This window comes from Papaver somniferum, chromosome 7 (assembly GCF_003573695.1).
Source record: "Papaver somniferum cultivar HN1 chromosome 7, ASM357369v1, whole genome shotgun sequence".
In the NCBI taxonomy this organism is placed as follows: domain Eukaryota; kingdom Viridiplantae; phylum Streptophyta; class Magnoliopsida; order Ranunculales; family Papaveraceae; genus Papaver; species Papaver somniferum.
This window is the reverse complement of record NC_039364.1, coordinates 46,357,760-46,418,707: the sequence shown is the minus strand read 5'-3', so window position 1 is coordinate 46,418,707 and position 60,948 is coordinate 46,357,760. Positions and strand designations below refer to the sequence as shown.

The following is a 60,948-nucleotide window of genomic DNA, read 5'->3' as shown; positions in this document are numbered from 1 at the left end:
TGTTTTACAAGAAACAAAACTCGTTTTATAAGAAAAAACCTAAACCTAACTTGATTTGCAAGTTAATTTTCCTATAAATACAACTCGAAAATCTCTTTTAAAAAATACATGTTTCGACCCATGCCCATGCGCGTGTACCAAGCACCAAGTCCGTGTCTACTTGAAATTATTTTTTGCAAGTGTTTAACTTGATAAATAATTTATTTACAAGTTTTATTTATGGAAAAATTCCTTTTTTGTGTTTAATTGTTTTACAAGAAACAAAACTCGTTTTACAAGAAAAAACCTAAACCTAACTTGATTTGCAAGTTAATTTTCCTATAAATACAACTCGAAAATCTCTTTTCAAAACACACAAGCAGCGACCATCTCTAGGTCTTTTCTTCATCTTCTTGCTTTTATTTTCGTGCGGCGTTTTACTTCCATCCCCGTTGCTGAGTTAAAGAGTGGGTAACTTGTAATACATGTTTCGACCCATGCCCATGCGCGTGTACCAAGCACCAATTCCGTGTCTACTTGAAATTATTTTTTGCAAGTTTTTAACTTGATAAATAATTTATTTAATAGTTTTATTTATGGAAAAATTCCTTTTTTGTGTTTAACTGTTTTACAAGAAACAAAACTCGTTTTATAAGAAAAAACTTAAACCTAACTTGATTTGCAAGTTAATTTTCCTATAAATACAACTCGAAAATCTCTTTTCAAAACACACAAGCAGCGACCATCTCTAGGTCTTTTCTTCATCTTCTTGCTTTTATTTTCGTGCGGCGTTTTACTTCCATCCCCGTTGCTGAGTTTAAGAGTGGGTAACTTGTAATACATGTTTAAACCCATGCCCATGCGCGTGTACCAAGCACCAATTCCGTGTCTACTTGAAATTATTTTTTGCAAGTTTTTAACTTGATAAATAATTTATTTAAGAGTTTTATTTATGGAAAAATTCTTTTTTTGTGTTTAACTGTTTTACAAGAAACAAAACTCGTTTTATAAGAAAAAACCTAAACCTAACTTGATTTGCAAGTTAATTTTCCTATAAATACAACTCGAAAATCTCTTTTCAAAACACACAAGCAGCGACCATCTCTAGGTCTTTTCTTCATCTTCATGCTTTTATTTTCGTGCGGCGTTTGACTTCCATCCCCGTTGCTGAGTTTAACAGTGGGTAACTTGTAATACATGTTTCGACCCATGCCCATGCGCGTGTACCAAGCACCAATTCCGTGTCTACTTGAAATTATTTTTTGCAAGTTTTTAACTTGATAAATAATTTATTTAAGAGTTTTATTTATGGAAAAATTCATTTTTTGTGTTTAATTGTTTTACAAGAAACAAAACTCGTTTTATAAGAAAAACCTAAACCTAACTTGATTTTCAAGTTAATTTTCCTATAAATACAACTCGAAAATCTCTTTTCAAAATACATGTTTCGACCCATGCCCATGCGCGTGTACAAAGCACCAAGTCCGTGTCTACTTGAAATTATTTTTTGCAAGTTTTTAACTTGATAAATAATTTATTTAAGAGTTTTATTTATGGAAAAATTCATTTTTTGTGTTTAATTGTTTTACAAGAAACAAAACTCGTTTTATAAGAAAAAACTTAAACCTAACTTGATTTGCAAGTTAATTTTCCTATAAATACAACACGAAAATCTCTTTTCAAAACACACAAGCAGCGACCATCTCTAGGCGAAAAATATATGTTTCGACCCATGCCCATGCGCGTGTACCAAGCACCAAGTCCGTGTCTACTTGAAATTATTTTTTGCAAGTTTTTAACTTGATAAATAATTTATTTAAGAGTTTTATTTATGGAAAAATTCATTTTTTGTGTTTAATTGTTTTACAAGAAACAAAACTCGTTTTATAAGAAAAAACTTAAACCTAACTTGATTTGCAAGTTAATTTTCCTATAAATACAACTCGAAAATTTCTTTTCAAAACACACAAGCAGCGACCATCTCTAGGCGAAAAATACATGTTTCGACCCATGCCCATGCGCGTGTACCAAGCACCAAGTCCGTGTCTACTTGAAATTATTTTTTGCAAGTTTTTAACTTGATAAATAATTTATTTAAGAGTTTTATTTATGGAAAAATTCATTTTTTGTGTTTAATTGTTTTACAAGAAACAAAACTCGTTTTATAAGAAAAAACCTGAACCTAACTTGATTTGCAAGTTAATTTTCCTATAAATACAACTCGAAAATCTCTTTTCAAAACACACAAGCAGCGGCCATCTCTAGGCGTAAAATACATGTTTCGACCCATGCCCATGCGCGTGTACCAAGCACCAAGTCTGTGTCTACTTGAAATTATTTTTGCAAGTTTTTAACTTGATAAATAATTTATTTAAGAGTTTTATTTATGGAAAAATTCATTTTTTGTGTTTAATTGTTTTACAAGAAACAAAACTCGTTTTATAAGAAAAAACCTAAACCTAACTTGATTTGCAAGTTAATTTTCCTATAAATACAACTCGAAAATCTCTTTTCAAAACACACAAGCAGCGACCATTTCTAGGCGAAAAATACATGTTTCGACCCATGCCCATGAGCGTGTACCAAGCACCAAGTCTGTGTCTACTTGAAATTATTTTTTGCAAGTTTTTAACTTGATAAATAATTTATTTAAGAGTTTTATTTATGGAAAAATTCATTTTTTGTGTTTAATTGTTTTACAAGAAACAAAACTCGTTTTATAAGAAAAAACCTAAACCTAACTTGATTTTGCAAGTTATTTTTCCTATCGAAAAATACATGTTTCGACCTATGCCCATGCGCGTGTACCAAGAATCAAGTCCGTGTCTACTTAAAATTCTTTTTTGCAAGTTTTTAACTTGATAAATAATTTATTTAAGAGTTTTATTTATGGAAAAATTACTTTTTTGTGTTTAATTGTTTTACAAGAAACAAAACTCGTTTTATAAGAAAAAACCTAAACCTAACTTGATTTGCAAGTTAATTTTCTTATAAATACAACTCGAAAAATATATGTTTCGACCCATGCCCATGCGCGTGTAACAAGCACCAAGTCCGTGTCTACTTGAAATTATTTTTTACAAGTTTTTAACTTGATAAATAATTTATTTAAGAGTTTTATTTATGGAAAAATTCCTTTTTTGTGTTTAATTGTTTTACAAGAAACAAAACTCGTTTTATAAGAAAAATCTAAACGTAACTTGATTTGCAAGTTAATTTTCCTATGAATACAACTCGAAAAATACATGTTTCGACCCATGCCCATGCGCGTGTACCAAGCACCAAGTCCGTGTCTACTTGAAATTATTTTTTGCAAGTTTTTAACTTGATAAATAATTTATTTAAGAGTTTTATTTATGGAAAAATTCCTTTTTTGTGTTTAATTGTTTTACAAGAAACAAAACTCGTTTTATAAGAAAAAACCTAAACCTAACTTGATTTGCAAGTGTATTTTCCTGTAAATACAACTCGAAAATCTCTTTTCAAAACACATAAGCAGCGACCATCTCTAGGTCTACTTTTCTTCATCTTCTTGCTTTTATTTTCGTGCGGCGTTTTACTTCCATCCCCGTTGCTGACTTTAAGAGTGGGTAACTTGTATTGTGCTAATACAAGTTATATCGGGCAGTCTTATCCTGGACACATCTTCGCACGTTGGGGTTTAGCATTACTTTACAGTATACTCGCGAACTAATGTGTTAAGGGAAGCTTGTTGAACCTGTGATTCTTCCCTCATCAATTTGTTCGTGGTAGAGTTGTTTGATACATGTTTCGACCCATGCCCATGCGCGTGTACCAAGCACCAAGTCCGTGTCTACTTGAAATTATTTTTTGCAAGTTTTTAACTTGATAAATAATTTATTTAAGAGTTTTATTTATGGAAAAATTCCTTTTTTGTGTTTAATTGTTTTACAAGAAACAAAACTCGTTTTATAAGAAAAACCTAAACCTAACTTGATTTGCAAGTGTATTTTCCTGTAAATACAACTCGAAAATCTCTTTTCAAAACACATAAGCAGCGACCATCTCTAGGTCTACTTTTCTTCATCTTCTTGCTTTTATTTTCGTGCGGCGTTTTACTTCCATCCCCGTTGCTGACTTTAAGAGTGGGTAACTTGTATTGTGCTAATACAAGTTATATCGGGCAGTCTTATCCTGGACACATCTTCGCACGTTGGGGTTTAGCATTACTTTAGAGTATACTCGCGAACTAATGTGTTAAGGGAAGCTTGTTGAACCTGTGATTCTGCCCTCATCAATTTGTTCGTGGTAGAGTTGTTTGATACATGTTTCGACCCATGTGCGTGTACCAAGCGCCAAGTCCGTGTCTACTTGAAATTATTTTTTGCAAGTTTTCAACTTGATAAATAATTTATTTAAGAGTTTTATTTATGGAAGAAAATTCCTGTTTTGTGTTTATTTGTTTTACAAGAAACAAAACTCGTTTTATAGGAAAAACCTAAACCTAACTTGATTTGCATGTTAATTTTCCTGTAAATACAACTCGAAAATCTCTTTTCAAAACACACAAGCAGTGACCATCTTTAGGTATACTTTTCTTCATCTTCTTTCTTTTATTTTCGTGCGGCGTTTTACTTCCATCCCCGTTGCTGAGTTTAAGAGTGGGTAACTTGTATTGTGCTAATACAAGTTATATCGGGCAGTCTTATCCTGGACACATCTTCGCACGTTGGGGTTTAGCATTACTTTAGAGTATACTCGCGAACTAATGTGTTATGGACAGCTTGTTGAACCTGTGATTCTGCCCTCATCAATTTGTTCGTGGTAGAGTTGTTTGATACATGTTTCGACCCATGCCCATGCGCGTGTACCAAGCACCAAGTCCGTGTCTACTTGAAATTATTTTTTGCAAGTTTTTAACTTGATAAATAATTTATTTAAGAGTTTTATTTATGGAAAAATTCCTTTTTTGTGTTTAATTGTTTTACAAGAAACAAAACTCGTTTTATAAGAAAAAACCTAAACCTAACTTGATTTGCAAGTTAATTTTCCTATAAATACAACTCGAAAATCTCTTTTCAAAATACATGTTTCGACTCATGCCCATACGCGTGTACCAAGCACCAAGTCCGTGTCTACTTGAAATTATTTTTTGCAAGTTTTTAACTTGATAAATAATTTATTTAAGAGTTTTATTTATGGAAAAATTCCTTTTTTGTTTTTAATTATTTTACAAGAAACAAAACTCGTTTTATAAGAAAAAAACCTAAACCTAACTTGATTTGCAAGTTAATTTTCATATAAATACAACTCGAAAATCTCTTTTCAAAATACATGTTTCGACCCATGCCCATGCGCGTGTACCAAGCACCAAGTCCGTGTCTACTTGAAATTATTTTTTGCAAGTTTTTAACTTGATAAATAATTTATTTAAGAGTTTTATTTATGGAAAAATTCCTTTTTTGTGTTTAATTGTTTTACAAGAAACAAAACTCGTTTTATAAGAAAAAACCTAAACCTAACTTGATTTGCAAGTTAACTTTCCTATAAATACAACTCGAAAATCTCTTTTCAAAATACATGTTTCGACCCATGCCCATCCGCGTGTACCAAGCACCAAGTCCGTGTCTACTTGAAATTATTTTTTGCAAGTTTTTAACTTGATAAATAATTTATTTAAGAGTTTTATTTATGGAAAAATTCCTTTTTTGTGTTTAATTGTTTTACAAGAAACAAAACTCGAAAAATACATGTTTCGACCCATGCCCATGCGCGTGTACCAAGCACCAAGTCCGTGTCTACTTGAAATTATTTTTTGCAAGTTTTTAACTTGATAAATAATTTATTTAAGAGTTTTATTTATGTAAAAATTCCTTTTTTGTGTTTAATTGTTTTACAAGAAACAAAACTCGTTTTATAAGAAAAAACCTAAACCTAACTTGATTTGCAAGTTAATTTTCCTATAAATACAACTCGAAAATCTCTTTTCAAAACACACAAGCAGCGACCATCTCTAGGCGAAGAATACATGTTTCAACCCATGCCCATGCGCGTGTACCAAGCACCAAGTCCGTGTCTACTTGAAATTATTTTTTGCAAGTTTTTAACTTGATAAATAATTTTTAGAGTTTTATTTATGGAAAAATTCCTTTTTTGTGTTTAATTGTTTTACAAGAAACAAAACTCGTTTTATAAGAAAAAACCTAAACCTAACTTGATTTGCAAGTTAATTTTCCTATAAATACAACTCGAAAATCTCTTTTCAAAACACACAAGCAGCGGCTATCTCTAGGCGTAAAATACATGTTTCGACCCATGCCCATGCGCGTGTACCAAGCACCAAGTCCGTGTCTACTTGAAATTATTTTTTGCAAGTTTTTAACTTGATAAATAATTTATTTAAGAGTTTTATTTATGGAAAAATTCATTTTTTGTGTTTAATTGTTTTACAAGAAACAAAACTCGTTTTATAAGAAAAAACCTAAACCTAACTTGATTTGCAAGTTAATTTTCCTATAAATACAACTCGAAAATCTCTTTTCAAAACACACAAGCAACGGACATCTCTAGGTCTACTTTTCTTCATCTTCTTGCTTTTATTTTCGTGCGGCGTTTTACTTCCATCCCCGTTGCTGAGTTTAAGAGTGGGTAACTTGTATTGTGCTAATACAAGTTATATCGGGCAGTCTTATCCTGGACACATCTTCGCACGTTGGGGTTTAGCATTAATTTAGAATATACCCGCGAACTAATGTGTTAAGGACAGCTTGTTGAACCTGTGATTCTGCCCTCATCAATTTGTTCGTCGTAGAGTTGTTTGATACGATTCTTTATATTTATTGTTTGATAATCTGACGTTTCTTCTATTGTTGCAAGACTCCAACAATCTTAACACATTATTATTCCTTGTAACAATGGGAAAGAACGACGTTGAAAGACCGCAGAAGTTTAATGGAAAGGATTTCAAGAGATGGCAATCCAAGATGTTGTTTTATCTAAGCCATCATGAACTGGATTATGTACTTGTTCCACATGATGAATTGATGAATGCTGATGCTTTAACTGAGGAGGTGATCGAGTATAACAAGTGGTGTAATTTTCTGGCGAAAAATCATATCATGAATGGTTTGGAAGATACGATGTATGATTTTTACAATGCTAAAGAAAATTTCAGTGCTTATGATTTGTGGACTGCGTTAGAAGCAAAGTATCAAGCGGAGACTGCAGGGAGCAAGAAATTTCTGGTGGCGAAGTTTATGGACTTCAAGATGACGAATGATAAGCCTGTTGTTGATCAATTCCTCGAATTTCAACAGATTATTAATGACATTCTTGCTGAAGGTATGGTCATTGATGAGACGTTTCAAGTATCTGCGGTAATTGAGAAGTTACCAAGTTCCTGGTCTGAGTACAATAAAAAGCTAAGACATGAAACTGGCGAGATCAACATGGTTGAATTACGGAAGAAGATTCAAGTGAAAGAGTTGTTGTGCTCCAAAGATAAGAACGTGTCTTCTGCAAGGGACATGAGTAATAAATCTCATATGACTGAACATAGATCTTCCAAAGCTGGAAAAGGTGAGAGTAACAATCGTAACTCTAAGCGTGGTCCTCCCAATAAAGGTATGTTTCGAAAACCAGAGTCTAGCATTACTAAAATTAAGGGTGCTTGTTATGCGTGTGGAGTTACTGGCCATATGGCAGTTCACTGTAGACATCGTAAGGACAACAAGGATAATGCTAACTTGGTTGAAAAAAAACAAGGATGAGTTTTCTGCTGTAGTGTCTGAAGTTAATTTGGTGACCAATGTGATGGACTGGTGGGTAGACTCTGGAGCTACCAAGCATGTTTGTGGGAACAGAGACCTGTTCACCTCCTACCAGAGGGTAGGGGAAGGCGAGAAACTCTATTTGGGTAACTCATCTGCATCAGAGGTTTCAGGAAAATGAAAGGTCGGTCTGAAGCTCACATCTGGCAAGACTCTCACATTGAATGGAGTTCTTCATGTTCCAGACATCTGCAAAAATCTTGTTTCTTGTTCTGTTTTAGATGATAAGGGTTTTAAAGTTTCAATTGAGTCTGGAAAACTTATAGTAACCAAGGGCAATGATTATGTGGGTAAGGGTTATAAGACTGGGGGTCTTTACAAACTTAATGTAACCTGTCCTGAAGTGAAATTGAATGATTCTTCTGCTTACATGTGTGTGTCATCGAATGTTTGGCATGGTAGACTTGGTCATGTAAATTACAAATCAATGCATAAACTGGCTAGCGTAGGCTGCATACCCAAATTCACTTTAGATAAAAGTCATAAGTGTGAGATTTGCGTAGAATCTAAGCATGCTAAGAAATCATTCAAAAAGAATGTCCAGAGAAACACTAAACCCTTAGAATTGATTCATTCAGACGTAGTTGACATGAAGTCAGTTCAAACTAGAGGTGGTAAGAAATGGTTTGTCACTTTTATAGATGATTGTACGAGGTACTGTCAGGTTTATTTGCTTAGAGGGAAGGACGATGCCTTAGAAGCCTTTAAGATATATAAACGTGAAGTTGAAAACCAATTGTATGCTACCATTTAAACTTTTAGGTCTGACCGTGGTGGTGAGTATCTAATTCCTATTGGAGATTTCTGTGAAGAACATGGCATAATACATGAAACTACAGCCCCTTATTCACCTCAATCCAATGGTGTAGCTGAACGTAAGAACCGTACCCTTAAGGATATGATGAATGCCATGTTGATTAGTTCAGGATTACCTTCGAATTTGTTGGGGGAGGCTATCCTCTCAGCCAATTACATCCTGAACAGAGTACCCTTTAAAGGATCAGATAAAACTCCATATGAGTTATGGAAAGGTAAACAACCATCTTATGATTACTTCAAAGTGTGGGGGTGCCTGGAAAAGGTGGCCATCCCTCCTCCTAAGACAAATAAGATAGGACCCAAAACCGTTGATTGTGTTTTTATAGGGTATCCTGAGCATTCTAGTGCTCTTAGGTTTATGGTTGTGAGTTCTGAAATTTCTGACATAGGGTTGAATACTATCATGGAGTCTAGGGATGCTGAGTTCTTTGAGAATGTTTTTCCTATGAAACGTGATTCTCGAAAGAGATGTTTAGATGATCCCCTATAATTTCCATCATCCAGTCAGTCATTACCTTTAGAGGAAGATGAACCAGAAATATAACCTAGAAGAGGTAAAAGGGTTAAAACTAAGAAAACCTATCCTGGTTGCATTACATACCTAGCCGAGTCTGATCCTCAGACTTATAAAGAAGCCATGACTTGTCCTGAAGCTCCGTGGTGGAAAGAAGCTTCAATTAGTGAAATGGATTCCGTTCGAGAAAACGGTACTTTTGAACTTGTAGATTTACCTCCAGGGTCTAAGGCCATAGGTTGTAAATGGATTTTCAAGAGAAAACGTAATATAAATGGAACTATTGAAAAATACAAGGCTAGGTTGGTAGCGAAAGGCTATAAACAGATAGAAGGTATAGACTTCTTTGATACATATTCACCAGTAAGTAGAATTAGATCCATTAGGATGTAATTGCTATAGCTTCTGTCCATAACCTACAGATACATCAAATGGATGTAAAGACAACGTTTTTGAATGGTGAATTAGATGAAGAAATTTATATGGAACAACCCGAAGGCTTTGTAGTTAAAGGTTGTGAGAAGAAGGTTTGTAAACTGAAGAAATCTTTGTATGGATTGAAACAAGCACCTAAACAGTGGCATGAGAAATTTGATCATGTGATGATTTCTAGTGGTTTTAGAATTAATGAATCTGATAAGTGTGTTTATACTAAACTTGTCAAGGATGCCTGTGTGGTTGTATGCTTGTATGTTGATGATATGCTTATACTAGGTACAAACATGGATGTTATTAATACCACTAAGAAAATGTTGAATGAGAACTTTTACATGAAAGACTTAGGCCCCGCTGATGTCATATTAGGGATGAAGATTAGAAAAACTTCTAATGGCTATAGTCTGAGTCAGTCTCATTATGTTGAATCCGTACTTAAGAAATATAATCAGTTTGACTGTAAACCTGTTTGCACTCCATATGATTCTTCTTGCAAACTCATGAAGAATAAGGGTGTAGGTGTTAACCAACTTGAATACTCGAGAGTCATAGGAAGTCTGATGTATTTGATGAATTGTACGAGACCAGACATTGCTTATGCTGTGAGTAGGTTAAGCAGGTATACTTGTAATCCAGGGCAGAAACATTGGGATGCACTTAATAGAGTGCTAAAGTACTTGAAGTATACAATGACCTTTTGTTTGAATTACGAAGGGTATCCGGCCGTCCTTGAGGGATTTTGCGATGCGAACTGGATAGCAGACTCAGAGGAGTCTAAGTCTACGAGTGGATATGTATTCACTCTAGCAGGTGCGTCTGTATCTTGGAAGAGTTCCAAACAGACATGTATAGCTCGCTCAACTATGGAGTCGGAGTTTATTGCGTTAGATAAAGCAGGAGAGGAGGCCGAATGGCTAAGAAACTTTTTAGAAGATATTCCTCTCTGCCATAGGCCTGTGCCAGCTATATCTATACACTGTGACAACAAATCTGCAATAGGTAGAGCTAAGAATAGCTTCTACAATGGAAAGTCTATACATATGCGTAGAAGACATGATTCTTTGAAATTACTAATCTCTACATGCGTTATTTCCATAGATTGGACAAGGTCCAAGGAGAATATCGCGGACCCTTTGACGAAAGGTTTGCCCAAGGAGATAGTTAGTAAAGCATCGAAGGGGATGGGGATTAGGCTCAAATAATTAAACTTGCCATGAAGGATACTCAACCTTGCTGACTGGAGATTCCAATAACAAGGTTTCGAATGAGACAACTAATTTATGGTGGGTAAAGGTAAACACTATCAGAGAATTTCATTCTCTGTCCCTTCCCTATGGTGTTGATGTGATAGTGTGACTACATGTGGAGGATGACTTTTAATTAAGTCTTAATGAGTTCTATAGTTTCAATTTAAGATTGAAGTGGGGTGTAGCAGTAAACACTCTTGATGGAACTCACCTATCTGAATGAGGAAGTGGGTCGTTTCCAATGAGAATGGAGCCGATTTTCTAAAGCATTTTGAGAAACAGGATATGTCCAGGGCCAAAATAGACAAAACGGCACAAACTTAGCAACACTTGGAGGATATCATGCATGGATGTTATTAGAATTACACCAACCACTAGCAGTTCAAGACATAGTTCACTGTCTAGCTAGTAGTTCCGGTAACTTCTCTCTAAGCAAGGTTCAAGACCTCATGGACACCTTTGCCTAAATGGTATTTTCCGTACTCTGATTTTTCGTTTTTTACCGAAATTTCATTCATGTGGGGGATTGTTGGAGAAAATGAGTTATTTAATACATGATTTTTTGGTTTTTGTGTGGTTTGATCTCATGACCTAAGGGTCTAAGGATACTCACTCATTTTTGAGTGAATGAAATGGAACCTTTAGTCCCACATTGTTGAAAAACTAAAGAGGTTATCCACTATATTACCATGTTCTCATGGATATGTTGTAAAACAATGTGGGTGGAGCGGGTGGGGCGAAAAATACATGTTTCGACCCATGCCCATGCGCGTGTACCAAGCACCAAGTACGTGTCTACTTGAAATTATTTTTTGCAAGTTTTTAACTTGATAAATAATTTATTTAAGAGTTTTATTTATGGAAAAATTCCTTTTTTGTGTTTAATTGTTTTACAAGAAACAAAACTCGTTTTATAAGAAAAAACCTAAACCTAACTTGATTTGCAAGTTAATTTTCTTATAAATACAACTCGAAAATCTCTTTTCAAAACACACAAGCAGCGACCATCTCTAGGTCTACTTTTCTTCATCTTCTTGCTTTTATTTTCGTGCGGCGTTTTAATTCCATCCCCGTTGCTGAGTTTAAGAGTGGGTAACTTGTATTGTGCTAATACTAGTTATATCGGGCAGTCTTATCCTGGACACATCTTCGCACGTTGGGGTTTAGCATTAATTTAGAGTATACCCGCGAACTAATGTGTTAAGGACAGCTTGTTGAACCTGTGATTCTGCCCTCATCAATTTGTTCGTGGTAGAGTTGTTTGATACGGTTCTTTATATTTATTGTTTGATACATCTGACGTTTCTTCTATTGTTGCAAGACTCCAACAATCTTAACACATTATTATTCCTTGTAACAATGGGAAAGAACGACGTTGAAAGACCGCAGAAGTTTAATGGAAAGGATTTCAAGAGATGGCAATCCAAGATGTTGTTTTATCTAAGCCATCATGAACTGGATTATGTACTTGTTCCACATGATGAATTGATGAATGCTGAAGCTTTAACTGAGGAGGTGATCGAGTATAACAAGCGGTGTAATTTTCTGGCGAAAAATCATATCATGAATGGTTTGGAAGATACGATGTATGATTTTTACAATGCTAAAGAAAATTTCGTGCTTATGATTTGTGGACTGCGTTAGAAGCAAAGTATCAAGCGGAGACTGCAGGGAGCAAGAAATTTCTGGTGGCGAAGTTTATGGACTTTAAGATGACGAATGATAAGCCTGTTGTTGATCAATTCCTCGAATTTCAACAGATTATTAATGACATTCTTGCTGAAGGTATGGTCATTGATGAGACGTTTCAAGTATCTGCGGTAATTGATAAGTTACCAAGTTCCTGGTCTGAGTACAAGAAAAAGCTAAGACATGAAACTGGCGAGATCAACATGGTTGAATTAGGGAAGAAGATTCAAGTGGAAGAGTTGTTGTGCTCCAAAGATAAGAACGTGTCTTCTGCAAGGGACATGAGTAATAAAGCTCACATGACTAAACATAGATCTTCCAAAGCTGGAAAAGGTGAGAGTAACAATCGTAACTCTAAGCGTAGTCCTCCCAAGAAAGGTATGTTTCGAAAACCAGAGTCTAGAATTACTAAAATTAAGGGTGCTTGTTATGCGTGTGGAGTTACTGGCCATATGGCAGTTCACTGTAGACATCATAAGGACAAGAAGGATAATGCTAACTTGGTTGAAAATCTCTTTTCAAAACACAACTCGAAAATCTCTCTTCAAAACACACAAGCAGCGACCATCTCTAGGCGAAAAATACATGTTTCGACCCATGCCCATGCGCGTGTACCAAGCACCAAGTCCGTGTCTACTTGAAATTATTTTTTGCAAGTTTTTAACTTGATAAATAATTTATTTAAGAGTTTTATTTATGGAAAAATTCCTTTTTTGTGTTTAATTGTTTTACAAGAAACAAAACTCGTTTTATAAGAAAAAACCTAAACCTAACTTGATTTGCAAGTTAATTTTCCTATAAATACAACTCGAAAATCTATTTTCAAAACACACAAGCAGCGACCATCTCTAGGTCTACTTTTCTTCATCTTCTTGCTTTTATTTTCGTGCGGCGTTTTACTTCCATTCCCGTTGCTGAGTTTAAGAGTGGGTAACTTGTATTGTGCTAATACAAGTTATATCGGGCAGTCTTATCCTGGACACATCTTCGCACGTTGGGGTTTAGCATTAATTTAGAGTATACCCGCGAACTAATGTGTTAAGGACAGCTTGTTGAACCTGTGATTCTGCCCTCATCAATTTGTTCGTGGTAGAGTTGTTTGATACGGTTCTTTATATTTATTGTTTGTATTTAATGCGAGAATCTATAATCATGTGACGAAGGATTTGAACTAACTGATAGCGGATATCAAATGTTTGATGTTTAATTGAGGTATGAAGACTGATTTATTCGCTGGTTTTGATTTGTCGACTTTGTTATGTAATTGGAATGCAGTGATGCATTCATCTTTTTAATATTGTTTTACCTTGGTGTCACTATTTTGGTGATACCAAGTTCTCTTTTATAAAATTTGCCATTTTTAGGTCAAAAAAAAATCAAGACAAGACATGAAAGAAAAAGAAAATGTTGATTCAGTGTAATACATTTGTAAAATCATTAGGTGATAATATGATCCGGGTTCATCTGAGTTCTAAGAAGCGATCTCTGGTTTCCCCGTGACTGATTACCTCGCTATATTCCATGTTATGTGGTTGCTTTTTTTAGCAAATGGAAACAGATTCTGCTTGCTGACGTGCACCGACAGATACCCAACCGGCCTACTTAACTGATTTTATTTCATGGGTCCATCTTTCTGACTTGTTTAACTTTTCCAACGGAAGAGCAAAGGGCAAACCGAATTCCAGTTAAAAACAAATCATTCTTCACTTAAACAATAATCTAATCTGTTTTCTATAATGTCTGCTGTGAGCATTACTAAATTATTAAGTCTTGCGGGTCAAAAAAGAGAAAATATCATTTCTTTTTCTGCATACAAGAAAAGAATGCACCTCTTCTTACCTGACACCAGGTAGAATCAAGAAAAAAAGAACTACTGCATATAAAGGATGAAGCCCCATAACTTACTTAAGCTAGCAATCAATTACAAAGCGTATGGGGATAAAATGGGAAAAATGAACAACCAAATTCTACTGTACTTGCTAGAAAGAAGAAAAAAAAAGAAGAGGACATCTTTACTGATAGGTAACACTATGCTTCAAAAAAAAAAAAAGATGGGTAACATTTGAAACACAGGTCTAAAAAAGATCCAACTTATAAATTGCTTCTCTTCCTGTCGAGTCTAAAGAGGATAGACAAGGTCCAATTGATCAACACATTAAAAACCTTTGCTAACTTGAATCTGACTCGTAGCACTCTCTCTATTCTTAGCAGCACATCCCATTGAATCTGACTCATAGCACTCTCTCTATCCTTAGCAGCACATCCCATTGCTTTATCCATATTAAAAAAATTACAATATAGCCAATCACTATTTATTTTAATATATATATTTTTTTTGTGAAGCATTTTGTTTTTTCAAATATGTTGGCACTTAACCAATCACTAAACTTCTAGGGGTATGGTTGCTTATTTGCAACTTGTGACTTCAGAGCCTTGCAGTTCGAAGTTGGTTTTTCAGTAATGGACGGATGTATTCATGATAACCATCAGGAACAACGGTGTCATTGAGTGGGTCCTTCCATGCCTCCTCATACAGTTTTGGGTACACGTTCCCATCATAACGTCCAAGAACCGAGCCGAGGAAATGGTCCGTGTAGTTGAATGAATCAACTAGTGCAATCTCAAATAAAACTAGACAAGTGTCATATCCTCCTGAGTAGGTATATTAAAGTTTATTGTGCCACTGACTACAGATGCATTTTGTCTTATACTTCATCAATCCTCGTGCCTGGACCCAGAGGAATAGTGACTGAATGTTTCACCCGTTTTGTTTAGTCAATATTTGGTCTGAAAAGTACGTTTCAAGGCAATAGTTGAGCGTGGAAAGTGTATTCCGGGTTTACATCTAACTAAATTCTACACCACAAGCACCCTAAATTAAAGAGAAGTGACTCTAAAGATTAAACTTCATGAAAGGTTAGAACATACCTGCTTCTGGACTTGGCATTTTGCTTATATTTTTAGCACATGCAACAGACATCCTAGCAGCCCTTGCTTCAAAAGCCTCAATCACAACACTAGGCTTCAACCAATCCTCAGCTGTAAACAATTTAAGTCGGATAATTTTAGAACCCGAAATGGAGATGCAGCATATCAACACATCAAACAATACATGACCAGTGATTTCTGAAGAACGACTCAGATACCAAAAACAAACCAATTCTGATAATATAAAACTATTGAGGTAGCCATGAAATTTTGTAAAATTTACTTATTCTATACTTCGAAGGGAATCTTTCAAACAGCTAAGTTCCACTCTTAACATGCTGTTAATATGCAGGACAACAGAGTGAAAGCATAGAGTAGCAGCAGTAAAATTAAAGCATATTACCTCTTTGAGCATTGCATTGACACTGCATTAGGTGCTCAATTCTTCCCATATAAGCCGTCGTTCCAACAGGTTTTTTATTAGAACCCAGCTGAGAAACAGTCTTCATGAGAAACCTTGCAACCTGCAAAAAAAAACTTTTCAGTAATCACGCAGTCACGTGAACATTATTAAGCGTTTCAAAGCCTCTATACTCGGTAATCTGACTTTATTTTGTACCAAAAATGTCAAAGGTGGGTAGTGTCCATTGCACACAAGGGAAATCGAAACAGCATTATTTAAGTTCTCAAAGATACGGATCTGAAAGCTATCTATAGTTGAAGTACATTAAAACCATATACGACTGATAAAAGATGATGACAGTGAGGATAGAAATGTTAAAGTTCAAAAACCTGTAAAAGCAGAACGGTGTTATCTCCTTCATAGGTACAAGCAGGAATATATACAGCAAATAACTCAGGCAGTCCACTGCTGGATAGGTAACCATGACCACCACATAGTTTTCGACATTCTTCAATTGCATCCTGAAAAGTGAGAGATGAAATGTCAGGATGAAAACAACAACCATTTGATACTTAATATGATCGAATTAATTTTGACATCACAAAGATCCAGGTAAATCAGATATTAAAAATCAATCTTCTATACTATTTGACAGTTATATCAAGTGATTCAGGCAACCTAACATGAGGTGCAGTACTGAGGGTGCAGTACCTTCGAGTTAGCCTTTGAGTTTTAAGTAGGAGAATAAATACTAATGTTTTGGCAAGCCCACGTAGTGCATTTCAAGTTTTAGTTTTAACTAGGAGAATATGTACTCATGTTTTGGCAAGCCCATACAGTTAGATAAGGCTATTAAGCATTTGTAATTGAATTACATCAGGCAGGTAGGTTTAAGGTTCAGGTAATACACAAGCAGATGGGAACTGAGGAACAACTTATCAGCATGTCTTTTGATTTATGCAATTTCTCTTCTTTTTTTTAGGTATTTGGAAAAATACATCAGAATCATTATACTGATTCGTATAAACAATTATACGCAACATAAAAGATAATAAAAGATAAAAGATAAAGAATCAAAAACAATCTAGCCACATGCATACTGTGAAAGCATGGAGATTTGGATAAATAACCTGATCATGCAAGACTGAATCAATTTAATATGGCTTTGAAAAAGAGAGAATATCTTCTCAGACCCAAATGATGACATGTTGAGAATGAAGAAAAGGACGAGACATCAGAATAGTTCGGTGGTTATTAACATACCGCAGTTGTGGAAGTAGTCAAAGACTTTAAACCAGCAGTGCATGCATGAGCCTCAGGCAATGTGGAGAAATCATTGGCTTGCAATCTCTGAGTCACGTCCGTATATAACCAGCTTAACCACTCACCAACAAACCTGTAAGCAAATGCTGTAGCCAGCAAAGGGAAGAGTCTGCTTTGCTGAGTCTTGTAATCGATCACCTGAGCGCAAACAAAGAATCACAAACTATCAAATATCAGAATGCAATTCATCACCTAAGAGCATGACAACCTGTGCCGAATCAGCATTAAATTTAAGAACTGCGATCATTGAAATTTAGACGCACTTAAAGGTGGAGAAATCGGGACTGGAAGTATCCACCATTTTGAAAATATCTTATAAAGTACCTGGGTCTCGGGTCCTCCATCCTGTGAACCAAATTGTCTCCGAACAGCACTATACCTTGTAGCTATACATACTGCTCGTGATAAAGCACAAGAAGCATCTGCTACAATAGTTTGGCGCACATACACCATAGTCCCATACACAAGCTGCCGCGGCACATCAGATTGCACATATTTTCCTTCCCTCGTAACTTGAGAAACCCTGCAGTGGTTTTCAGAAATCTCAGTACAGAGTCGATATCAATTTTGAATAAATCATAAAAGGAGCCCAATTGAAGCTTTAGATCTTTCTTTCTCATTTTGCAAACTTCGAATACGTCAGCCATTTAGGATGCAAATTTCACAATCTTGAGGTTCATAATTTAACACAAATTTTTATTTTGGTATCATGCTCAACTTAATAAAAATGTACTTCAGTGGCATAATACCATGTTAAGTTCTCAAGGTTAAGTACATAGCACAAAATTTCAGTGGGCTTGCAAACGTTTTTCTGTGACATTCCTTAACCAAGTAAAAGTGAAACGAATCCTACACAGGGAAGAAAGGAAACTAACCGCATCAACATTTGAGTCCTAGGTATTCTCACATGGTCAAACTGTAGAACACCATTATCCATAGTGTTGTATGCTCCACTTCCAAATTTCATTCCAATATCCCCTACAGTGATGCCTGGAAGAGGTAAATGATCATCCAAGCTCCGCAGTTGAACGATAAAACCTGTAGAATTATACCACATGTCAAAATAAAGCAGATCATTTCCTAGAAAACCTCCTTAAGTAAATGCTAAACTTACCATTCACCCCATAGTCTTTTCCGTTAATCAGAAGACGGGCGTACACAACAGCATGAGTTGAAACTTTCCCCAGTCCACCAGGCCACCACTATCAAAACATTGTCACAACATGATGAGTTTAACTAGAAGCTAAAAAAATTCTAGTCAATGCAATTATTGCAAAAAAATAAGAGAATGATTACAATTGGCACACCCAGGTGTCGATATATTGACTTAAGTTCATCAGGTCACTCCATATAGAGCCTTTTTACAGCTTGGGTGATGGGCAACTTTTATTCCTAATGACAATATTTTTATTTATGTATTTATTAAATAGAGCTTCTTCTGAACTATTACTCACTTTACTTGAAGTTAAGGTAGGACTGTGTAGGACAAACTCGTCAGTTTCTGAATCAAATGTAGCGGTTGTCTCAAGTCCTTGAACATTAGAGCCATGGCCGAGTTCTGTCTGTGCATAGCATCCAATTATTTGCATCCTATACGCCAGCGGTAACCACTTATCTTGCTGTTCCTGGGTGCCTTGTCCTTTTATAGCAGGTACAAACATGCCCTGGAGAACATCTAATTAGAAAAGCAAGCATGGAAAAGGTAAACGAAAAAGCAAGCACTATCAACCACTACGAGCCTACTACTGTAGCTAAAAGTAACTTACCCAATGAAGATCGGTAAAAGCAGGTTCATCAACAAAAAATCTCAACTTGGCTGCCTCTGCCTCTGTTATAAAACATAAACGAAGTAGTTAGACCATACAGTAAAGGAAAAACAGTACTCTAAGGAGAGTGGTCTACAAACTATACAATTACTCAAGTAGTTTCTAATTTAGTAGTTACCAGAAAGGCAGAGCTCAATGATCCGTTTCCACGCATGAGCTGCCTTTCTCAAAGTGTTTTTGAATAATTCCTTACGGGGCAACATTGTTCTATTGTCTTTGCGGAAGGCCTAAATCAAAGAAAACAGGGCAACACAGATTCATAAATATGATCAATCCATATATGCATAACCTGAGGTAACAGTAAAATTTACTAAAGTAGTGCATAAAACCTTATCATATAGAGGTACGTATGTTCCTATAGCAGAAGTTACTGGTATACATGCTTGAAGTGATAGAGCATGCATACATGTGGCATAACTAATAATACTATTCCAAGTTCTGATGATGATCAATTATGTAACATGTCATAGACCACAATCAAGGCTAAAGTTGATGTCTGCGAAGATTGATTAGTTAAGATTACAGGTGATCAGAATTGGATTTTTTCCCAGAGCTGTTGATTTCATGTATTGCTTTTGTTATGCATCTTATAGCCTGATTTACATATTCTAGTATCTAAATCTTTGGCCAATTCATTTAGCACTACTCCTTTTTCTGCCATACGGTGCGCGCAGCACCAAATCAATGTCATTTGCCACGGCCAAAACTGTACTCAATTCATGGTCGGTGGCAAATGAACAGTCATTTCAATACTACTGTACAGATATTACGTCAACCGTAGAACACAAAACACAATATAATAATTAATAAATAAATAACCCTAGAAAGTCAAGATTGCATTTCACAATTGAGCATACTCTAGTCATCGCCTTTAGAAAAGCTAAGTTACAATAAGCATCATGAAAAAACCCTAACCCAATTATACACATGTCTTAAATTTATATCACAGACCATTTCAAAAACTCATAATTTAGACAATCACAGTCTCACTGTACCCTTTTTTTTTTGGTTCACAAAATGATCTAAATTGATGACTTGATCATAAACAAAAATACCCAAGATCCAAACTTTCCATGAAAATTATGAAACCCATAACGAATTAACAACCACCAACAAGAATCTCCAAAGAATTGAACGAGAAAACTTACAGGATCACTAGCTACAAGACGAGACATCCGGTCAGAAATTTCAAAGGATTGTTGGGAACCAGCCCAAACAATCTTCATAGCTTCAACATCAAATTCAGCTGATTGTCTTTCATTAGCTAAGTAATCTAATTCCTCCATCTTCCTCGATCTAAAAGTTTCAAGAGAAAAAATGAATTTTAAAACCAGACTAATTTGAACAAAAAACTAACAACCTGTTGTGTATTTGTACTGAGATATGATCGGCAAATCAAAATTTAGAAATACCAGCCTTATCCTCAGACTCTCCTAAAATCCTAATAAATATCGAGATAAGCATGTGTTTTTGTAGCAATAACTAATAATGGAGCTGGCATCTTTTTTAGGTAGTGTTGTTGTTATGGAAGAGAAGGAGAAGAAGTCAGTCGGGCACGTTTATTTAATTCCCCAACTGCATACATATCTTTTTTCTGAAACGCAAAAAAGTTGGCGTTAAGTGATGTGACTGACGAGTGCGAAACGGAAATTTAATTTTGTAATCGTTGCTTATTTGACTCTGTTTATTTGGCGAGTTGGCTGCTTTATATCCATACAGATTACAGTACCGGCCTGGGCTCCGATCTGTACTGTTCCCACTATATTTATGCTGCCTCGGGAAATAAAATCTTGGAATCTGCATGTGGGGTTCGGTGGTATTCAATCATTGGAGGGAAAGTTGGTCGGTAGGGACAAACCAAATTACGATCCGGAGATTGTAGATGGTATATCTAAAGATCTTCTTGTCCGTTCACACTAAGGGTGCACACGGTACGGTTCGGCTCGGTTCTTAACGAGACCGATTACCTGTATTTCCCTAGTTTCGGTTTCAAAATTTTGGACCGGTACCTGTATCTCGGTTCCGGTTCCATTCGGTACCAGGTACGGTACCGGTTCCAATAGGTTCTTTTCCAGACAGAAATATGTCTTTTTCTCTGACAATCTAAGTACATGTTTTTTACCTGTTTTTCAATATATTAAGTAATAACTCATACTTAGAACAAAGCAACAATTAATAAGTAGCTATATTACTAGCAAACCAAATAAACAAAGTCTTGAAAACCTGAGTAGCAGTAGGCAGTAGCAGTGTAGCACACAAACTGACAATCTCACAATCACACACATTAAAGTCTGGGAAATCCGAAAAAACAGCAATTAGCAGTAGGAAGTAGCACAGACACACACACTAAGTCTTGAAAATGAGAAAATCTGGAAAAAAAAAAAGAACAACTAGCAGTGCAGCTAGTGATGCAGTAGTCTTGAATCTTGATCTTATAATCCATATCAGCAGCACTTGTGGTGTCATCAGTGTTGATAGGACCAAGTAACGCTGCCAAACAAATAATAGTAGTTAGTAACTCAATATCATCTCAGCTTGCATCACAACTCATTTAACCCATCAACATACATAACAACTCTTCATTAGACTCAACATCCAGAAGACCAAACTTCAATTCATAATTAAGATGAGAACTACAAAACCACCACCAAAACAAATTAACACCATAATTTCTAACACCCTAATTTCTCAAATTAACTACACACATCAAGATACACATTACCATATCAATAACAAAACATGAACCCTGAATTAAGACAAGTACTAGCTTGTTATTAGCAATTCAGCTAAACTTTCAATCCAAAGATTTTGCAGCTCATACTCAAAATCAAGATAACATCTGGATCTTCTCAACATCATTCAATTGATCAATTCTCATCCAAACAAATCCAAAAACAAAACCCTAACCCTAAAATCACAAATTCAGTAACATAAAACAGAGCATAGTATCACAATTCAATGAAACACACATCAATTAGATAAGATCTCAATCTTTCAAACATTAAACAACAAAACTAAAGCAAAACCCAGATTTTATTTAACACCCTAATTTCATTAACAAAAGTAATGAAAAATCAAAAGAAAAGATTAAGAAGATAGAATTCTTACCAAATCCAAGCCAAATCAATCAACTCTTGCAAATCTGATGAACAAGTCTTAATTACAAATCTGAAAAATCAAAAGATTAAAGATGGAATTATTAGATTCAGATTCTCAGAAGATTCAGAATTATTACAAATCTCAATTACAAAACCCTAGGTTCAGTTCGCTTACCCTTTGAATCAACACTTGAGATTCAAAGTAGGTTCAGTTCGCTTACAAATCTTAATTACTTACCGTTTGAATCAACACTTACCCTTTGAATCAACACTTGTAATGGAGAAGATAAGATTGTCGCTCGTCTCTGTTAATCAACATTTGTAATGGAGAAGATTGTCGCTCGTCCCTTCTCAGACAGAGATGAGACGGAAAAAAGAAGAAGAAGAAAATGAGAAGAGAAACGGAAATCCTATAATGTTCGCTTATATACCTCCCTCTAATCTAACGGCTAATACTGATCCCTTATCCCCTAAATCTAACGGCTTTAATCATTCGGGACATTCGGTCCGGTACGGCATGGTATTTGTACAGGACCGTGTACCTGTACCCCCAGACCTCGGTTCCTATTTTTTGGACCGGTACATGTACCTTGTACCTCGGTTCGGTCCAAAACCAGGTACGGTTCCACCGATTCCGGTTCGGTCCATCGGTCCGGCTCGGTTCCTGTGCACCCTTAGTTCACACCACTATTTTGTTTATGTTAGCCTGTTAGGTCGTAAACTAGTCGAACGATGTAATAATCGTGGCGACAATCACTTCTATAGTAACTAATTACTCTTTCGTTTCAAAATAACAGGTTAATTTTAGGGCAATTCCTACTGCAACCAACAAACTTATTATTTTGTTGAGCCTGGATGAACAAACTGCATTCTCCATTATGGGAAACAAGGCAAAATGAACAAATCTGATGTTTTAGGGTCTCGCTAGTGATTTTATTAATATAAACTAATAAGAGTTGGATCCCATTAATAATTTTATTAATATAAATTGGGTCCCACTGGATTATTTAATAATAAAACAAATAATAAAATATAAACCCTACACATAATAACAATATTTGAAGAGAGAATTTGTTAGGGGCGTTGGAAGCTTGATCGCCCGCGTTTGTGGCACTACCGTGCGATCTTCCATCACACGCCCGCTGGGTGGTCCATCTCAATGTTCAAATCAACATATATATTGATTTGAACATCCATTTTTCATGTTTGTTCATCCCATAGTGGGAGCAAAATGAACAAACTCCAAGTTTGTTCATTCCATAGAAACTGCTCTTATGTGTACTGCGGTTTTGGAAAATGGTTGTTTATAAATCCAACTCCTTCCTTTCTAAAATAATGGGCAGATTTTATAGTAAGATTTAGTCACAAGAGTCTGAGACGAAGAACTGTTGTGATTATTTTTTATAACTTATCTATAAAGATAAATCTCGAGTAAATCTTAGAGAAGATAAAACTCAATACGATAGAACAAGTAAGATCAGAATACGCAACTACAGAGAAAATAGTTGGATTTGGATTCACGAATCCCAAATGAAGTCTTCAAGTCGTTAACCTATAATGGTTTTGGAAAAACCTAGGTTAAAGGAGAATCGACTCTAGTTTGCAACTAGGACACATGAAAGTGTCGGGATTAGGTTTTCCGGTTGCTAGAGTTATCCCTTATATAGCCTTTCAAATCAGGGTTGCTTACAATCAAAGCTAAGATAGCTTAGTAACAAAGCATTCAATATTCACGGTTAGATGAACTCCTGATTTAAGATTCTAGTTAAGTCTCCTTAGAAATTAAGCAATCAATCTCCGCAGTTAGATGGTCTTAGCTTGTTACACACAAATGAAATATTCTTATATTTGGATGGGTAACCGTACCTAAACGTGTATATTGAGTTGGCTCAATAATAGTTAACCGAAGTTAGCCATATGAACACTTTTGTCTTAAACATATTCATCTAACACTTCTAGATCAAATATGATGATCAATCAATCATGAAAGATAATCAAATGAATCTAATTGTGTTTCAAATAGAGTTGTTCAATTGTTCACTATCTCATAGAAATATATATTAACAAATTGAAACAAAATCGGATTGATTCGTAATCGTACAAAGTACTTATACAAGAATCCATTCATGAACATTAAGTCACGGTTTGCAAAGTTAATTTGCATTCCTTAAATTATAAATGTTTTAGTTGATGAGTATGAAAATCATACATGACATATTTTAGAACTTAACCACTGTGTTCGCAAACTAGGTACACGAACAGCAACTCCGGACCTTGGCCTAGTCAAACCGTTTGCAAACCTGGTTCGCAAACAACTGTTCCGGACCCAACTCAAGTAAACCCGTTCGCATACTAGGTATGCAACAAGAGTTTCCGGACCTGAATCATCACAATACAGTTCGCATACTAGGTGTGCATATCGTGTTGTATCCAGACATGGGTAATTGTTCTAAACTCTCATTTCAATCATTGAAACATCCTAGGAAGACAACAATGGTAATCTCACACATACCATTAGCTTCAAGTAATTTTCAAGTGATCGAATGATCAATATGAAACTTCTCAAGCTAACATCAAATGACTGTCTCACACAAGTCATATAAGATGTTCAAGGTAATTTTCACATGATCATATTTTGACTTAATATTTGGTTTCCAACAAATAGATTGTCTCCAACTAAACTCGTCAAGAATATGATGAACATAGTTCAAGAAAAAAGCCTCCAACACATATTTCGAGAAATAGATAAGCGAGATAAACTCGGCTCAAAATATGAAATGTGTATAATGTAAAAGTCTATATATCTATACAACTAAGTCTCATTAAAACATAGAATAGAATAGACTTCTGAGTGATAGATAAGTTTTAGTCTCCACATACCTTTTGTTGTTCCTCCAATCTCCTCAGTAGATCTTCGTCTTCAATTGGTAAACGTCGTGAAGTCTAAAGCTCAACTACTCATTCTATCCTAATCCGAGACATATCTATAAGTAGACTATAAATCAAGCGTATAGTTTTGATCAATTAAACTTGACAAACAAGCTTGAGATAACAACACTTGCGAGTTCGACCGAGCAGTGCTCTAACAACTTGCATCCAGTTCAATGGTGCTACACTGGGCACTAACAGCTCCACTACGTTATCCAAGGTGAAGATAGAAACCGGTAAAGTTTGGGAGAGCATATTGGCTCGATATGAAAAGTACATGGAAGTCATTGCCAACAAGTTTGGGAGAGCATATTGACCAATGAACTGTTACTTCTAGCCAAAATATAATATAGAAATATTAGTGATTATTGTGTGTTTTTAAAATTTTCACATGTGTTATTCAGTATTAGATAACACTCTATGTTATCGTTTCAGTATGTGCTTTGGTGATGTAGTTTGAGCAATTGATAACAATTTTTTGGTTTACATCTTGCTTTACTTTTCTGCACCTTGATGCATTTGGTTACTACTATTACTCGTAGACACTATTAGATTCACAATTCCAATGGTGTGAAAATATGAGAATTATCCTTTGGTGTGACCTCTAATAAGATCGTTATATTGAGGTTTCTTAAATGGGTTAGAGATTTTTTCTTAATGCATGTCGCCATTTTTGAAAGAATGGATGGCCAACCTGTAGTGGTTGCTAAATTATAAATTTTGTGTGCTCTTGAAACCGTGTTTTCCATTAGAAATTTGATTCCCCATGTTGCTTTGTTTTCCATTATATAAATGAGATAGAATTATGTTTTCTATACTGAATTCAGCCGTTCTACATTTTTTGTTGAGGGACAAGATTTTTGGGTCAATGATAAAGGTTAGAACTTTAAATCCTCATTTCAGTCAGTGGATATTCCTAAGATTTTTTCCCTTAGGACTAGATTTATCAAGGTTGGTATTCCTAAGAATTTGTTTTAGATAAGGTCTTGAATCGGAAGTCATCGAAAAAATATTTAAAACATAATATTCACACTGAAAAAAATCGGGCAAAGCAAGTGATATCGTAACCCAGGAGATAAAACACAATACTTAAACAAATGAACTGAAGCACAAACAAATTATAACTAGCAAATATCAATTAGTACACTAAAACTTAACATAAAACTTAATTATTACATTACAATTTACAACTAGCTAATATCAACTATTATTAAATTACAACTTAACATAAAATTACTAGTAGCTAATACTAACTACTCCCTCCATATTTTTTTAGTAGTCCGATTTTACAGAATATTAAGGTGACTAAAGGAATATCCAATATTATCCCTATTAAATGTTATGTTATTACTAAAAATAAACATGTGTAATATGCAAGAAAATAATATGTTTGGTAATTTTATTATTCTAGAAATGTGTAAAAGAATATAAAAACAAATATTTTTATGGTCAGACTATAAGAACAAATTATATATTCCTTCGAGTAAATAGGCATATTCAAAAACCGTGTTTACAAATCTATTCCCGATTTTTTTCTTCCAACTTTTCAAATATAGGCTTGTTTTGCACTTTTCCATCCAGTTCTGTTATCCCAGTCATTTTCTCACGAGTTTGGTCAATTTCTCATTGACCGATAAGATATTTTGTTTGTGTTTTTACTTATTCACCCTTTTAAACCTTAAAATCTTAACACAGAAATCCGACCCTTGAGTCTTCTTCTCGATCTCTGTTAGTCTATTCTTCACGAGCTGCTTTTTCTTCTTGGTGTTTTGATAGCAATAGTGATAATTTTATTAACAAAAATGGAACCATAGAAGCAATAATAACATCTCCATCGCTATCATCTGGTTCCATTTTCTCTGTTGTTGTTCTTCAAAAATCACCAACTAAGGCAAAGAAGAACATATGGAGATGATGATAATACATTCACAAAAGAGATTTACTGAGGTATTTTGTTAACTTATTAAAGGTAAAACTTGCTTTTGAATTAGATTTTGATTTTGTTTAATATCCAATTTAAATTTTTGAAAACCAAAGCCAGGGTTAAGATAGGGGAAATGGTTACTCTCAATTAGTACCCTTTTATTTTTTTAATTGATTGGTTGATCGAGCACTTTGTATCTTAATTGTTGAATTGATTGTTTAAAATCGAATTCTAAGCGAAGGTGACAGATGATCCAAATGATTGATGAAAAATGAAGAACTTGAAATAGAATCACTTTTTGGCGCACAAGGTATGTTGATTCTGGATCATGGGTATCGATTAAAATTCTTGTTTGCTAATTCAAATTTGTTTTTTATTGTTAAAGAGGTGACAGTGGTAATGCCAGAAAGTTGTTTGATAAATTTTGCAACAAGTTATCAGTCTCTACTTTGAATTGGTGTTTCAAATGATAAGAGAAACTGAGTATGAGATTGCACACATGAATTGTTTGATCAACGGTTGGTTAGAGATATCAGTTTTCCGACTCAAATAGAAGAGGTTCGGAAAGGTTTGGTTGCAGCACCTTGGAATTCAATTCAACATCTAGTAAATGAATTACAATCATTCACAACAAAAACCTATTGAATGATATCCATTATCTGTAAACATTTGTCATCTGTAAACATTTGTCGACATATAGAACAATCAGCCACAATTATGTTACAAGCTTCGTTGGCATGATTTTCAAAATTTTCTCTCCAACCAAGCTAAGCTGCCACCATTCTTTCCACCTGAGTGGTGGTGGAGAGGCATACCATCAATATGATTAGCTGCAAGTGGTAGATTAGTATGTAATAATAGTTGTTTCCTTTGTGGAACGCTTTATTAATTCTTATTAATTTCACGAGCAAACTCTTCAAATTAATTAATGTTTACCAACTTATAATTATTTTTATATTTTCATTATATAATCAAACTTCAAAATATATGTATTGTATTTTCGTTATTTAATATTTATTTTTCTAATGTTTACCATTTATCCGAGATTACCTTATAACTAAAAGTGAAAATTCATTTTGTTAATGTGATTTTTGTGATTTGCGTGAAAGGTGTTTCTAATTTAGATAATTTTGTGCATAAATTTACTCACTCATAATTTAAAAAAAATGATTTTCATGAAAAATAATTGCCATCAACTAGACAATAATTGTCTAAATATGTATGTTTTAGCAGTGATATAACACTGATAATTGAATTAAAAACCATATAACATATTTTATAAAAGATGGTTCTAAAGTATTCATGTGTTTTTATACACTTAATCGAAAAATATAAAGCTCTACATGTGGCTTGAAAAATCACAAGGTCGGCTTTGTTCAAACCACAACAATTTTGTTAGTGAAGTTATTCATACCACAACTGAATGGGGTTATGACAACCATCTATTGAGCTTACTTAAACAACACAATAATCCCTCACAATCAAACTTTCAACATAAAAAATCATTTCATTAGGATCATTTCAAAATTTTCAAATAGTAAACAATGTATATAATATCTAATATGCTATTAGTTAAAATGGTCCCACGCAAACAAATACTAACAACAAATGAGACAGTAATTATGTTAGCAATTGACCATGGTCATAGGTTCAATTTCCGTCTAAGCTAACATAAAAATAGTATAACAACAGAGAAAGAAAAAGGTTTTGTTCATTTTATTGGAAGAATAACTTTTCTCTTCTCACATCCGTAAGATATTAAATATTAAATAACAAGTTATTTTGTCTTCTCCCTGTTTTAAGTTGCTCCTTTTTTTTTTAGATCAGCATAGATCAAAGTCAAAGATCATAAAAAATTTGATTTATGAAAAGTAAATTATATCTATTAAACAAGAATAAGAAATTATGTAATCCCAACTGCATCTTTGAATAAAGTATAGGTCTGATTTGTTTTCTTCCCAGTAAAAAAAATTAAAATTAATTGTGGTTAGAATTATCCTTCTGAATTTTGGTAAAGAGAAATTGAACGAAAGCATTTCATTCTGATAAGAATCGTTTACAGAGAAGGATATGGGTGGCATGGTGTCGGACCGTCCGAGTCAACCGGTTTTCACAAAAGAGAACGATTTTTGAGTAAATTATTAGGTCAACGTTGAACCAACCCAGAAAATATATTAGCTCAGTGGTTCACCGTTCCGACCGGTCGATCCGGTCCAGTTCTCAGAACATTGGGTGACACACGGTTGATGATGTCTTCCAGTATAGTGAGATCTTCGTCTCTGAGAAGATGAGATCCTATGAGTATATGGGATTTTTATGAAGCTGATTTCTCTTAAATTATGTATGAAAACCCTTGTTTGCACACCATCCACTCCAGAAGATTTAAAAACTACATACGATGTCAGATTTTGATGTTTAACCACAACTTTTAAAGCCAAGAAACCAAGCTATCATATGTTGAAAAAAATTACTTGATTTGGAGTTTGTTACGTTAGCCAATCATGCATGGCGTGCCCTTTTGGTCTGCATAGTGAATACATAAATGGATGTTAATCGTGAAGAATGCATTGCCCCGTTTCGCATCGATTTTTTCCGATTCACGAGTTTGTAGAATGAAGTGGTAATAATAGGAATCAACAAATGAATATACGAGCAAACAGAGATGGTGCTGGAATGTATTGTCATCATGATAATACTCGCTCCATGAGAATGTTAACTATATAAAGAATCTTAGATATGTAAAAATTCCTAGCTTTGGGAAAATTCTAGCTCTGAGGAAAATTCTAGCCCTGGGGAAATCCCAACCCCGTCAAAGGAGATAGCCTTGACGTCGTGGGCATGCTAGAATTTCGTGAGATATCAAAGAGGAAGTGACACTCTGAGAAGGGAGTGAGGGTCTCATTGGAGGTGGGGACCTCATGGATGACTTCATGGATGACGACCTCATGACAGGCTTCATGGCTAAAGACCTCATAACAAGCTTCATGGTTGACGACCTCATAAAATACTTCATGGATGGCGTTGAAGGCTTCGTTATTTAGAGTCCTATGGGGTTTCTAAGAAGCTGGGTTAGAGGCGGAGATCATAATTCTTGAACAAAAAAGACTCATCTTTCATCTCTAAGAAGAATTTATGGCTTTGGAGTATCTTAACTCATCATATCCATATTTTTGGAGTAAGAGCTGAAGAAGCCAAACGAATAGTTGATAAATATAACAAGACCATCAACATGGATCAAACCAAGAAAACAGAAGCAAAGTGTGAGATTTTTGAACACGTTACCGAATTCCTGACAGCAACTTGTAAGCCCATATTCCAGATGTTGAGAGGAGAAGCCTGAATCTGAAGTGGCCATTCTTGTTAAGTATTCATTGTGTGTTGAAGATGGTTGGGGATGCCTCGTTACTAATGATAGCTGAGATGAATATCATAACCATCGGTACTGTCCGCAATTGCTTTCTTGAAGAATAAAAGGACTTTATAACATCATTTTGAGAATTCCAAATTCATGGTTCTTCAATAGTCGGCTGGTGTGGTTGAAGTCAGTAGCAGCAACATAAATGAAATCCCAACTCTGAACGTGATCAATTAAGAATATGAAGTTAGAAGATGATCAATTAAGAATATATATCTTAGAAAAGATGATCACAATACTTGATCTTCATGATCACATATTGTGTATTTTTACCATGAGATAGTTGACCGAGTAAAAAAAATACCATGAGATAGTTCTAAACATTTTAGTAACTCTCATTCCAATCATTGAAACATTCTCAGAGGACGTTATATAGCCGTTATTCACAGACCGTTTCACGTCAGAGCAATTCTCAAAGTAATTGAAACTTTTCATGACTTTCGTCACTAGGTGAAGATAAACTTGATCAAAGCGAAACGCTTTACCAACACACGATTTCGAGAAAAAGATAAGTAGTGAATACTCAGCTCGAAATGTCAAATGTGTATGATCCAGTCTATATAACATACGACTTTTTGTCTCATAAGAAGTAGGAGATAAAATAGATAGACTTTTGAGTGATAGATAAGTTCAAGTTTACACATACCTTTTTGTTGATGAAGTTCCACGGTTCATTGAGTAGATCTTCGTCGTTGTATGATGAATCGCCATGAAGTCCTTGAGCTCAACTACACTTTTCTATCCTACTCCGAGACTTAGCTATAATAGACTAGAAATCAAGACTCATAGTTTTGATCACTAACATTGACAAACATGCTTGATATAGCAACGCATGCGAGGTCGACCGAGCTATGCTCTAACAAGAAGTTTTACGGTAATCCTGATGTATAGAGTTTTTGTTGATGATGCTTCACTTCCTTCATCACCGGCATCAGGTTTCACTGACTTGGCATTAGGGATCACGTTGGTTGAAATAGATTTGAATTTATCTTCTCAATAAGATCAAGTCCCCAAGTGCAGAACAACTAAAAGGTGTCCATTCACTAGACAGGGAGATACATGCTGAATGACTTGCGACATCCGTGGATGAAAGATGTTGTATATCATTCAGGGTTATTAAGAATTCATGCTCCCACGGACGTTATGATATTCTAAAATCTATCACTAACAGGGATGAGGATCTATTGTGGAATAGGTAACGATATAACAGATGAGATGTGGTTGTTACTTTGTCACGAGTATATGAGTTTTGATGTAGACGGTCTTGTTGCTGATAGTATTTTTGGTCACACTTTTATGGTTGAAGGACGTGACTTCGTTGAATCTTCAAAAGTGAAAGAGCCTTCAGTTCTCATATGTTTCTTACTTGGATTCTCTACCAAGGGATAATTTGAGGGTGCCACCACGAGTCCATTCTTATAGGAATTTAATTAGAAAAAAGAAGTTAGGAAGGTTATGGATCATCCTTTGTTGTTGTTGTCACACTGGGGCTGAAGAAGGAACTTGAATTAAATTAGTTAAAGTCATCTTTGGCGGCTGGGATGTTGCAACAGGTTTGTTCTCATAACTTGTGAGATTGAACGAGGTCATGCCCTGTTCTGGTCCTTAGACCCATAAGTTTAGTGTACTCCTCTGGAGGTGGTAACGAGATGCTCGAAGCACCAGATGGATAAAATTCTCTGGAAACGTCGAGGACGAAGAGGATGAGATGCGAGATGCCTTCTTGCTAATGTGGATCCATGGTCATCCTCAAGGATTATATGTTCATAAACGTCTTTTGAGATACCTTCTGAATTTTTGATTGTTGGTGAGCAATACCTAATCATACTTATATTTAGTTATTAGAGTCGTGTTTTTGAAATAGGCTTGGGGTGTGTCTTATCCTCATATGTGAATTGCTTACGCCTATCAGATGACGTATATAAGGGCGGTGAGGATATCTTTGCATTGTGAATTTGATAAGTATAAGATCTGATCAAAGTTGTGACTCTTCGGTCGATATGCTCTCTGGAGAAAGTGAAATTCTTGTGGAAGTGACAATACTTGGGATCCGTCATCCCTGAACAGTTAGTGGACGTCGTACATGTGATAACTTCATAGCGTCATCTTGCATCCATATTTTCATGCAGCAACTCAATCACCTCTCCCTGGGAAAGGGAAAATCCGAGACTGTTGGAGCTAGATTTTGCTTCTGTTGTTATTTTTGTTATTGTTGCTACCATTGAGCTTTGGATGGACCATGTGGTGGAACTTTTACTTGGGTTGTTTTTGGGGATAAGGATAAAGCTAGGGTTAAGACTGATGGTGAGCGCTTAGTTTGTGACGTTTACTGAGATGAAGCCTTCCTGGTGACCCCTTAGTTGCGGAAAACATCTATGGATAGATGTTGTATATTATTGACTAAATGTCTGCTCCCGCGTGTGTCTCCACGACTTTATTCTCTGGAATGCCTTGTTCTTCCCAACCAGGGAGGAGTAGTTTTCGCATATCGCTTTGCAGCCTCATGGATTTCAAAGAAGGTTTGAAAGCGTAAATTCTCTAGTAAAGCACGATAGACAAATATCATGTAATTGATGTAAATCTCCACCAATTGTAGTTTAGTTACATTCGAGTCACGTCAGGAGGGAGTTTGGATCCTGAACCGGCGTACGAAGTTATTTGGATATTTATCGCCTCTCTAGAACAACTGGGTTGATGCTAATAAAGTGATACCTTTATTGAACCCTCCTTGCCCCGAAATCTTAATAGTCACTCATGACCTTCATGAATGAAGAAGTGTGATTGATGGATATTTAGTTGATTTTTTAAAATGAAGATCTCGTTATTGCCTCAAATTTTGATTCTGGATGTTCCAAAGTTGGTAGAGTTAGGAGAGCTGGTTGGCTCCATCTGGTGATGGTTTTGTTCTGTAGTCAGTTTCTCCATGATAGCTTTGAGAAAGGTGAGGACCTTTTTCAGAGTTGTTGTCGTATCAACTTGATTTCTAATGGGAGTCCTTTGTTTCTCTATTAAATACGCAACACTCGGTGGAGCTAGAGTATTCTTGTCATCTTCAGAATTATGACTGGGAGAGAGTTGGTAGCGAACAAAGTGACGTTAGGAGTAACAAAAATGATACTAGAAGTAACCAGAGTGGTATCCTTGGTATTGAAAGGAAAAATATTTGAGAGTTTCTGAACCCAGCCTAATCTTAACCATTTTTTAATAAGATGATTTTATAACTGAGAGGTTCATCTCACTTCGTGGTTGCCAACTGATTTTGGGTGAAGAAATAATATAATGTAAAAGTTATTTTTTAGATTCGATATATTAAAAACGTACAAGACGAACCTAAACCCAAAAATAGTCTTTCACATCTTGTTTCGGTCACAAAGGTGGAGATGATGGGTTGATCTTAGGGGAATGAAGCAAAAAAAGGTTGAAAAATCAACGTGCGATGAATTTTGTAGTATGTAGTTGTTTTGGACTATAATGAAGACTAGATTCTTAACTTTATATCTGATTGTCTCTGTGATTCCTTCTGAATAGATGAAGCCATCTATTTATAGTCTTCTGAATGCACATTATTTTTTAGTAAGCTGCGGAAGTTATGAAGATACAGATAAGTGATGATCATGGAGATTGTGGTGAAGTCGTGTTCATTATGGCCGAAAAATTGTATGATCGCGATTCCCTCATCCTCTACCCTATTCTTAACCATCCCACTACTCATTACCTTCTCGTCATGGATGTGTTTCCACACTACACATTGTTGTAAACCGTCAGACTAATACTCCAATGGGAACCCCGCATGTGACATATTTGATGTCTCGTAGAAAGCAGTGAAGTCATGGACTACTACTATTTTATTTAATCCATGGTAATGAATTATCGGGACCAGGTCAAAACAAAATTTTTGGTCGAGTCCACATGGTATACCGAGAATGATTGTTCCGGAAGACAACGAGTGTTATGCCTGAAAACAAGTGTTACTACCAACAACGCGTGTTACAACCGACAACTAGTATTCCGACCGCCAACGAGTGGCTCAACTATACAGACCAAATATTGTCAAGTCTAATGGAAATAGTTAGTCTAGGAGTAGAATTAATATCGTTTTGGCGTTGAGATTTGATGATGTCATGATAGGTTAAGCGCTATCGGATATTCGATATCCGATAATATCCTGTATGATATCAAAATCAGATATCGATTCCGATAGGCTGCGCTATCGGATATCGGATATTTATCCGATAATATCCGGTTCTGAAAGAGAATGTTAAGAACCTTGTAAAACATGTTCACAATTGAAATTTAAGTTCAATTTCTCAAATATTTCATTTCGGATATCGAATATTTTTCCTTACTCTTCTACTCGACTCTAATATGGTTAGGATAAATCACAAATAAGTTCTTGTTCTATCGGATATCGGATATTAACAATTTGGATAGAGGTTAATCCGATTCCGATATATTAAGGAAGAAATATCCGATAGAATATCTGATCTGATATCCGATATCCGATAAAACGGATAAAATCCTATAGGATCTCGAATACTCGGAAACGGATTCCAGATACTGGACAGATATTGACAGGCCTAGTCATGCGAACGATGAGCGATGAGATCTAATTATGCCAGGCGCGACATTTGAGTAAGATGGATACTTGTAGTCAGTATATTACTTCATGGTATCAATGCGAGATGATGAATGACCATGAACGGAAGCATAGAGAGTGGTGACAATAAGAGCTTGCCAGTGACTCCTTAAGGCTACAAGAGTTTTCAGTAGCGCAAGACTTGATGCCACAATGTAGTACTTAGTGCTAGCGGTAGATTTGCGCCACAAGAGGGGTGGGCGATGGTATTAGGCTAGCGCCATGATGAAGTCTAGTAGTATGCTAGAATGGGCTACCGCTGTAAGGAGCTGACGCTGACCTAGATATCGTCGTGAAGGTAATTGTTGGTGCTAGCATGAAACGCCATAGGAAGATAGCACTGGCACTAGGCCAGTGAAGGTTACTGGCACTGGAAATAGACCAGTGTTGTAAGGTATTTATTGGTGCTGGCAACAAGCCAGTGTCGTGAGCAAAGATTGTGGGCATTAGCCTAATGGCATCGCCTTAGACGAATGTTGTTGTCCCAGGCAGTAGACCCGCATCGTAGAAGAACATTTTTGGCGCTGGATAATGGTGGCGACGTAGATGAATGTTGTTGGAACTGGCAAAGGCTAGCGCCGTAGGTCTTCGGTGTTGGCATTCATGGTCTTCGCTGCTTTGAGAAAGTAGTGTTGTTACTAAACTTAGTTGCTCTGTGAGAATCTCAATATTGATGCGCGTACCGAACACGTTCAAGTATTTTGTCCGTAGAAGTTTTGCGACTTGAGACAAGTTCAATATTACTCAATGAGAGTCTTAATATTGTTATATGAAACGAGTTCAAGGAATTTAGCTTTGGAATTATAGTAAACATACTAAGTATATATAAAATATTGAGAGTTCAGCTGGGTGAAGCCTTAGCATATATATATTTGTAGATGTGTCTCCGAGATAGGATGAAATGCGAATTTAAAAGTTTTGCACTTTTCAAAAACCACCATCAACAATTAGCAAACTGGAATCGTAAGTTTCAAAAACAACTAGATAGAACTGTGTTGGCTCAGTTTTTCTTAGTACCTTGTTACACATCATATGATTGTTTTCCTTATATTTAAGAAATTATTAATGTAACGGACTCCAAATAGACGGGATTTTGGCGGAATAAGAATAAGTTCAAAAAAAAAAAAAAAAAAACTCAACCTAGAGTCTTAGGCAACATGAAAACTAATAACCTGGTATCATGAGTAAGTCTTTATTGGATAAGTTGGCTCTTGTTGATGGTGGTTTTTAGCTTAGGGTTAAAATCGTAAAATCTTGCATCAGATGTGACGTCACTCTGCAAGGAAACGGTGCTGCGAGTGCTAACCTCTCCACCAACACATTTATTGAGCCGCTCAATATACTTTTATCCATAATACTCTGTAAATTTCGGCACCTCGCCAATACGAGACTCACTGAGTACTTTCCTGTGCTATGTTCCCCAGCAGAACCCTTAATCGATATGGCATGACAGATTTATGTTCACTCGCAGCGGAGTAGCATGAACCTCCAAGTACCAAATTTAAGGCCATTGCACGAAATGCTCAGACAGAAAGCACACTGCATTCTGTAGATAAAGATTTTGTGTGGCAGCATACAAAATCCAACTAATTATTGTGATAACTCGCAAAGAACTCATAAACCCAACTAATTTGCAAATTAGGGTTTCGCGACCCACGCAGTATACTGGACCCCGTTGGTCGAAACCATGCCTAAACAAGCTAGGCAACCAAATCCGCCAAAGCGCGCTAAAAGTGCGGCCGCGCCCTAGCATGTCGGCCCTCTTCCCGTCGACCAATCAGGTCGTTTCAAACCTACCACAACCTCAAAAAGGTCGTCATGCTAAGTTGGCTTCCCAAAACACGCCAACTTCCCAAAAACGCGCTAGCTTCCCAAAAAACACCAGCATGCTGCACATGTCAGGCGTGCATGCCAGACGCGCTTGCCATACGCGCTTTCCAGATGCGCTTACCAGACGCGCATGCCAGACGCGCTTACCAAACGCGCATGCCAACGCCACTTATGATGAGTCCTAAAAAGTGCATATTTCTATATATTTTTCTTGGCATTTAACTCATCTTTTGTGCTTTAATTCTACATTTTATCCCATATTCTGTATTTTCTTTGTTTTCAAGAATAAATATTTTTATTAACTAATTTTGCATTTTTAGGTAATAAATAAAGTTTGGATGAATAGCGGAGCGGAAAAGAGCAGAAAAGTGGTGAAAATCCGGGAGGAATTACATAAGGAAACCGCGAAGAATGTTGTGCACAAGACCAGAAGGATGAAAATGGGCTCACAAAGGAAGAAATTGTTCTTAAAGAAGAAGTGGGCTCAAGATTGTTTAAGCCCAAACACATTTCCTAAACCCAAACCCATTTTCTAAGCCTAAAATCAATACCCAAACCCGTTTCCCCTCTTAACCGTCAGATTGGATCCATTCCATCATCCAACGGTCGCTTCATCACAGTGCATCAAACTCTGAAGATCCTGTCTAACACAACAGCATCTAACTCCATCTGGAGCCATCAGTTTTGTTGTGTCTCACAATCCTACGGTCGCTGCAAGCATTGCCATCTCAGCCGATAGATTCGATCCAGATGTGTCGATCCAACGCTTTAACTCACTGGACATCGAATTCTGATACATCCGCTCAACACCCTAGTACCTAACCCTATTCCTAACCAACCAAACACCCCCCTCACTCTTTTCCATCGACTCCATCTTCTCTTTCTCCCCTCACCTCCTCTGCAACCTCCATGTCCGCCACCATCTCCTCCACCTGCTATCCCAACTGCTCCGCCATCACCACCATAATTACCACAGCGTCAAACAATGATAACCCATCATTGTTCCCCTCTCCCTAGTCCGTCTACTTTACTTATTCCACACATTTTCAACCGAAACCCTAAAGTTTGAAATAGGTAAATTAGGTCGATCTAGAGGCAAATTGAAGGTATGGGAAGCAAGAGAAGACTAATTCTAAGCATGGGTCGAAGTTTTATTGGAGTCAGAGATTAGGTAAATTTCTAATTTTAATTTCTAAAACCCTAATTTTTCTGATTTGGGAAATTTTTGGGGGAAATCAATTGAATGTTAAATTGAGGTATGGGATAGTCTATTAGGGTTGTTATCAACATTAGGTAGGATTATTGTGATTTAATTTTGATTTTCATCAAACCCTAATGGGGACTGTTTTGGTCCTATTTTGGGGGAATTGATTGTAACTATAAATAGATGTGTTGGTGATGTAATTGGGGTATGCCTGGACTAGCCAGTGCTTCACCCAAGAGGACTGGAATAGCCAGTGCCTCAAGGGTTAGTTTTTATTTTAAATAATGTTGTGCATTTTAATTGTTTTTATCCTATCCATGCTTTGATCTTGTTGTGCTTGAATTGTCTAGGATTGAATATCCTTATAGGTTGTTAAAACACTAAGCAAGCTTCTCTGCGGGTAGTTGCAGTGTGAGAGCCCCAACTATCACAAGATTTAGAATTCATCTTAGTTCCTTTAGCCTCCTTTCTAGACCAACCCTTAGATGAACAGCCGACTTTGAACCGCAACTGTCATCTAGTTATTCAGAAATCCTAGAAGCTGACTGATAACTAACAAGGGACAAGAACATAGCTGGAGGACCTGCCTTTGTTTCTTTATCACTGCCCTTGGCTCACAGCCTTGGTTTGTTTATCTTTGTTTTAATGTTTCTTATTCACTGCCACTGAATTTCACTTTCTTTGTTCTCTGTCACTGTTACCTCATTGCTTTAGTTACTGCCTTGTTAATTTAGATAACTAGCTTAAAAACTTCAACTATACACCCTAGTCTCTGTGGTTCGACCCTGCCTTGCACACTCACTACAACAGACCCTGTGCACTTGCAGGTATCATTTCTGTGACTCTTTTAAAGAGCCACCAAGTTTTTGGCGCCGCTGCCGGGGACTTGGCGTTGTGTGGTTGTTGTTCTTTTTATCTTACTTTGCTGTTTTTTTTTGTGTAACTTAGCTGCTGTGTAGTGTAACTTAGCTGCATTGCATACTGTCATATCATACTTGCATATCATTGCATAATTTTCATAACTTAGGAGCATTTTCATCTTGCATTTGCATATTCATCCTGCATCATCTGTTTTCTTGCATCTTAGTAGCTCTGTAACCTGCTGTGTAGTGCAAGCATCTCTGGCCATGTTTATCTTGTAGCAGTTGCATATCTTGCTCTCAAGTTATTGAAACTTCTGGAACTAAGAACTTGGTTGAGTGACAGGTACTGCTGAACCTGTGCTGCTACTGGTGCTGCTACTAATTGGTGCTGAGCTTCTGGTGCTCTTGTTGTTTTTGCTGCAGCTGTGCTGCTACTTTCTTCTTCTCCCTGCTGTTGCTGAAGCTGTTGCCCCTCCTGTTGCTGCTGCTTGCACTGCCTCTGCTGCTGCTGGTGCTCCTGTGCTTGCTGCGTCACTCTTTGCTGTTGCATCTTCTTTCCTGCAACTTTCTTGCTTGTGCACTAAGTGCATTGTTTTTTCTCTTCTCTGCACTGTTGCATTCTCCTACTTGATGTTGTTGCTGCTGCGCTTGATGCTGCTGTGCAATCGTTGCTTTGAACCAGGCTCTTGCACTGAATTGTAGCTGCTGGCTAGCCCTTGCTTGCTAGCTAGCTAGCTGAATCTTCCCCTGGTGCTGCCTTAAAGCCCCTGCTGCTGGTGCAAAGCCCTGAACTGGTGAAGCTGCTGAGCCTTGATTGCTGGTGAAGCTGCTACCTGCTGTTGCAAAGCCCTTGCTTGCTTGCTTTGTCATATTTGGGCTTCACCATTTTGAACCTGAACTCGTGCCCCTGCTGTTGCTGAAGCTGTTGCCCCTCCTGGTGCTGCTGCTGCTTGCACTGCCTCTGTTGTTGCTGGTGAACTGGTGGAACTGAGGCTGTTACTTTCCCCTGTTGCTGCTAACTGCTGCTGCCTTCTGCACTTGTTGCTGTGCTGCTAAGGCTGAAACTTGCTGAACCAAAGCTGCAGCTAGAACCCAAGCCAAACTGGTCTGTAATACAAGCCAAAGAAGAAAGACCAAAGCCCAAATGGGCTTCAACAAGAGCTTAGGATGATCAAAATCCCAACTGGGCTTTTGCAACCAAACTGAACAGCTGGGTTGTGCTTCACAGGTAAGCCTAAACCCATTAAAAGAACCCAAACTGTGGGCTTCCATTTTTCTTGTGGGCTTGTAATATTAAACCCAACATTTGGGCTTATATTTTCTGTTGGGTTTGTAATTAATTTCTTGTGGGCTTGTTTGTTTAATTTCTTGTGGGCTTGTGGTTTTAGATTGATTTGGGCCTGTTGTTTTAATTAAAAAAAAACTGAACTTTTGAAGTTGGGCCTCATATTTTAGTTAGTAGCTAGCCAAAGCCCAACTGAATTTCTGGGACTGTGGGCTTAACATCCATTTGAAAACTAAACATTTGCACTGTGGGCTTGACCCAAAAACAGAAAACGTTTTCAAAGCCCAGTTGGGCCTCGACCTTTGGCTATTTAAGAGCCCAAATTTCAAATTGTTACCTGGGCTTGTTTCTGAACTGTGGGCCTGAACCAAACTTCGAGTGGGCCAAAATTCCAAAAACCAACAGTGAGTTTTACTCACCAGCAGTGAGCCTGTTTTTTTTCAAAAACGTAGCTGGGCTTCGCAAAACCCAACAGTGGGCTTGGTCTCCTTATCATATTAAAAACCAAAATTTTTCTTTTTTCCTAAAAAACCAAATTTTATTCCAGCAACCCATTAAAACCAAAAGGTCTTGCTCCCGATTTTAAAACCAAAATTTTCTTTTCAAAACCCATTAAAAACCAAATGTCTCCCGACAAAACCAAATTTTTCCCAAAAAGTCCAATCCCATTAAAAACCAAATTTTCTTGTATATAATCCAGTAGATAAAAATTTTAAAAATCCTTTTGTTCTTTTTGTATATATTTTGCTAATCCAATATGATCTCGGCTGACATATGTTGGATTCTTGCCTTGAATAACGGAGTTCTAATCTTGCTTTCGCCGAAATCGGGTATTCTCTTTCCTTTTTCTCTACTCAACATGATCCTCTTCACATGTTGTATTATTATTTTGTTCATATTTTGAAACATTGAGGAAAATGTTTAGTTTAGGTTTGGGGGTGAAAAGTAGATACTTTGATAACATGTTATAATTGAAAATAAGAACTCCTTCTTTTTGAAAAAAATTAAAAAATTGAAAAAAAAATTGAAAAATAAAAAAATAACAAAAATGGAGCTCATTTACCTTGAAATGTTGACTCTTGTGCATGTATGTAAACATAAGGATTCTTAGTCTAGATATTTAGGCACCCTGATGCTAGCACAATTCACATAGTGATAAGAAACTTGCACACGCACGATCTACCAATACATGTATAGCCTCGATCTTCAAGGTGTTTGATAGGAAGTTAGATTGCCAATCACTTTAGAATACTGAATGAGACTTGACTAGCTTGTTCTTTGGTTGGCTGGGATAGAAGTTGGAGGATACGTTAAGAAAAGCAACCATAGAATTTGACCGGATGCATTCGATAAGGGCCACCTCTTGCTAAGAGTCATGTAATTATGTTTTCCTTTTTGTTCATGTATCAAAAGTGTCACTATGTTGTAAAGATCAAAGTTATTTCTTCAAAAAAAAAAAATCAGAAAAATCAGAAAAATCAGAAAAATTCAGAAAAATCAAAAAAATATCAGAAAAAAATAAAAAAAAAATCAAGTATTTATTTATTCCATGTTTTGTCATGTTAAAGACAATAGTTCTCTCTTGTTCCAAAAATAAAATAGAGTAATCAATATAAATAAGAGTCATGTAAAGAGTCATCTTTTTGTTGTAAATAGTCTTGTAATAAGCAAGGAGGGTGCAACCATCGATGTATAACGCGGGTAAACTGAAATATCACCAACTCATTGGGTGAACATTCACAATTCTCGTAAATCCGGACAGATAGCTTGGCTTAGAATTCGGTTCTTAGACTAAAAACTATCTCTTGGTGATTAGTAGTCATAACTTCAGGTCATTCTAGAAACATGTGTAGATACACTTTACACTCTTATCACGTGTTTTTAGTTGTTATCAGTGATAGGATTGTGCCTTTGATAGCTAGATTGACATCTCCATTTTGCTGTGAGCTTCTACTGTCTTGCACATGTCACATTTCATGGAATCTGAGCTTATATTTTGTCCTAGAACTTTGTAGGTACGTTCTAAGCAAACCTTCACGAGACTTCAACTCGTCCACTAGGGACACTTAGTGGTTTAAAAGGCTTAGTGCATATGCTAAATGCATTCGAGAGACCAGCGACAGTGGTATAGGTAGGATTTCCTTAGTTTTGTTTTACTTGAGGACAAGTAAAATTCAGGTTTGGGGGTATTTGATGAGTCCTAAAAATTGCATATTTCTATATATTTTTCTTGGCATTTAACTCATCTTTTGTGCATTAATTCTACATTTTATCCCATATTCTGTATTTTCTTTGTTTTCAAGAATAAATATTTTTATTAACTAATTTTGCATTTTTAGGTAATAAATAAAGTTTGGATGAATAGCGGAGCGGAAAAGAGCAGAAAAGTGATGAAAAGCCGGGAGGAATTACACAAGGAAACCGCGAAGAATGTTGTGCACAAGACCAGAAGGATGAAAATGGGCTCACAAAGGAAGAAATTGTTCTTAAAGAAGAAGTGGGCTCAAGATTGTTTAAGCCCAAACACATTTCCTAAACCCAAACCCATTTTCTAAGCCTAAAATCAATACCCAAACCCGTTTCCCCTCTTAACCGTCAGATTGGATCCATTCCATCATCCAACGGTTGCTTCATCACAGTGCATCAAACTCTGAAGCTCCTGTCTAACACTACAGCACCTAACTCCATCTGGAGCCATCAGTTTTGTTGTGTCTCACAATCCTACGGTCGCTGCAAGCATTGCCATCTCAGCCGATAGATTCGATCCAGATGTGTCGATCCAACGCTTTAACTCACTGGACATCGAATTCTGATACATCCGCTCAACACCCTAGTACCTAACCCTATTCCTACCCAACCAAACACCCCCCTCACTCTTTTCCATCGACTCCATCTTCTCTTTCTCCCCTCACCTCCTCTGCAACCTCCATGTCCGCCACCATCTCCTCCACCTGCTATCCCAACTGCTCCGCCATCACCACCATAATTACCACAGCATCAAACAATGATAACCCATCATTGTTCCCCTCTCCCTAGTCCGTCTACTTTACTTATTCCACACATTTTCAACCGAAACCCTAAAGTGTGAAATAGGTAAATTAGGTCGATCTAGAGGCAAATTGAAGGTATGGGAAGCAAGAGAAGACTAATTCTAAGCATGGGTCGAAGTTTGATTGGAGTCAGAGATTAGATAAATTTCTAATTTTAATTTCTAAAACCCTAATTTTTCTGATTTGGGAAATTTTTGGGGGAAATCAATTGAATGTTAAATTGAGGTATGGGATAGTCTATTAGGGTTGTTATCAACATTAGATAGGATTATTGTGATTTAATTTTGATTTTCACCAAACCCTAATGGGGACTGTATTGGTCCTGTTTTGGGGGAATTGATTGTAACTATAAATAGATGTGTTGGTGATGTAATTGGGGTATGCCTGGACTAGCCAGTGCTTCACCCAAGAGGACTGGAATATCCAGTGCCTCAAGGGTTAGTTTTTATTTTAAATGATGTTGTGCATTTCAATTGTTTTTATCCTATCCATGCTTTGATCTTGTTGTGCTTGAATTGTCTAGGATTGAATATCCTTATAGGTTGTTAAAACACTAAGCAAGTTTCTCTGCGGGTAGTTGCAGTGTGAGAGCCCCAACTATCACAAGGTTTAGAATTCATCTTAGTGCCTTTAGCCTCCTTTCTAGACCAACCCTTAGATGAACAGCTGATGAGTGCTAAAAAGTGCATATTTTTATATATTTTTCTTGGCATTTAACTCATCTTTTGTGCATTAATTCTACATTTTATCCCATATTCTGTATTTTCATTGTTTTCAAGAATAAATATTTTTCTTAATTAATTTTGCATTTTAAGGTAATAAATAAAGTTTGGATGAATAGCAGAGCGGAAAAGAGCAGAAAAGTAGTGAAAAGCCGGGAGGAATTACACAAGGAAGCCGCGAAGAATGTTGTGCACAAGACCAAAAGGCTAGAAGTGGGCTTGAAGAAGAAGAATTGTCCTTAAAGAAGATATGGGCTTGGCATACCCAAGGCCCAAAACCCTTACTCAAACACATTTCCACTATCCAAGCCCGTCTCGGATTTCAGCCGTCAGATCGAAGCATTTCAGCATCCTACGGTCGCTCCATCATCGCACATCAAACTCCGAAGCCCCCGCTTTACATCGCAACGCCCATCTCCATCTTGGGTCGTCCGTTTTGCTACATCCCCTCATCCGACGGTCGCTCCACGCTTACCTCCGTATCGCCGTTGGATCCACCTACCATCTTCCCATCCATCGCTCCTTGTCGCAGATCATCAAACCTCCCTATCCCTGATTCACACCCTAGTCACCGAATCCTATTACCCAACCAAACTGACCCTTCTTCTCCATCGGGTTCTTCCTCTCTTCTTCCCAAATTCTCTGCAACTCTGCCATCTCCATCACCACCATCTCTTCCATCTCCACCTCGAACACCACCACTACCACCTTCCCCCGACAAACTCAGGATTCAATCACCACCCTTGTCTCTTCCTTTCTCGTCTGTAGCATCGAGTCCTGATGCTACAAACTCGACAGTGAGAGAAGCTAGGGTTCACAGACGTCTAGGGCTAGGCCAACAGCGCAACAAGAGCTAGAGGAGGAGCAGTAGAACATCAACAGGGCATGGGTCGAAGCCAATTTACACATGGGTATGTCGAATTTGATTTTCCCCAAAAGTTAGGGTTTGCAAATTTAGGGTTTTGGTGAAATTAGGTATTTTGTTGTAAGCTATAAAAGGGAAGTGATGTAGGATGTTAAAGGGTGTTCTTGGTTAGCCGAGATACCCCCAAATTTGGGTTAATCACTGTTTAATTTTAGTTTTAATTTTCAATTTAATATTTAGGGTTCTTCAATTTCTGTTTATGTTTGTTCTTTGCTGTTTAATTCCATCTTTCAATTTTTGTTTCTCACATGCTAGTTAGTTTAATTTCCTGTTTAAAACTTGACGAAGCCCTAGCCCTGTTGTGTTGTTCCTGTTATTCATGTGTTGTTCCTGTTGATCATGTTTAGTTCCATTGTAGTGTTAATTATGTTCTGAGTTCACTGTTGAGGCTCAGATGAAGCTGTAGTGCACTGTTAGATAGTGGAATGCTAGGTTAGAGCCTTAGTGCAGTGTGTTGATTGAGCAATGGGAAGAGATTGATGCTCATAGTGCCTGTGATTGATTGTTCTGTCAAAAGACAGTCAATGCTAGGGGAAAACTAGTGAGCAAATTAGTTTTCCTCCCATTCTAGATGTATGCATAGGATTTTCAACTCAACCTAGGATCACATTGTTTGGCTAGGACACAAGGGTGGATTCAAAGCCTTAGTTTAACCCACATTTTGTTTTCATAGTCACTTGCAACTTAACTGTTTTGTTACTTCTTCTCCTCCCTGCCCTTGGCTAACAGCCTTGGTTTATTTGGTTTTGTTTCCTGTTAACTGCCACTGTTACCATTTTTTCATTGCTGCTCCCTTGCCTTAGGCTAACTGCCTTTGTGCCTCATTGCCACTGTTTTTTGCTTCTTTCCCATGATCATTGTTAGTTTGTTTCACTGCCATTGTTAATCCTTTAGTTATTGTTCCCTGTTCCTCATCTCTGTCTGTGTTCTCTTTTATTCTCTTTCTTTTGCTATCTTTTGCTCTTCTAGTTTCTCTGTTTTGCTCCCCATTAGTCCATTGAAGCTCACTGTGGCCTAAGTGCATTGATCATTAAGAGCCCAGTCCAGTTCACTGTGGACTCATTCAAAAACCAAACTGATAGCTCTATCAAGCCCAGCTCACAGTTCACTTTCCAAGCTAAGGCCCAGTTCACTGTTACCAAGCCCAGTTCACAATTGAACTGTTAAGCCCAAGTTCACAGTTCATTCCAACATCATTCAAAGGCCCAAGGCCTAAAGCACTTCACCATTACAAACAAACCCACTAAGCCCAAAGCACAATTAGAAGCCCAATAGCAATTTAGAGCCCAAATAGCTAGAAACTCCAAACACCCCCAGTCTCTGTGGATCGACCCGTACTTGCACGAGCTACAACCGACGACCGTGCACTTGCGGTATTACTGTAGGCCCGTTTTCATTTCGCTTCAATTTTATACGCTTTCCCGGGCCCACCAACAGCCGGCTTTGAACCGTAACTGTCATCTAGTTATTCAGAAAGCCTAGAAGCTGATTGATAACTAACAAGGGACAAGAACATACTGGAGGACCTGCCTTTGTTTCTTTATCACTTCCCTTGGCTCACAGCCTTGGTTTGTTTATCTTTGTTTCAATGTTTCTTATTCACTGCCACTGAATTTCACTTTCTTTGTTCTCTGTAACTGTTACCTCATTGCTTTAGTTACTGCCTTGTTAATTTAGATAACTAGATTAAAAACTTCAACTATACACCCTAGTCTCTGTGGTTCGACCCTGCCTTGCACACTCACTACAACAGACCCTGTGCACTTGCAGGTATCATTTCTGTGACTCTTTTAGAGAGCCACCAACTTACAACACCACGGACACTGGCAGACCATCATGCCACGGCTACTAGCACGTCGCTATTCCACGACCACTGGCATGCCACCATGCCACAGCTACTAGCACATCGCTATGCCACGACCACTGGCATGCCACCGTGCTACAGCTACTAGCACGTCGCTATGCCACGGTCACTGGCATGCCACCATGCCACAGCTACTAGCACATCGCTATTCCACGACCACTGGCATGCCACCATGCCAAAGATACTAGCACGTCGCTATGCCACGGTCACTGGCATGCCACCATGCCACAGCTACTAGCCAAAACGAGCCTAGTGTCACATATGCTATTTACCTACGGGAAGCCTCTCAATTTTAACTTGCCACACGTAACAAAGTGTTACATGTTTTCCACGAAAACTCTCGAGACATCAAAACATGTCACAAACTGGGGGATACTCATCTGGGTATTGGTCTGGCGGTTTACGGCGTGCGACGTGCAATACGCCCGTTACAAGAAAGTGTCATAAGAGTGAGGCGGTTAGTAATGGCAAGAAATAAGTGGTGAAAAGCATCTTCATAATGGAAACATCAATTCCAGGCGTTACCCGTTACCACTTTTCCACCACTCAACCCCTTCCACTTCTTACGAGGTCAGGGTACGTTTTATTACGACTTGTATAAATAGGTTTCACCTATTTCCACCAAACAACAAGTTTTTGGTCAGGAGAACAATACACATCCAGAAATCATCTGATAGCTTTTCATTCAGCTAGCTAGTACAACTTTCTGATACAAGTCACGAAACACCCACACTTCCAGAATCAACTATTCTGGTCTCAACACTTTCTTGGCTTCCCTCCCTAAGACCATCCCTTCTCCTTCACTTTGTGACCGAAGCAAGCCTGGAACGGCCATTTCTTGGTTTAGGCAAGGATTGTACAGATTGATCTCTCGAATCAAAAGTACTCCCGTGCAGTACATTGTTTTGGGTTTAGATTTGTTTCTCACCCGCACTCACACGAAATTACCGAAATCAGCAGAAACGGTTTTCACCCACAAACAATTGGCGACCACAGTGGGAGATTAATGTCTCGGTTACAGATTCAACTCTCGTTTCCATCATCCTACCAGCGAATGCCATACTGTGAAGCGTCCAAGAAGAGCGGGGTTTCAGGAGAATTGCGTCTAGGGGCTAGGGATTCTCCGCTTTACTATGGATTGTCGTGAAGATGTTCCACGGACAACAAAAGAGCAACTGGGGACTTCTCACAACAACTAGGGCATCACGTGAAGACTCGGATTCACTCCCTAAAAACTCGGTTTTGGCGAAAGACCCTAAAACGAGTAAGTTTGCCAGATGATGTTTACATGACCTATCGTTTGGATTTTCATATTTTCCATGGAAGCCGATGACCCAATCATCCCAAGGTTTCTTATCTTTTCCTTCTCATGCAACATTCACGATTTCACAATTTTCCCGGATGATTTGTTACTTACACTCGCAATTCAGACTTTAACCTATCAAAAGACCATTATTCCAAAATAATCCAAAACTCTCACAAGTACCAATTCTCTATCAATCCAAAAATCCAAAAAGAAATCAAATCATAACTAGGCGTTTCGTTTGCCCTTCAAAAAAAAAAACCTAAGAAAAGGAGTTCAGAAAGTAAAAGTATTCAAGGAAAATTGCTTAACAACGACTCGTTCTTCTTGGAGAAAATATCTATCATGCTCTGAAGAGCCGCCTGCTTCAGCTTTAACTCCTGAGACAACTTCTCGACTTCTGCCGCCTGTTGATTAATCAAATCCGCGGAAGGGCCATCAACCGCTTCAGCCTGCAGCTTTTGAATCTCGGAGAATCCCTCACAAAACCATGAAGCATTAAACTCAAAGTCTACACACAAGTCCCGGTGAAACTCCCAGTTTGAGATCACATCTCGAGAAACGGTATGGCCAGTCACTTTGCACATATAGCGAATTGAAGATAATATTTCCTCCACCCGCTTAACCAACGTGAAACGGCTATTAATCTTCTTGGTCGTTGCGATATTTCCTACTTCTCCCATATTTTGGTATACAACTCTGCATGCTTAGCTGGTGCACTGAAGCCTCCAATCAACATGTGGTCTTCATTGGGAGCCAAATATGGAGGAGCGAAAATGGCGCCCGCAACCGAATCTGACCGACAGAGGATTTCCGACTACGATTGTGCTAATGGTCGTCGGTGTATTTTCCACCATCTGGTTCGCGCATTGTCAACATCCATTTCCAAATCTCCAACAAGCGCGGATTCCACGTTTGGACCTTCATCATGTAGAGTCTCCACCTCAAGGCCATCTTCATAAACAATTCCTCTCTGCAACATTACGATTTAGTTTTGTTTCAAAAGCAAAAAGAAGAAGGAGGAGAAGAATGCGGAAACCTACCAACTCATTTGCGGACCCTCTAGAGAAAGACTCAGCGTTACTTTCAGAAGCGCTTTCATCATCACTGGATCCCGAGCTTTCCTCTTCTTCGGATTCTTCTTCGTCTTCAGGAAACTTATTCGTCGACTTTTGTGCAAGCCTGGCAAAGGCGTTTGGGCTGTCAAGACCCTGAATGGTGAAAGGAGAAAAGATGTTCAAGAACAAAACAAAAGACTTGCGTAAACCAGTCAAGATTAATAAGGAATCATATATACCTGAATGTTAGAAGAATTAAAAGTCACGGAAACTTCCGTATCCGACCGGAAACCACCCGCATGGTTTTTAGACCTTCGCTCCTTTTTCTGGGAACTTCCCACATCCAGGCTGGGAGATTTTCGCTTAGCAGTAGAAGGCTCCCTCAACAGTGGATGTTCCGCTAAAGTCACAGAGGAAGGCTTGCCACGGGTATTTTCCACAACATCGTTCACAAATCCATGGATGGCAAGAAACTCATCCTTCCAGAACTTGTTATACCTAGGGGTTGTCACCGAACTTCGTTCTGGGAGCAGTAAAGGAAGACTTTTACCTGGCGCGAGAACACTGGCATTGAGAATAGCTGGCAACAACTCTTCCGGAGCAACTGGCTGACGAATAAATGGGACCCCTTGGTCAAAACCCATATGCCGAGCCGCCCTGTCAATATAATAAGGGACCGCCTTGCAACCTCCCTAGAAGAAAGATGGCACGTGTCCAGGGAAACAACTTCGCATAAATACAACCTCTCCAACGCTCATATTCACTTCAGCAGAAAGCAAAGTCAATTTCGGAGCAGCGACGAAAGTGTTCGGCTGAACTATGGAAGCATGGACTGGAACCCAGAGACGAAAACTAACGACATAGGCATTGTCAATAAAATCGATAAGCTTTGCTCCGGATTTGGGCGCTTATTTGACCAGCGCAGTATTCTGGAGTCGCCACAAGACTCAGGAAGTGGAGCCAACGGTTTGGGAGAATATTTTGTGAAATGCTCCCACAACCATGCCTGGAGAAAAGCGACGTGAACATACGAGTCCACCTTCATATAACCATTTGAAGCGTACATATCCGCGACCAGATGATCCAAATGGGCATACAAAGAACCAAGAAACAAGCCACCATTAGGAAGAACGATGCCTTTCGCCAGTTTGATGGCAAATTTAATAAGCCCTCGCCTTATCTCCTTCTTACCATAGCCGTCATCAAAAATATCTCTGGACAGCCATATAGCTAAAAACGCAGCAACATGGAGAGTGTCACCTAATGCTAGGTCCGAATCCGGCTCACCAGGGAACCACTCAGACATCCACCAGCTGTAGAAGCACTTCGTCTCGTAATCCTTCAGAAAGAATCCTTTTGACTCCTCGACAAGAGTGGCACACATTTCTTCTTCATCGTCGGACAACGTGATATCAAGATTCCCTGTTATGGTAAGGTTCAGCAAGACAGCTACACTCTCTAAAGAGATGGTCATTTCACCCCACCTGCATATGGCGGTATGAGTATCTGGGCACCATCTGGAGACAAATATGATCAAGTCCGGGATGTCTTTCTTGACTTGAAGTGTTCCAGAAGCCGTGACAGCTCCAATGATTTGCACCTGGGTCAATTTGGCCCTCACACAGTCTTGACTTATCATGAATTGCACCCACTTATCAAAAGAACACAACGGACTCTGACAGATTTTGAAATCGATGAGAGAAGCAGGATACTCTTTCCTCTGCAGGCAAAATCGCATTACGCGCCCCGGCCGAACCGACTGGACCGCCCCTTGATTTTCTGAACCAGTCAGAAGAATCGCAACGTACTTGGGATGGGTTCTCCTAGATGAAGAAGACTTTGTAAAAAATTCATCATCCGTGTTTGGCTTGGAGTTACCAACGTTTTTCGATGAAGTGGCAAGACTTTTCTCAGGTGTCATCTTAACAAAATTCCTTATGCTTTTGAAGTAACTACAACGAAGCAAAACGAAGAATTACTACTTTGGAGAAAAGCATACATAAAGTCTCATCAAAATCGATTATGAACAAACAACACATTTTCTACGGAAATTTCTCTTTGGCCACATGTCATGGCATTCACGACTAAAGGAATAGGGATTGATGCCGCTCAACGGGTGTACGTGATGTCGCGGGAAATACGCTCTTGGCCGAAACTAGGCAATGTCGCGGGAAGCATGCAAAAACGCGGAAAATACAACCTAGGTCAAGTCGCGCTTGGTCATGGATATATGCTCGCGACCAAGAGAGGAATGTTTTCATCACGGAAACTATACACACGGCCACAAAGAGGGAAAGGAAACCCTGAAGTTAGGTTTTCACAGGAAGAAAATTAATGGCAACCACCTATTCACGCGCGCCTATCTTGTATAATAATTGGTCTTCTTACTTTCGGTGTAACGGCTAATATTACTATGATACTGCTAGCAAGGAAGAATCATTCATACAAAAGTATTTCTACGGGTTCATGGAGAACATGTCTATGTCTAGGGTTTGCATCGACAAAAAACAACAACGTTGGAACACATACCTGGAGCGCGCTTGCCTACTTCTCTGCTTTGCTGCTAACACGGAGACAAGGAAACAAATCCAATGTTACAAAAATAAAGGAGGCGTGACACCCTTTATATACATATTACTTTTGAAGTTTAGGTAGAAGAAGGTTTCCTTTTATAAGCGCAACACTTTTGGAATTAGGATGGAAGAAGGTTTCTCGTTTGAACTATGCACGGAAAAGGTGACCGGGCCCGCGGAGGCAACGCTCCATGGCCAAGCAAACGCCACCATCTCCGCGCCCAAACCTTCCGCACCGAGCCGAGCCATCCCCCCATCCAAGTCGCTCCCATACCAAGCCAAGTCGCTCCCAAGCACAGCCAAGTCGCGCCAAGCCAAGTCGCGACCAAGCCGTGTCCTAGCCAAGTCGCGCCCGAGCCGCGTCCAAGCCGCGCCCGAGCCAAGCCATGTCCAAGCTATCCACGCCATCCGCTACTTCAGCTAGCCGCCCATCCGCTACTTCAAGCTAGCGGTACCAACGACCCATGGCCAAGATGAATCTATGCAAAATCCGCCAGCACAAGGATCACGAATTTCTCATGCCTTCCACTAAAGGTTAGTTAAATTTCCTTGGCGATCTCTTCACATGTTGCTCTCTCGATTTTGCTCTCGCCTGTCACCATCTCATGCTTACCCCGCAACAATGCCACTGTTACGTGCTAAGAAGGGGACTTAATGTTGATGGTGGTTTTTATCTTAGGGTTAAAATCGTAAAACCTTGCATCAGATTTGACGTCACTCTGCAAGGAAACGGTGTTGCTAGTACTAACCTCTCCACCGATACATTTATTGAGCCGCTCAATATACTTTTATCCATAACACTCTGTAAATTTTGGCACCTCGCCAATACGAGACTCACTGAGTACTTTCCTGTGCTATGTTCCCCAGCAGAACCCTTAATCGGTATGGCATGAGGATTTATGTTCACTCACAGCGGAGTAGCATGAACCTCCAAGTACCAAAGTTAAGGTCATTGCATGAAATGCTCAGACAGAAAGCACACTGCATTCTGTAGATAAATATTTTGTGTGGCAACATACAAAATCCAGCTAATTATTGTGATAACTCGCAAAGAACTCATAAACCCAACTAATTTGCAAATTAGGGTTTCGCGCCCCGCGCAGTATACTGGACCCCGTTGGTCGAAACCATGCTTAAACAAGCTAGGCAACCAAATCCGCCACAACGCGCTAAAAGTGTGGTCGCGCCCTAGCATGTCGGCCCTCTTCCCGTCGACCAATCAGGTCGCTTCAAACCTGTCACGGCCTCAAAAAGGTCTCCATGCTAAGTTGGCTTTCCAAAACACGCCAGCTTCCCAAAAACGCGCTAGCTTCCCAAAAAACGCCAGCATGCGTCACGCGCATGGCGCGCATGCTAGATGCGCTTGCCAGACGCGCATGCCAGACTCGCTTCCCAGACGTGCATGCCAGCGCCACTTACAACACCACGACCACTGGCAGACCATCATGCCACGACTACTAGCACGTCGCTATGCCACCACGGCCGCTGGCATGCCACCATACCACACCTAAGAAGCACATCGCTATGCCACGTCCACTTGCATGCCACCATGCCACAGCTACTAGTACGTCGCTATGCCACGATCACTGGCATGCCACCATACCACAGCTACTAGCCAAAACGAGCCTAGCGTCACATATGTTATTTACCTACGGCAAGCCTCTCAATTTTAACTTGCCACACGTAGCAAAGTGCTACATGTTTTCCACGAAAACTCTCGAGACATCAAAACATGTCACAAACTGGGGGATACTCATCAGGGTATTGGTCTGGCGGTTTACGGCGTGCGGCGTGCAATACGCCCGTTACAAGAAAGTGTCATAAGAGTGAGGCGGTTAGTAATGGAAAGAAATAAGTGGTGAAACACATCTTCATTATGGAAACATCAATTCCAGGCGTTACCTGTTACCACTTTTCCACCACTCAACCGCTTCCACTTCTTACGAGGTCAGGGTACGTTTTATTACGACTTGTATAAATAGGTTTCACTTATTTCCACCAAACAACAAGTTTTTGGTCAGGAGCACAATACACATCTAGAAATCATCTGATAGCTTTTCATTCAGCTAGCTAGTACAACTTTCTGATACAAGTCACGAAACACCCACACTTCCAGAATCAACTATTCTGGTCTAAACACTTTCTTTGCTTCCCTCCATAAGACCAGCCCTTCTCCTTCACTTTGTGACCGAAGCAAGCCTGGAACGACCATATCTTGGTTTAGGCCAGGATTGTACAGATTGATCTCTCGAATCAAAAGTACTCCCGTGCAGTACATTGTTTTGGGTTTAGATTTGTTTCTCACCCGCACTCACACGAAATTACTGAAATCAGCAGAAACGGTTTTCACCCACAAACAACTCTGAGAAAGTTACATTCCCTAATGCCTTAGGAGCTCATATTATGAAAGGTAAGTATTTTTATAACTCTAATCGTTTGATTTATCCTATTATAACCATGAGCTTTTGGGTTTAGATGTTTAACACTACAGTGAAACTATAAAGAAATTATTTGGAGATTAGGATTCCTTTTAAGCGAAAAGATCGTCTTAGATGGCAACCTAGTTTGAATTTTGTTTTAGTGTCAGCGTAATTAAAAATTGCATTTACCTTACTGCTGACATTATTTCTCGATCAACCATTCAATGGAATCAGTTGTGGAAAACTAGGTTACCGCTTAAAATCCTTCACTTTGTATGGAAATGTTTTCAAGATTGTTTTCCCACTAGTGGCAGAATCGCTAGATTCTACCAGTACACTAGCTTGCATTTTCCTTTTGGTCCTAATGACATTGTAGTATGCATCATATTTTTATTGACTGTGTTTTTGTTAAAAATGTTTGGAATGTTGTGGGTAACGAATTATGCCAGTTAATTGACAAAGTGGTTTTTAAAGATTTGCTATGTTCAGTCCAGTTAATAATAGGAACGACATATTGACATGATGCATAATTAGTTTGGCTTTGTGATTTGGTAACTCCGGAAATGCAGGTGTATAAAAATCATTAAGAAAGTGCAGGCTCGAGTGAACCCAATGGACAATGATTCATCGATTAAGACTGATTGTTCAAATTGGTAGAGGTCAATCTCTATTGGTAATCTTTCTGTTGATTCAATTGGGAATAACAATGCAGAATGTTGAACTAGTCGTGTTCATTCTTATGTTAAGTTAAATTTTGATGCATCTTTTAAGACTACAACTAAAGATGCATGCATGGTACTTAGCTTGCGTCATTCTATGTGGAACTGTGATGGTGTTAGATGTTGTAGATGCTACAACTCTTCTAGAAGCAACTCCATGGGCTAAAAAGTAAAAGAAGTGAGGACTCTGCACTTTGAAGCGTACTGTTCAAATATCATTTCATTCTACCGTTAAATGGTAGTTTGGAGGCAATAAAATGGACAACTAGAATTTTCAAAAATTAAATAAATTGACAACCATAAATCTAGTGGTTGATTATAAGTATTTTGTCATGTTTGAATAGTTGGCTATGCTGATACATGCATTGGGATATTAATCATTCATCGGATTCTTTAGCCAAACATAATATTAACCATAATAGTGAGGAATAATGGGTTACTAAGTTTGCTCAATAGATACATACTTATGTGCAAGGGGATATATTTTTCTAAGTTTATTTCAATTAATAATTGAGGGAAGATTCACAGGCAATTTTATTTGGACATCTAGCTAACCAGATTTGTACCAATTTTTGTTTGCAGCCCAAACGATAATGAATTTGAAGTTAATATTTTAATGATACGTACCTCTTATTAAAATTTAGATTCCTACCTGATTTTAATTTCGACCATTATTTTTTTACGGCTGATTTTTAAGGTGGTAGATGATGATGTTATACATCTCAGATTATGCTCATTTTTATAGGATTATCGAGTTTCATAAAATAAGAAGAACGTATCACCAAACTATTGGGTTCAAATTAACTGTTGTTTGGACTCTAAAGAAAATATAAGATAATGACTATATAAGATTGTCCATAAATCCTTCCTGTGATTAATTGTTTTTCGCACTAAAAAAATAAATAAAACTCTCGAGTAATCAAATAAAAAGGCGGGAAATTCAAACCCCTTTTCCCCGATTTCAATTTTTCGGTTTTGTCAGTACTCTTTATTGTCGTCCATTTTTTGTTGTCCTTCCTCATACATGTTAGCCATAGAAGTAGATAACTTAAAATTTGCTTGTACTTTCTGAAACAAGAAACAAAACTTCCCAATCCGATGATTAAATAATCTTCTTTTCATATTGGTTTCCTAAATCGAATTGTACTAATTTCCAGTTTTTCTTTAGAAGAAAATCAAAAGATTGTGTCATTAAAGATGGGATGGTGTTTCTCCTGCGTTGAATCTTTGGGAAGTAAAGAGAAAAATCAAATTGATGACGATGATTTGAATCAGGGTTCCGCATCAGGTAATTTTTTTGGGTCTTTTCTTTCCAAGTTCTAACCCTATACTTAAAAAAACAATCATTTTTTAATCCACGTCACCTCCTTAAAAATCGCATCTTGCTGTCCGAAAATTCGTTGAGAATTCATTTGTTTCTTTCTGTCTCAAACTCATTTTCTTCAACATTCTCTGTCTCTGCAATCAAAGTTGACCTTTTGTAAAAATAAAGGATGAACTCGTCATCTTCGTTATCATCAACAGATTCAAATGGGGAACAGATCCAGCATATAGTTGTGATGAGACACGGTGATCGAATAGACAATGTAGAGCCATTATGGATATCAACTGCAAAAAGGCCATTTGATCCACCACTAGCAGAGCCAGGAAAGGTTAGAGCTTTTTGTACCGGAAGGAAGCTCAGGAATAATTTGGATTTTCCAATTCATAGGGTCTTTGTATCGCCATTTCTTCGGTGTATTCAAACTGCGTCCGAGGTTATTTCTGGTTTTTGTGCCATAAACGATGATCCATTGGAAATGACTTCTGATAACGTTGAAATTGATCCATCTAAGGTCAAGGTATGTATTCATTTAAACCCTCCTTAAAACTATAAACTGAATTTTATTGGTCTTGTTTGTATCTCTAATTAAAATGCACATCATCCTAAGTGATAGCAGGGTGATCTGACGAGTTGAAAGTTGAACTTAATGCTTGTTATCTTGTTCCCAAGCTTACACATTGAAAGTTATCTAATTTCAGCGGATTTTCTTGGCCTTGTTTTGCTTATTGTTTGAATAGTTTTGTTGTTTCTTTTGCAGGTCTCTATTGAGTTTGGTTTGTGTGAGATCCTAAACAGGGAAGCCATAGGAATTGACAAGGCTCCTGATAATGGAAATTGGGGTTTCAATGTGTCAGAACTTGAGTCTCTGTTACCAGCTGGGACAGTGGATAACTCGGTGGTTCGTGTGTATAAAGAGGTAAACTGGCTTGGCTAAACTCTATTCTATAAGTATCCTGATTCAGACCCATAGTAATTGAAAAAAAACAACTAAAGCCACATTTTCTGATCTGACAGCAAACTAGATATTTACCATGATATCGTATAATGAATGCTATGCAAGTATTTACCTAAGAATACCGATACCCGAGCACTTTCAGTACTAATGGTAAATGATTTGATTCTGGTCTCAACTTCATGGAGTCCTATATCAGTCTGCTATCCACACATGACACTGAAGAAGAATCGGGTACAATGTCAAAAATGAAAAACTACGTTCTTGTATCCCTTGGGCACCAGCTGATTGAAACCTCTTTGAAATGATTCATTCAACCTCCTCATTTGAAATATATAGCAGTATAAATGAAAGCTTTGCTGACATCATGAAGAAATTACAGATGCCACGATGGGAGGAGTCAATCACTGAGGCCCGCACTAGATACTTACAAGTTGTTCGAGCACTTGCAGACAAATTTCCTTCGGAGAACTTGTTGTTTGTCACACATGGTGAGCTTCTTCCTCTAATCTGTTACGTTCTTGGCGTCTTGCATTTTATTTTCTGCCTTTTGTTATTAACTTCATGCTTGTTTAATATATCATTTCATCACTAAGCCACTCACTCATGATTATAGGCATTGACTGCTATAAATCGACAACTATATCTTAATCTAGTGAAAGCGTATTGTTAAACTGAATTTTAGTAGGAACAGAGAACAATGACATTCACCATTCCAACTGATTTGATTTTTGCAGACGATAATAATAGACTCTAGTGGCTCACCCTTTCAGAAATTTGAGTTATAAGCGTTTTTACATATACGACTGTAATGCAGGTGAAGCAATTGGAGCTGTAATTTCTTCGATCATGAAAGACACAACAGTGTACGGAGTAGAATACTGTGCATATACGAAGCCGAAAAGGAAAGTATCTTTCAAATCTGATGGGACATTTGCTGCTGGAGACTTTGAGATAGTTGCACTGCTCGACCAGTTTGGTGTCAGCTTCTGCCTCACAAGTCAGTTGAGTTTATGATCAAATCTAAGCTGAATATGTATACATATGTCAACAGTAACTCATTGGCCTACCCTACTTTCCCATATTTAGCAAAAGCCAAAGGGAATTTAAGCTAATTCAAGTTGTCAACTAGTCCCCAATGTTCCCTTATTTTCTCTGCAAGTAAATGATTCTATTGTGCTGTGTGGAAGCTATGGTTTGAAGCTCTTAGTTCAATTTGTTTGTACTTTGTTACCCTCTTCTTATGTGATTACTTTGTCAATATAAGATACAGAAAGTTCCTTCGTCCGGTTTTTGAGCTCAATCTCAGATGGACAATTCGCCTTCACCAGATTGAAATACTACGGGTAAGGGAGTGGATGAGTCTAATATGAGGGTTTGTTGAAAATGACCTTCCTACACTACATCTTCTGATCATCAGAGGTATACTTACGCTTTGAAGTCCGCAGCCATAAAACCCTTCAAGGTTACGTACCTCCATCGCTACAGGATATAGATAGTCATTAATGACTCGGAAAATAAGAAGAAAAAAGTTTACCATAAAGTTTACTAAGCATTCAGCATAGCTTAGATTCAAAATAATAAGAAAAAAGTCTCAGCACAATCACATTTCAATGAGTCGGAAGCCCTCAGAATTACAATTCATTTGATGTGATAAAAGTAGGATGACATAGTGACCAGAATTAGTGACAAACCAAGCAGTTAAACATTGCAAAACACAGAAAAAAATAAACATGGCCACTGATATATGCGGCTCAAACAACATACACGGAACTTCATTATATCAAATTTATGGTCACTTTAACATTTGCAAGTTTCTTCACAGATGCGAACAGAGAAAAGTCTGTTAGCCCCCTGCACAGACATAAAGGAGGCATATTTGAAATTCCAGGATATATCCACAAGACAGCTTCCAAAAATCTGACAAGGAGATGTAACTGCATCAAGGTGACAATAGCAGATCCATCATACTTTACAGTGAGGCTTAGAATTGCAGCAGACTTGCCTCGGGAAGTTAGTTTGTGTTAACTGAACCTTGAGCACAGCAATTTCCGGTTCTTCCTCGTGACTGCAACCCAGCTGGAGTTGACGTATAATTGAATCACGAATACCTGTTTGTTGATTTTAAAAGAGGAACAACTGCATAAAGAATCCAACCAACATGAATACGAGATTTCACATTGATAGAAGGCAGATATACCAAGCCCTGAGGGACAGCTTTTTGCGGACTTCACTGTTCAATCTTATCTTGCTTCAAGCAAATTCCATTTTTCCTCATTATCTCTATACTCTCAGCAATTGTTGATCCAGCAGTCCCAACAAAACCGAGTGACGCACAGCTGCAAACGGACTCCTCCAGATATAGAAGTATACTAGGTAAAGATCCAAAAGCACAATTCTTCTTCATCTTGCTTGTTCTTATGTTGTTTGGAGAAGACCCGGATTTCAAACCATGACCTGCAACTGCAACCTTCTTTGCAGTTTGTACAACCAACTCATCCCCTTCTTGCAAACTAAACAGTTTATAAGCATCTGAATCTCTAGCTAGCTCTTCTAAATAACTTCCTGTCCAGTTCGCTTCAGGAAGATCTGTCATAATAAAAATATGAATTGGGTGACTACCTTCATTCCTTAGGGTTTCCAACTTCTGTTGTAAGCCCAAAAAAGTAGCCTTCCAGTGATTCTTGAACTGCCCATCTAGTAATCTAAGTTGCGCACACACAAATAGAGATTTAATCTTCTCGACCACAAACTTCTTCCCAGCATTCCTAATTTCTGGAACAAATGGGAGAAACTCAATCTTCTTAATCAAAGACTGTATCCTATTATCTAGTGGGGCTTCATGGATATCAATATAAAGCTCCGAACCCTTGTACTGAGAAGTAAAAAGGCTTCCAAAGGCTAAAACAGTTGCTAAACCAGCTTCTGTATTAGGTCCAAGGGCTTTTAATACATCTCTACGTTTCCGAACATATGAAATTTTTTTCTTTTTTTTAAGTTCATCATCAGGTTGCATAGAGTCCAAAACTCCGTCTCCATTCTTTTGTTGGTAAGTCCAAACACTACTTCTACAATCATCTTTTACAGCATATAAACACTTGCCCACATTACCATCCATACCTGAGATTAAAGAGCCACATTGTTTTAACGAAGAAGACGATGCCAACTCGGATGTTTTGATACAAGCTAGGTTTTTGTTTAGACTACACCATAAACCAGTAAAAACCCTAAAATCTACAGTTCTAATCATTGATGCCAGAGAGGAAAGATCTACAATGTCTGCCATTGACACATACCTGTAAGCAAAATCAATTTCCATAAAGAAACCCTAAACTGAAAATTAATATTCAAATCAAAATTGAAGAAAAGGGTTTTACCTGTGATCCTGAATGAGCTGAATTATGTGATCCCAGACACGAATACGCAAATCATTTGGTTCCAAAACCCTAAATTTAGGGCAACTACCAAGAGCAACAGCATGGTGATCAAGAATGGGAGGAACAATTAAGGTTCGGTTTAATATTCCTGCTATTAGAATAGCATTTTTAAGCTCTGAGAGTTGATTACTGAAACCACTATGAGGGGCAAACCAGAGATACTTCTCACCTAGGCTGTGACCAATCTGACACTGAGGAGGGAATTGGGAAACTGAAGAAGAAGAAGAAAAACTGGAGGAAGAGAAAATGTAATTGGGTATGTCTGTGTAGAAAACGAAGAAAAATAAGATGAATAAAAGTATAAGAATTGTAATCAATGGTTGGATTCTTACGTTAGGGTTTTTCTTTCTCCATTTGGTTCTGCCCAGACTTGAAACATTCATCGCTCCCTCCCTCTACCTCTCTCCAGATCTTTTCAGTTTTTCTTCAGAATAAACTGTTACCTATTTCACAACTAGACCGGAG

At 37.7% G+C, this 60,948-nt stretch overlaps 3 protein-coding genes across 5 annotated transcripts in view; 1 reads left to right on the top strand and 2 right to left on the bottom strand.

The window, feature by feature from the left end:
- Positions 1–15,375: 15,375 nt before the first annotated feature.
- On the bottom strand, positions 15,376–20,520 carry LOC113297194 (peroxisomal acyl-coenzyme A oxidase 1-like). 3 transcript variants are annotated; one of them, XM_026545612.1, is made up of 12 exons: positions 20,366–20,518; positions 20,102–20,249; positions 19,072–19,180; positions 18,894–18,955; positions 18,582–18,791; positions 18,242–18,329; positions 18,003–18,165; positions 17,452–17,650; positions 17,068–17,265; positions 16,194–16,325; positions 15,805–15,925; positions 15,376–15,512 (listed from the first exon to the last, which is right to left on the bottom strand). In XM_026545612.1, exons 2-12 carry the CDS (start codon positions 20,237–20,239, stop codon positions 15,391–15,393), a joined length of 1,542 nt encoding a protein of 513 aa, XP_026401397.1. In that variant the 5' UTR covers positions 20,240–20,249; positions 20,366–20,518; the 3' UTR covers positions 15,376–15,390. The 3 variants fall into 3 exon arrangements, with proteins under 3 accessions (XP_026401397.1, XP_026401398.1, XP_026401396.1); XM_026545613.1 differs by having other exon boundaries at positions 20,370–20,509; XM_026545611.1 differs by having other exon boundaries at positions 20,102–20,520.
- Positions 20,521–56,168: 35,648 nt separating this feature from the next.
- LOC113292624 lies at positions 56,169–58,333 on the top strand. The gene is made up of 4 exons (XM_026541506.1): positions 56,169–56,611; positions 56,852–57,010; positions 57,429–57,537; positions 57,864–58,333. Exons 1-4 carry the CDS (start codon positions 56,264–56,266, stop codon positions 58,061–58,063), a joined length of 816 nt encoding a protein of 271 aa, XP_026397291.1. The 5' UTR covers positions 56,169–56,263; the 3' UTR covers positions 58,064–58,333.
- A 325-nt stretch (positions 58,334–58,658) lies between these two features.
- Positions 58,659–60,948, bottom strand: part of LOC113297193 (O-fucosyltransferase 30-like) — a 2,320-nt gene continuing 30 nt past the window's right edge. The window contains exons 1-2 of the mRNA XM_026545610.1: positions 60,424–60,948; positions 58,659–60,342 (exon numbers count right to left, since the gene is read on the bottom strand). The exon at positions 60,424–60,948 is cut by the window's right edge and continues 30 nt beyond it. Coding sequence (XP_026401395.1) covers positions 59,277–60,342; positions 60,424–60,866 — 1,509 coding nt within the window. The 5' untranslated portion in view covers positions 60,867–60,948 and the 3' untranslated portion in view covers positions 58,659–59,276. The remainder of the gene's footprint in view (positions 60,343–60,423) is intronic.

Bases quoted from the DNA above. Each gene is read 5' to 3' on its own strand.
- LOC113297194 (XM_026545611.1), bottom strand. From the start codon at position 20,239: ATGGAGGAATTAGATTACTTAGCTAATGAAAGACAATCAGCTGAATTT. The intron at 18,792-18,893 runs GTAAGTTACTTT...GATGTTCTCCAG, and splicing joins CTTTTACCGATCTTCATTGG to GGCATGTTTGTACCTGCTAT. The intron at 17,651-18,002 runs GTTAGTTTCCTT...AAACCACTGCAG, and splicing joins AGGACTCAAATGTTGATGCG to GGTTTCTCAAGTTACGAGGG.
- LOC113292624 (XM_026541506.1), top strand. From the start codon at position 56,264: ATGAACTCGTCATCTTCGTTATCATCAACAGATTCAAATGGGGAACAG. The intron at 56,612-56,851 runs GTATGTATTCAT...TTTCTTTTGCAG, and splicing joins TTGATCCATCTAAGGTCAAG to GTCTCTATTGAGTTTGGTTT. The intron at 57,011-57,428 runs GTAAACTGGCTT...AAGAAATTACAG, and splicing joins TGGTTCGTGTGTATAAAGAG to ATGCCACGATGGGAGGAGTC.